We start from the raw sequence: 72,089 nt of genomic DNA on the forward strand, positions 1-72,089 counted from the left end.
CTCTGGTGGCAAGTCTTACACAGTTAGAATGTTTACATACATAACACAGGGCATAATTTCAAAGCATGCAGATGACACAAAACTCTAAAATGTAATAAACAGTGAGGAGGATAGTAACAGACTCCAGGAGGACACAGACAGACTAGGTAGGCACATAGCAGATGAAATTTAATGCAGAAAAGTGTGAATTGATTCATTTTTGTGGAAAGAATGAGGAGAAGCAATATAAGCTAAATGGTACAATATTAAACGGGGTGTAGGAACAGAAAGACCTGAGGGTGTACCTACACGAGCTTTGAAGATGGCAGGATAAGTTGAGAAGGCTGTTGGTAAAGCATATGGGATCCCTGGCTTTATAAATAGAGGAATAGAGTACAAAAGCAAGGAAGTTATGCTAAATGTTTATAAAATACTGGCTGGGCCCCGGCATGATCAGCTGAATGGCCTCCTTCTGTGCTGTATCATTCTACGCTTCTATGAAGCACAGATTACCCCAAGGCACCAATGTGCTCCTTTGTAAGTACCAATGACTTCATAAAATATATATATTTACTTTTTCCTTTAGGAAAATCAGTTAAAAAGCTGTTAAGTTAAACTTGCACCATATTTCCTTATTTGCACCAAATTTTCTGAATTATTATGCTTATCAGAAAATAATTGTCGGAATATAAATTGAACCACACTGTCACGTGATTGGATGTATACGCTAGGTTCAGCATCATTGACCAATCCCATAAAGAGACCCAAGGATTGAACAGAAAACCCTCATCACTGTACTCCAGTGCACTGGCTATAGCACATGCTCCCACATGAGCTTTTTAACTTCGGTAGATGGCAGAAGATACATTCTATCAGACCTTGGCGTAGGCTTTAAACTACTGGACAGTTAACAGGCAAGGGAACAATAGTCAACACAAACTTACCAAAATGTCAAAAACAACAAAGGTGCTTCTCCTATTCTACCTAAAATTGACTATGAAAAATGGTCAATTACTTGTTCAGTGGCTATCTGCTAATTCGAAAGCTTATGAAAACTGCTGTCATTGATGGTTTCAGACTGCTGTCTGGTTGCAATACAGCTAAGATATATATCCAGATTTCTTTGAAAGTATCCCAGAACAAAAAAAAGTTTAAATTGCATTTCTCTCAACTAAATTAGATGGTCGGCCATTCATAGAATTCTAAATATTATTTAGCCACACAAGTACAAGTGCCAAATAAATATGTACTGTAAGCAGCCCCACAGGATGACAGTAGTTGAATGGAATGGTATGACTTATTGATCAGGTCCAAACATCTTGACTGATCTGTGAAACAGGTCCCCATTCAAAGACAGGGGCAACAATCAACTCACCCACATCAGCTAGTCTGGGATGTGTACTCTCGGCTACTTACAGAAATGCCTAGCCCTAACCAATTGTAAGCATGTCTGTGCTGTGGCGAGCAAGAAAGAATCCAATAAATGATCTATTATGGCCAAAAATGTTTCATTTTTGTCAGAGTACCCATAGTTAAGCTATGTAATTAGTTTAATTCATTTAATTTCTTGCCCAATAGAGAAGAAGGATGTGAAACTCACAGAAAAAATTCTCACTTCCTTATATGTTTGCTTAAATTTACATCTGCGAACTGTTTGAATTCTTAGTTACTTCAAGCATGGGAAACTGGCTGGTAAATGAGGGAGTTTCCATCTTTGTGATTGTAAGTACTCCAAATGTAAAAAGCAATGGGGAAATGTTCCAATCTTTTACATGTTGATTTATTCTTCTTGTTACATTCATTGTTTGGTGATTTTAACCTTTTGTGGCTTTGTAAACAACTTATTTTTATTAAAATATAAATATGAAAAGGAAGACCGTGCAGATTCATTTTTTTAAGCTAATTGTGGTAGGTTAAATTTATATCTTGTTAATTTGTAGCTGCTATTTTAGACAACGATAAAGGCTCATTTAGTACTATTAGTAATCTTTTTAATAGACATGCAAATATGTAAAACAAAGATGCTTATGCTTGCTCTTCAGAAAATAAATAATAAATCAAAACACTTTGATCGAACAGATGGAGAAATTATAATAACATTTTACATAAATTGTTCTCATTTGGAAATTCAATTTCCTTTCTAACGCTGCTTTAGCTAAATACATGGATATTAAATGTTTCCTTTCTAACGCTGCTTTAGCTAAATACATGGATATTAAATATTTAGTTTAAAACATTTCCCTTGGATGCCTTTACTTTGCCATGAAATTTAATGTGTTGTCGGTAAAACTGGTCAAATAACAAGCAGAACAGTAAATCTGCAATGGCAGGAACAAACAGAAAGTGTATTTTAATGAAGGTAATGTTACACATGATGTTAGCGAGGGAACATAGACTCGACAGGTGCTGGTGTATTAGTGAGTGTCAAATGTTTATTATTAATACTTGATTTTATAGCATTCAAATCTTAAAAAGAAAACAATTGTTTAATATAGTAACATTGTGGTTATGTTACTGGACTAGTAATCCAGAGGCTGACTAGTTATAAGTGCAGAGAGTGTAAGTGCAGACCCACCATGGTAGTTTGAGAATTTGAATTCAGTTTAAAAAAATCTGGTAATAAAAGGTAAAAAAAATGATCTTGAAGCTATCAGCTTGCTGTAAAAAGCAACTGGTTCACTAATGTCCTTTTAGGGAAGGAACCCTGGCCACCTTACATGATCTGCTCTGTATGTGACACCAGTCCCACATCAATGTGGTCAACTCTAAACTACCCTCTGAAGTAGTCTAGCAAGCCACAAAGAATAACAGAAATATAGTGTAAGGACTCAAGAAGGTGACCCATCGCCACCTTCTCAGGGCAATTAGGAGTGGGCAATAAATGATGGCCTTACCAACAATGCCCACATCCTGGGATGAAATATCTTCAAGAGATGAGAGCTATCATTTTAAAATGTTCTTCAAATTTTTGATAAGCATCTTTATTATATTACAGAGGTGTCTGGAGAGCTTCATTCCATAAACATTATAACCTGAAGTGCATAGATTTCAAGTGTTAATTGTACAAAATGTTATCCTGCAGCAATTAATATTGGCTTTATTAATAGCACAAGTAGGTATGGTAAACACATTGCATCATGATTGGTGTAATTTATAAAGTGAAATAGGGAGTTTTTAATTTTTATTCTGGTCAAGATTTCTGAAACTAAATTTAACATAACAGTTTGTGGTGAAGTGTGATCATTTTATACCAGTATGTGCTACGTAGGAGATATAAAACATGATTTCCCTATATCCTGCTCCCAAAAACATCTAAAAGTGTGTGTAATGCAGAAGCAAATGGATGCTAATCCTTACTTCTCATTCTGCTTTTGATTTGCACGGCACCCAAACTTCCTCTATGGTTTTTCTGGTGTGTGTACCTGACTGTGCCTGAAGAGGGCATAGGATTTAAATGACATGAAAAGGGATGTCAGGCGGTGTTGCACCCAGATTTCCTCTAGTAGTGCAGGGTGCAAATAAGGATTCAACTGTCCCTGTAAAAATCTGGTGCTATCGATTTCGGAGCTGCTGTTTAGCTACTATCACTCATAAGTGATAAGTTGGCAATGTCAAGACAGCTCTTTATTTTTAACTTTTTGAATATACATTACTTTTCTACTCCAGGACTTGCTGCAAAATGCTGTTAGTCTTTTACACTTAATGGTGGGGGCCATGTTCTGCACCTTGCCATCGCGCTTCCCCCCCCCACCCCCACTCTCTTGTAATACGGTGCATTTGCAGGTAGATGACAGGAAACAACCACAACCCTCCCTGACAGCTGCTGAAGTCATTCGTCTGAGCCTCTCCTGAGTCACTAACAACTATTTCCTTACCTCAGAGTAGGAATCCATTGTAAGCGGTTTCCTTTAGGTGTTTTCGACGCACCCCCACGTTACAATAGTTCTAGACCTGGGAGTGATTACTGTACTGAACAGATGAATGAGTCACAGACAAATATCTCGGTCTCAACCGTCAATGCTTTATTAAAGCTACCTCAACACAGCAAAACTACAAGTAAACACAGTGATGATATAGTACAATCCAATATGCATGTCTAAACCGCCCCTATCGCGAAGTACCCAACGTCTAAACCCTCTGCTCGGATCCACAGTGTACCCCCGAATCTGTACCGACCGGCTGGGCGTACCCCTGTGGTCCTTGCAGCAAAACCTCTCCACTAAAACCCTTACTAAGGCTTGGTTGGGAGAATACAAGCCACCTCCTCACACAGTGGCTGTGATCTTAAAGATGCGTGGGCAGGAATGATGCTCACCGATTCGTTGGCTTACTCGCTGCTTCTCCTGGTGAAAACGTGTCTCTTCTGGTTCCATACTGGTTTCTTCTCTCCATCCCAGACGGGGTGCTTAGTTCTTGTAGAGGTGAAGCAAGCGAGAGCAAGAGAAAGATATGTGGCCACACGGCCACCTTTTATATCCCAAAACTGTTTGCCCTTTCAGGCCGAATAAAGTTTGTCCTTGTTTTGAGGCTTTCTGTTTGTGTGGCTCTGGGTATTCCATTGATGGCTGGTTGATGGGGTTTTGCTTCCAACCATTCTAGGGCTTAATGGCTTTCTATTGTTCAGGTTTCCCGTCTCTCGGGATTATCTCATCCAGGTAATAACTTGATCACTGACCAGCTTACATTGCTGATCTATCTCTGACGAGTTCACATTGCTTAACAATGGACCCTCTTTGCCCATTACCTGTGATGAGTTGCCTTATCCTGGCCATTGTAACTTCCCAGACCACCCCTGCCCATCAGGTGTGGATTTTGAGTACAGCATGGAAAAGTACCTGGGCCCCTCCCACAGAAGGCTTCCAGCTTTTTTTTCTGCAGTGAGAAATATTAAAACGCTATGTCCAGATAATGTCCAACAAGCCTTGGGGAGCCGATGCCTACACCATACACCCCATGAAGATACCACTGCTCTATACCAACTGAAATAAAAAGAGAAGCCTCGTAGTCAAACCAGCGCCCTTCTCCTATTCCCGCATCAACATCCCAGTCATGGAACAGTACATATTCTCAGGACATGTCCCATTTTTCTAAAGGAGAAGGCCTCCCCAATGAAAAAAATCACAACTTTTGCTGGCTATTGTTAATCTTAGCACTTACCAATTATCATCTGCAGCAGTCACATTTAATATTTGATCCTAGCCATCTTATATACTGTAACAGGTAGTATGGGGGTGATCCTGGTTGCTGGCCGTGATAGGCTACAAATAAAAATATAATTCCACTGCTGTCCGCTTGTCTGCCTTATACTGCCATTGCTATTTATATTGTAACCTCTGCGTTTTTACATTTGATCAGATGGACTGATGATGCATGACCTTTTAAAGGGTATTGTTGATGTATCCATCCATTGTTGGAAGTAGGCCAGGAACAGAGATATAGGGCGAAATTCTTCAAGACCCAGCAATACACCTGTGATTTTCTAATAAGCTGCACACTGCAGTCAAGGCCCAGCCCATGGTGCAGGGCCTCAGAAAATGTCACCCATAATTTATAAGAAATTTTCTTGGCTCAGTTTCAGTGAACGTTTTAAAACAACAACAACTTGGATTTATATAGCGCCTTTAATATAGTAAAACGCCCCAAGGCGCTTCATAGGAGTATTATAAGACAAAAGATCTGACACCAAGCCACATAAGGAGAGATTAGAGCATGTAACCAAAAGCTTGGTCAAAGAGCGTCTTAAAGGAGGAGAGAGAGGTAGAGAGGCAGAGAGGTTTAGGCAAGGAATTCCAGAACTTAGGGCCTAGGCAATAGAAGGTACGGCCACCAATGGTCGAGCGATTAGAATCAGGGATGATCAATAGGGCAGAATTAGAGGAGCGCTGATATCTCGGGGGGGTTGTAGGACTGGTGGAGATTACAGTGATAGAAAGGCGCGAGGCCATGGAGGATTTGATTATAAGGATGAGAATTTTTAAATTGAGGTGTTGTTTAACCGGGAGCCAATGTAGGTTAGCAAGCACAGGGTTAATGGGTGGACGGGACTTGTTGTGAGTTACGACATGGGCAGCCGAGTTTTGATGACCTCAACTTTACGTGGGTTGAATATGGGAATCCAGCCAGGAGTGCGTTGGACTAGTCAAGTCTAGAGGTAACAAAGGCATGGATAAGGGTTTCAGCAGCGGATGAGCTGAGGCAAGGATGGAGACGGGAGATGTTACGGAGGTAGAAATAGGCGATGTGGTCGGAAGCTCATTTCCGGATTAAATATGACACCAAGGTTGTGAACAGTCTGGTTCAGCCTCAGACAGATGTAAGGGAGAGGGATGGAGTCAGTGGCTAGGGAACGTAGTTTGTGGCGGGGACCAAAAACAATGGCTTCGGTCTTCCCAATATTTAATTGGAGAACATTTCTACTCATCCAGAATTGGATGTCGGGCAAGCAGTCTGACAAAAAAATGTGTGATTTTCATCATGTTTCTACCCAATCAGTTGTGTTGGTCTGTCTGCCATTGGTTTAATGGAATGCTTTGTGACAAACCTAAGGTCCATTCTGGTTCAAATTGTGCTATTATATGTTTCTTCCTTCATTTTTTAGATGTATATATATGTTTGGAATGAAAAATGATTTTTCTGAAATGGCTCATGTTAAAATGAAGGCTGCTTTTTCTCTTGAGACCACAAGCTGAGAACGGAGGCATTCTTGCTGTGAGAAAGAAGGTCATATTGTTTGTTCTGATTAATCAGATAACAGGAAGATGTGTTGTCAATGGAGGTGACTCATTGTTATGATTTTTACTGGAGCAGGATTTCCAAGTGGGCGGGGTCGAGTTCGGGTCGAAATGCTGTGGGGATTTAACTCCACAGCATGCGTGGTTTTTTTTCTAACAGGTTCCCCACCCGAAGCTAACCTGATTGACAGGTTTGGCTCCCTATTGGGCAGGGAACATTACAGCCCAGGAGCAGGTAGGTTTCCTGCTCCTCAGGTTGGAGATCACGAGGGTGGAGCGGGATGATCATGGAGGGTCGGAGAGAGATAAGGAGCAGAGATGGTTGGGAAGGTTGGTGATCATGGTAGGGGGGTCGGTGATCATGGGGATGGTCCGATGGGTGGGGTGTCTGATCGGGAGTTCCAATCAGAGGGAGGGTACGATCGTGTGGAGTACAAAACAGATTTGCTTGGAGGGCCGAGTTTCCCCAAGGCCTGGGAAACCCGGATGGCCAGTCGTAAAGCTGGAGGAAGACAGGTCAAATCTGAGGCACGCATCTTCATTAAAATATTTAAATGAGCGACCTGCCTCTTGGGAGCGGATTGGTCTCCCGTCACTATCCCGACGCCACCCCACTGCCCCACCTCTGTTAAAGCCGGAAGTGGGAGGATTTGAGGTGATTGGGTTCGGGTTTGAGATTTTTTACATTTTAACATCCCACTCAACCCAAACCCACCTGTTTCTGGGGTTTAAAATTACCCCCATTATATCAGCATTGATATTTCCTGAGTAACATAAAATGCGAGGTGATGCTGCTTATTAACATAGAATGCGGCCACTTTGTGTCCTTGAAATTTATACTGATTGATAGGTTTGATTGATTGTTTTATCTATGTACTAAAAGCGTTCAATTATGTGGACAAGTGGCATAGACTAAACTTATGTTACCATGAGTATAGAAGATTAAGGGGTGATCTAATTGAGGTATTTAAGATGATTAAATGAGTTGATAGGGTAGATAGAGAGAAACTATTCCTCTGGTGGGGGGAGTCCAGAACAAGGAGACATAAACTTAAAATTAGAGCTAGGCCGTTCAGGGGTGAGGTCAGGACGTACTTTTTCACACAAAGGAATTCTGGAACTCTCTCCCCCAAAAAGCTGTTGCGGTTTGGTTAATTGAAAATTTCAAAGCTGAGATTGCTAGATTTTCGCTAGGCAAGGCTATTAAAGATTACAGAATCAAGGCAGGTAGATGGAGTTAAGATACAGATCAGCCATGATCACATTGAATGGTGGAATAGGCTCAGGGGACTAAATTACCTACTCCTGTTCCTGCAATGTTCCTAAAATTGCCTTTAGAATGCCAAAATCGTACCATGCCTCACTGAGCTGCTGATAGGAAATGTTGCTTCCATTTAGATCCGGGGATCAGCATGAGAAAGATCAGTCAGATTTCTAATATTTTATTTGGTGTTTTTCAATTGCTGTTATGTTGGGGTGCCCTTGTGTTTTCTTTTAAGACATTCTGGGCAGTTAAGAAAAAAAGAAATTGCTCACAGAGACAAGACCTGAGTATAATACCACACTGCCTAACACTACACATGTGTCGTGTGATTGTTAAACCTTTGTTAATAAATCAACTAGTTCTTAATAGCAATGGGTTGCTATGAATTCTTAAGCAAAGAATCCATGAAGTAACTAGGAAACAATCAGTTAGAGTAGGAGAGGGTGCAATGAGCCCGGATTTCCACATAATGGGGTAGATTTTTCTCTGTACCACCTGGGCATGTGTTACCACCTCTACCAAGTGCCATGAGGAAAATTGGACGAGGAGGATTGCACGACAGTGTAATACAGCCCACATGATTTTCCCTCCATTAATTTAAATGGAGGGAAAGTTGGCCGGGATCTGTTATGGATGTGCAATCCTCCATCCTTAAATTCCTGATCTGTGCACCACCAAGGCAATGTTTTATGTTCATTTGGTGTAGCTAAAAATCTGTCCCAGTGTAGATGCAGGGAGCAGGATGGTTGATGTAAGATGCTGGACATGAAGCGTCTAGAGGAACGAGAAAGTTGAGTTCAGAGGAGCAATGGCCACAATAATACAACAACAACTTATATTTATATAATGCCTTTAATGTAGTAAAACGTCCCAAGACACATCACAGAAGTATTATGAGATAAAAAATAAATTTGACACCAAGCCAGATAAGAAGAAATTATGGCAGATGACCAAAAGTTTTGTCAAAGAGGTAGGTTTTAAGGAGGGTCTTGAAGGAAGAAAGAGAGGTAGAGAGGCAGAGAGATTTAGGGAGGGAGTTCGAGAGCTTAGGGCCAAGACAGCTGACGTGTCACCGATGGTTGAGCGATTATAATTAGGGATGCTCAAGAGGACAGAATTTGAGGAGCGCAGACATCTCGGGGGGTTGTGAGCCTGAAGGAGATTACAGAGATAGGGAGGGGCGAGGCCATGGAGAGATTTGAAAATAAGGATGAGAATATCAACAAAATAGAGAGGGAAAAAGGTTGCAATGAAAATAGAGAGATTGAAGTTTAGCCACAGAAGGTTAGAAAATACTCTTTCCCTCAGCCCTACGTGACATCATTTCTTACTGTGTTCATTTCTCTTTGTTTGCAGCTGGTGTGGCTTGGAATAAATGCTTTTCTCTTTGTGCATTACTTTTTCGTGTATGAAGATGGACAAAAGTTTTATTACACACGAGAGCTGGTTGGAGTAAGTTTGCATGCCTTTAGACACCGCTATTTTGGATGGTAGTTTCTTTCCTGCACGTCCACTGTTGCTCATGTGTGTTCCTTTTTATTTATTTAGTCTGCTCTGGCATGGGCTAGAGCACCTGCTGCATGTTTGAACTTTAATTGTATGCTGATCCTGCTGCCAGTATGCCGAAATCTGTTGTCATTCCTGAGAGGATCTTGTGGGGTAAGAGTTTAAAAAATCTGGACGATTGCACAAAACTGTGTAGATTTTTCATCCTTTTTTATATACTTTTTCATCCCCTGTCTTTAAGTCATGCGTCGTTTCTCATTTGAGAAGGTGGGCAGGTGATGAGCATTCAGGCTCCTCACAAGGATACTTTAGATGCAGCCTTTGGAATAGCCTGAGAGAAGTCTGCAGGATTTTCCTCCTTGTTTTTAGTTTCAGTGCTTGTGCCCCATTCAGTTGAAATCTGGAAGTACAGGTAACATTCTGTGTTACCAGTCAATGCACAACGCACAAGAACACCACAAATTTGCATCACTGTGTTGCTGACGAGGATTATTTCTGTTTCTAGTATTTAATTTAATAATTATTCTTAACTCAGTAGCCAACTACTGTACCTCAGGACAGAAATATTTTATCTCCTTTATTCCTCACCCATTGAAGGCACTGACAAGTATCGAAGAAGGATTCCATGGATGCGAAGGCCCCTCCAGTATCTCACCCAAGTGGCCAGTCTTTTAAAGGGCAGGTTAGAAAATATAAAAGGGGGGGCATTAAAATTTGAAATTATAAGCTACAAGTTGTTTAAAAAAGAAATTAGGTACTTGCTTACAAGAGAGGAATATTAAAGGGTATTGAGAATGAGTAGAAGACTGGGTTTAGACTAGGTGATTTATTTGGAGAAAAACACCAGTGCAGATTTAATAAGATGGCTTGTTTCTGTGCTGTAACCGTTTAAATTGCATGCCATTTACTCGCGAAACCGTTGGGAGAGCTAGAAGCATATTTATGCAGGATACTTCCAAACAATAGTGTTTCATTTATGGGAGTAGTTCACCTCTAGAATATGTATTTATAGAAGCATAGAAACATAGAAAATAGGTGCAGGAGTAGGCCATTCGGCCCTTCAAGTCTGCACCACCATTCAATAAGATCATGGCTGATCATTCACCTCAGTACCCCTTTCCTGCTTTCTCTCCATACCCCTTGATCCCTTTAGCCGTAAGGGCCATATCTAACTCTCTCTTGAATATATCCAATGAACTGGCATCAACAACTCTCTGCGGTAGGGAATTCCACAGGTTAACAACTCTCTGAATGAAGAAGTTCCTCCTCATCTCAGTCCTAAATGGCTTACCCTTTATCCTAAGACTATGTCCCCTGGTTTTGGACTTCCCCAACATTGGGAACATTCTTCCTGCATCTAACCCGACCAGTCCCATCAGAATTTTATATGTTTCTATGAGATCTCCTCTCATCCTTCTAAACTCCAGTGAATACAGGCCCAGTCGATCCAGTCTCTCCTCATATGTCAGTCGTGCCATCCCAGGAATCGGTCTGGTGAACCTCCGCTGCACTCCCTCAATAGCAACAATGGCCTTCCTCAGATTAGGGGACCAAAACTGAACACAATATTCCAGGTGGGGCCTCACGAAGGCCCTGTACAATTGCAGTAAGACTTCCCTGCTCCTATACTCAAATCCCCTTGCTATGAAGGCCAACATATCATTTGCCTTCTTCACCGCCTGCTGTACCTGCATGCCAACCTTCAGTGACTGATGAATCATGACACCCAGGTCTCGCTGCACCTCCCCTTTTCCTAATCTGCCGCCATTCAGATAATATTCTGCCTTCGTGTTTTTGCCCCCAAAGTGGATAACCTCACATTTATCCACATTATAATGCATCTGCCATGTATTTACCTACTCGCCTAACCTGTCCAAAGCACCCTGCAGCCTCTTAGCATCCTCCTCACAGCTCACACCGCCACCCAGTTTAGTGTCATCTGCAAACTTGGAGATATTACACTCAATTCCATCATCCAGATCATTAATATATATTGTAAAGAACTGGGGTCCCAGCACTGAGCCCTGCAGCACTCCACTAGTCACTGCCTGCCATTCTAAAAAGGACCCGTTAATCCCGACTCTCTGCTTCCTGTCTGCCAACCAGTTCTCTATCCACGTCAGTATATTACCCCCAATGCCATGTGCTTTGATTTTGCACACCAATCTCTTGTGTGGGACCTTGTCCAAAGCCTTTTGAAAGTCCAAATACACCACATCCACTGGTTCGCCCTTGTCCACTCTACTAGTTACATCCTCAAAAAACTCCAGAAGATTTGTCAAGCATGATTTCCCTTTCATAAATCCATGCTGACTTGGACCAATCCTTTCACTGCTTTCCAAATGTGCTGCTATTTCATCCTTAATGATTGATTCCAACATCTTCCCCACTACTGATATCAGGTTAACTGGTCTATAATTACCCGTTTTCTCTCTCCCTCCTTTTTGTATACTAAAGATATACAAAAGTAACCCAAAACAGACCATGTGCAGAATATACATATATTGGTCTGGATTTTGCGGTAGAAATAGCATTGAGGCAAGTTTTTTGTGTCTTCTTCCGTGGCAGAGAATCTAGCAAAATTACTCTCTTTTTCTTTTTCAATGTGATGAGGCGCTGTTTTGGGTGGCTGCAGGGTGGAAGTGGGTCGAGAGCGGGGCAGAAGGCAAGCTTTGTCATCAGCCCGCGCTGAGCATGTCAGCGAGACGCTGATGATGTCAACGCGTGGTGGACATGCCACATCGATCTGACATGTCACAACGACCCTGCCCTTCAGTTAAAGGGGAGGGCCGCTGCGAGCTCTGCAGCCACTTTAGTGATGCCCACTGGGCCACCAAGAAGGGCTTTGGCTGGGCCAGCAGTCCGGCACCCAAGTAGGGGTGCCGGGCTGCATGTTGGCGGCCCGGATGAGCCTGTGGCCACCATTGTCGGACCAACTTCAGTTTTGGCCGACAATTCAAATAAAATGGCAGCTGCAGTGTTGCACCCTCCCCTTTAAGGGCGGTCGCGCCGTCTACTGGAAGCTTTCCACCAGGAAAATCTGTCGGAGGCACCAACGGCGGTGGCTCTGCTCCCATGGGGAAATTTCCCTCGCGGGGCAGAAAGGGGTCACTGCCGGATGGTAAGGGGCCAGCGTGTGCCCGATGGGATGGGTCGGAAACTCTTAGAGGCGGTAATGGATCTGAAGGAGGGGGGCAATTTCGGTCCCAAAGTAATTATTTAATTCCTCTGCCAATTCCTTATTCCCCATTATGATTTCTCTTGTCTCAGCCTGTATGGGACCCATATTTACCTTCGCTAATCTTTTCCTTTTTACATACCTATAGAACTTTTACAGTCTGTTTTTTTTGTCTCTCAATAATTTACTCTCATATTCTATTTTTCCTTTCTTTATCAATTTCTTGGTTCTCCTTTGCTGAATTCTAAAATCCTCCCATTCCTCAGGCTTACTATTCTGTTTGGTAACATTATACGCCTCTTCCTTTGAATTAATACTATTTTTACCTTCTCTTGTTAGCCACGTTCGAACCAATTTTCCTGTGGTGTTTTTGTGCCTTAATGGAATGTATATTTGTTGTAAATTATGTATTCATTCTTTAAGTACTATCCATTGCTTTTCTATCATCATACCTTTTAGTGTAGTTTCCCAATCTATCTTAGCCAACTTGCCCCTCATACCTACTTAGTTTGCTTTGTTTAGATTTAAGACCCTGGTTTCAGATACAACTTAATCATTTTCAAACTTCATATAATATTCCATCATATTATGGCTACTCTTCCCTAAAGGCCCCTTTCCATCAAGCTTATTAATTAACCTTTTCTCATTGCACAACACAAGATCTAAAATAATCTGTTCCTGAGTTGTTGCCTCAACATATTGATCTAGAAAACTATCTTGTATACATTCCATAAATTCGTCCTCTACAGTATTACTGTAAATTTGGTTTGCCTAGTCTATATGTAAATTAAAGTCCCCCATGATTTCTATATTACCCTTATTACATGCATTTCTAATTTCCTGATTTATACTCTGCCCTATATTACAACTACTGTTTGGGGGCCTATAAACAATTCCCACCAACTCCCTTGCTGTTTCTTAGCTCCACCCAAACTGATCCTACTTCTTGATTTTCGGAGCTAAGATCCTTTCTCTCTACAGTCTTTATCCCAACCTTTATTATCAGGGCTATCCCTTCTCCTTTTCCATTTTGCCTATCTCTTCTAATAGTTAAGTATCTTGGAATATTTAGTTCCAAACTTTGACCACTTTGCAACCATGTTTCTGTAATGGCTTTAGATCAAACCTATTAATTTTTATCAGCGCTATTTCTTCATCTATTTTGTTACGAATGCATTGCGCATTCAGATATAGAGCCATTAGCTTTGAGTTATTTCTATTCTTTCTTGGTGTCATCGTAGTCACTGATGTCCTATTACCTTTGTTACTCTCTCTGTCCCTTCCTGACCCACTCTGTTTATTTTTACCCAAAACTCTGCTCTGCTTTAGAGCCTTGACATTTCATTTGCTGCTTTTAAATGTATTCTTTCTTGAATCCTCAGTGTGATAAGTCATAATTACTACCAAACAACCTCTCTGGCACTGAAAATTAACTTTTACAAGCATGGAGTCCCATTCCTTCAGATTCTAATTATTGCTGGCGATTTAAAAAAATTATAAAATTATTTTTTTAAACTTTTTATTTCTGTCTCTTTTATCTCTCTCTCTTAATAATTTTTCTGATCTAGTCCCCATTACATTCAAAGAGAGAGAGAGACAAGCAATTATTGACAGTATAGCAGGAAATTCAACAGGGATCAGTGAAAAAAACTGAGACATGACTTCTGGTGCACTTTATTTGGGTGTGTACATGTTCCAGGCAATGCTGATACCAGCAGTGCAATCTGTCTAAATACCCACCTGTCACTGTGTTCTGTAACCTCTGTTTTAATTTAAAGTGCTGCAGACGAACTCTCAGAAGACAACTGGACAAGAACATCTCCTTCCATAAGCTGGTAGCTTACATGATTGCAGTACATACAGGTAAATTAAAGAGAGCATTTTACACCATTGTGGCTTGTTTTATACATAAGCCTTCTGATTTGGAGATTTTATTTCTTCCCGAATTCAAGTCAAGAATACAGACAAAATCAGTTGCAACAAATGTGCACTTTTCTGTGTCAAATGTAAAACAGAAACTTCGGATTTAATCAATCAAACAATTTTGGAGGAACTAATCGAATACTTTGCAACAAAGTATAATACTATAAGGACCATTAGCTGCAACATCAAGGGCTGGATTTTTGGCTGATTTGCGGCCCGTTTAGCACCTCGGTGGGGCAAAAAAACAATTTTGGGGGGCGTGAAACGAGGCGCACAAGATTTTGTGCCCGTGCGGAACTTTCAGCAATGGTATTTTGCAGTGGGGCTAAAACTTACCACTCCACCACTGTTTTGACCATTTGGGTGACATAAATCATCGTGCACACTGCACCAGCTCCCGGGGCAAAACTTTCAAGCATTTCGCCTGATTTAGCATCTGCCCAAGAACCCGCCCAGAAAAACCAGACAGACCCAGGGCACACCAGGCGCTAACGGCGCCATGTTGAAAGTGAAGGAGAAAGTGGCAGTTGTGAGTGATTAAAAGGATTGGGAGAAGAGCGCTGCCTTACTGCATACTTTTGATTGTGAAGTTATGTGACTTTCTAGTTTGTTTTATAAAGGACATTTAAGGACATTTTAAAAGATGGGGGCCATGCTAGGTCGGGAGCCGTTCATCCTGGCTGCTATTGCCATACGGCTTAAAGCTGGAAGAAGGCTTATTGTTGATCATTTCTAATGTAATCGAAGAGGTTGCAGATGTATGGAGTGCCTTACCCCCCACGAGTTTACAGGGAACATCCAGCTCTCTGAGGCACAATGCATTAGAAGGCTGCACTTCCGAAAAGAGGTGGTCACAGAGATATGCCAGCTCCTACAGGCAGACTTGTAGCCTACCAGCGGCAACAGGACTGCACTGCCCGTCGAGGTGAAGGTGACTGTTGCACTTGCTTTCTATGCCTCCGGCTCCTTTCAGGCATCAGCGGGGGACATATGCTCCATCTCGCAGCACGCTACATATTGCTGCATTTGCCAGGTGATTAATGCACTGTATACATGCTGTATGGACTTCATAAACTTCCCAATGACCAGGGAGATCCAAAATGAGAGGGCTATAGGTTTTGGACGATTTGCTGGCTTCCCCACGGTTCATGGTGCCCTTGTCAGTACATACGTCGCCCTGCAAGCACCTTTACACAATCCAGAGGTTTACTGAAACTGAAAAGGATTCCACTCCATGAACGTACAGATCGTCTGCAATCATGCTCAGTGCATCATGGCAGTCAATTCCTAATATCAAGGGAGCATCCATGATGCTTTCATCTTACGTGAGAGCTATGTCTCACGCATGTTCCAACATCAACCACAAGGCCAGAGCTGGATGCTGGGGGACAAAGGTTATGACCTCGCCATCTGGCTCATGACCCCCCTCTGGAACCCTCAGACCGAAGCCGAGCATCGCTACAATGAGAGCCACACGCAACATTGTCGAACAGATAATTGGAGTGCTCAAGCAGCACTTCTGATGCCTGGACCACTCTGGAGGCTGCTTACAATACTCCCCTCAGCAGGTCTCTGAGTTCATTGTGGTATGCTGCATGCTACACAACTTAGCCATCATGAGGGGACAGGAATTGCCAATGGGGATTGAAGAAGCACCTCAGGAGAGAGGGGAGGAGGAGGAGAAGGAAGACGAGGAAGAGGAGCCCGGCGAGGAACTCATGCCATCACCACCACCACCGCCACAACAACCACAGGGGGGCATTGTGGAGATTTCGCTGCTGCAAAAGCCTTACGTCGGCAGCTCATAATTGAACACTTTGCTGGAAGAGTGAACAGCACATTTGAGCATTGCCTGGCCATTCTATCCCACCATGTTGACTATTGTTCCACTTATTCTGAAAATGAGACACTACACAGAAATGGTTACAGTAAAGAAAAAATGTATTGAATCTTGTAACATTGTGAATGTTGTAACCTTCATTGGAAGACTTAAATAAAATAAAATGAGCTGTATCCAGCAGCCTGATAATTCAACATTATCAGAACATAATCCAGCATCAAGTATCAACAACATAATCCAGTGTGATATTGTAACATAATGATACTGCACCATAATATATGATGTATCCAGCATCAACAACATAATCCAGCAACATCAATTCTTGCCCCACTATTTTTTCCCACCATCTTTACCCCCCTTTCCCTTATCACCTTCCCTTGCCTGCTGCTCCTAATCAAAGTGGCACCAAGATGGTGTGCGGTAAGGCTGCCAGGGCACTGCTGGCATCTGGAGATGCACTGGACCACCTCGTGGTGTGGAAGGCCCGGCTTCTGACTGGCTAGCCTCTTCATCAGCTTCAACAGTCACAGGTGGTTTGGGTGACAACCGTCGCTGATGCTTGGTTGGCGACTGAGTGGGGGGAGACGGAATGCTGTCATCCGGACAAATGACACCACCTCCCATTTCCCTAGTGCCACTCAGTCGCTGACGGGACTGGTCCCTTGCAGTGGGGTGCCACAGGGATTTGTGCTGAGGCCTCAACTATTTACAATCTATATTAATGACTTGGATGAAGGGACCGAGTGTAATGTAGCCAAGTTTGCTGATGATACAAAGATGGGTGGGAAAGCAAATTGTGAGGAGGTCACAAAAAATCTGCAAACGGATATAGACAGGCTAAGTGAGTGGGCAAAAACTTGGCAGATGGAGTATAATGTGGGAAAATGTGAGGTTATCCACTTTGGAAGAATTAATAGAAAAGCAAATTATAATTTAAATGGAGAAAAATTGCAAAGTGCTGCTCTTCAGAGAGACCTGAGGATCCTTGTGCATGAAACACAAAAAGTTAGTATGCAGGTACAGCAAGTAATCAGGAAGGCAAATGGAATGTTGGCCTTTATTGCAAGGGGGATGGGGTATAAAAGCAGAGAAGTCCTGCTACAAATGTACAGGGTATTGGTGAGGCCACACCTAGAGTACTGCATACAGTTTTGGTCTCCGTATTTAAGGAAGGATGTACTTGCATTGGAGGCTGTTCAGAGAAGGTTCACTAGGTTGATTCTGGAGATGAGGGGTTGACTTATGAAAATAGGTTGAGTAGGTTGGGCCTCTACACATTGGAGTTCAGAAGAATGAGAGGTGATCTTATTGAAACTTATAAGATAATGAGGGGGCTCGACAAGGTGGATGCAGAGAGGATATGTCCACTCATAGGGGAAACTAAAACTAAGGGACATAGTCTTAGAATAAGGGGTCGCCCATTTAAAACTGAGATGAGGAGAAATTTCTTCTCTCAGAGGGTTGTAAATCTATGGAATTCTCTGTCCCAGAAAGCTGTGAAGGTTGGGTCATTGAATATATTTAAGGCGGAGATAGACAGATTTTTGAGTGATAAGGGAGTAAAGGGTTATGGGGAGCGGGCGGGGAAGTGGAGCTGAGTCCATGATCAGATCAGCCATGATCTTATTGAATGGTGGAGCAGGCTCGAGGGGCTAAATGGCCTACTCCTGCTCATATTTCTTATGTTCTTATGTTCTTATGTTCTAACCTTGCTGGCCTGCTTCGGAACCGTCATTTCCCCATGTGACAGTGGGGAATGCAGAGAGTATGGCGGGAGGTATGGACTGCATCACCTGCCCAAGTTGAAGCAGAGCTTGTGCCTGTGATGCGTCATATTCTGCAAGGGTCCGCGCCACACTCTCCGGGACTCCACTGTCACTGCTGGAGACCACCAACCTCGTGTGGGCATTGGTGGCCTCGCTGGTGTATCGGCTCGTACTGACTATCTGCGACCCTACCTCTGTAATGGTCGCTTTCAGACTGTCTCTGCTCATGGGAATCCTACCCAAGACATCAAGGAGCTGACAGCTGACCTGGATGCTCTCCCTGGACATTCCTACCATGTCCAGTTCCACCTCTGCCTGTCTGACTTTGCCGACTGACCCTCCGGAGAGATGACATGCAGGATTCAACCCCAGCATTGCGTTGCTGCATGCCACTGGTCCCAGGAGCCTCAGATTCCTTGAATCCCAAGAACGTCACATCGTCCTCAGAGAAGCTGGGTGCTGGTGGTGGAGCAGGGGTCGATTGATGCTGCGCTGGATTCGGCTCATCGGTATCCTTCTCCTCCAGACGATGGCCTGACGTGGAGTGTTGCCTTGAGGGATGCTGCACCTGTGACTGGTCATCTGGAAGTAGAAAGCAACAGATGAATGGTTAGCAGGGGAGGGGGCAGGGTGACATGAGGAAGTTCGCATAGCACAGGTTTATTTGAAGGACCGTCGCTACTCCATTATATCTAGTCCAGAGGCACTGTAGGCTATTGCCCCAACCTATCCCAGGGAGTGTGCAGGACATTGCCTCAACCCTAGTCCAGAGGAACTGCAGGACATTGCCCAACCCAGTCCAGGGAATGTGCAGGACTCACGCTCAGTATCCGAGCGAGGGTCAGCACCCCCAGTGGCAGCTGCCCGACCTGTGACACCGATGAGGCCTGCCGCTCTCTCCTCGATGTCAGTGAGTGGCAGAGGCTGAGGCGGACCGCCGCCTGTCTGAACCTGCTCAAGGCGATTATGAGACTTCTTTGCCTGCAAAGATAAAAATGGGAATGGTTACAAGAGGGTCCATCTGCTCTTGTGGCACACACAGATAGCCACCAAAGCACTTGTAACATACTGTCTGAATGTAATAGAATCCTCTGTTTAATGGCCTTGGAAGTTGCACGTGGTTCATCAGGAGGACATCGAAGTGGGGAGCCATCTTATGAGATCTCAGAAAGCAATCTTAATAATGTGCAAAGATCATTCATGCAAATAGGGTGCCGAACTAAGCCTACCTATGTGTCATGCATTTTAGGAGGCAACCCACAGAGTGCTGAGAGGCACCAACAGCATGAGAACAAATAGTGCGTCAGGTTTATCCTTGAAGTAATGAAGGAGTGCATGAATGAAAATTTTACTCACTCTGATGACCCTGGTGAGATCGTTAAATTTCTTTCGACACTGTATGCCAGTCCTCACTACAGTGTCTGAGGCAGAGATATTCTCTGCAATGTCGCTCCAAATCCTTTTAAATATGGATGGTAATGGTCTAGAACGACCCTGAAGATGCAGCTCCTGCCATCTTCTTCCCACAGCCCCCACTAGAGTTTCATTAGCTTCGTGGCGGAATCGCCTGGCATGCTGTCTGGAATCATCGACCTCCATGATCAAATTCAAAATGTAAAATGCCTGATTCAGCCCCGGTTGTACTGCGCACGCATGCGGCCATGCCCTGCATTAGCGTTTGCGACAGGAGACAAGACCAGAAATGCAGGGGAAGAAAATATAAATAAATCGCGCTTGCGCAGAATGGCAGATTGTGTCAGCGGCGGAACTTTCGGCTCTGGTGCACAAAGTCTGTGGTGCAACGCCGGAGTTAATGTTAATGCTCCTCATGAACTTTCATTTGGCTAAAGTTCCTTGCTCTGGCGCTAACGTTAGCCCGGCACTAAATTTTCGCTCCGTCGTGAATTGCACCCGATATCGGGCAAAAACGCAAAAAGCCAAAAATCCAGCCCTTCAAGGCTTCTGCTCCATGGAATTTCACTCGGCCTTGTGTAAGCAATGCAGGTGACTGAAAGTATATGCTGTACCAATGCTGACTGTTCGTATGAAGTGTAGATAGGGGGATATAGTCTAAGGATAAGGGGTAAGCCATTTAGGACTGAGATGAGGCGAAACTTCTTCACTCAGAGAGTTGTTAACCTGTGGAATTCCCTACCGCAGAGAGTTGTTGATGCCAGTTCATTGGATATATTCAAGAGGGAGTTACATATGGCCCTTATGGCTAAAGGGATCAAGGGGTATGGAGAGAAAGCAGGAAAGGGGTACTGAGGTGAACTATCAGCCATGATCTTATTGAATGGTGGTGCAGGCTCGAAGGGCCGAATGACCTACTCCTGCACCTATTTTCTATGTTTCTATGTTTCTATGAAGTATCCCCTGCACCAAGCACAAAGACAACCATGATTGTAATAGGACAACATTCATGTTTCCAGGTTTTATAGTGTTTAATCCTAATTTTTCAATGTATTTTGGGGGCATAATTATCAGATTTAATCCTGAAAGCAGAAGGCGTGCCTATGTGCTACATAGAAGAATTGACGATATTATTAAGACTAATAATGCAATCCCTCAGCTTCAGTACAGACGTGGGAAGGTATGAGCTAGATATCACTGCAACATTGAAAGGAGAAGAAGCTGTGACTTCAGTTCTGATGAAAGGTCATCAACTTGAAATATTGGCCTTGATTTTCACCGCCTCACGATGGGTGGGAAAAGGTTGGTCTCCCCTAGCTCCAATCGCCAGCCTCCTCTCACTCCCATTCCTCCCAATTGCCGGTTTCTCCGACAGCCCTGATCGTGGGCCTCTGCAACCTCCCAATTTCTGGGGACCATCCCCAAGGGTCCCAGATCGCGGTCTCCTGCCGCTAGTAATCCCAGCCTCCCGCCAGTCAGGTTGTCCATTTGGCCGGCTTCCGGGCAGGAAATGGAGCTAAGAAATATTAATGAGGTCCTGCTATTAAGTTCAGCAGGACCTCTGTGTCCCTGGCCTTGCCGGGTTCATTGGCTGCTTTTGGCCTCACCCACCTCCCCGACTCCCCATAAATATCGGAGCCATTAACTGTTTCCTTCTCCACAGATGCTGCCTGACCTGTGTAGTGTCTCCAGCATTTTCTGGTTATATTTCAGATTTCCAGCAGTCGCAGTATTTTGCTTTTGTTTGCCATTTTTTATCATTGTTCTTTGCTCACTATTTTCTCATTTCCACTAAGCACCAATCTAAAGGGAGTGATGTCATTGAGCAATAGAAGAAGATAAGACTTTTCTCACACATTACAAGTTTAAAGTTAAGATTAAGAACAGCTCCAAGTGCTTGGCTATAACATTACAATATTCTTTGTAACACTTGGTGGTATTTTACAGATGTAGTGTGCTATGTGTAGGGTGTTTGTTTTTCACTCTACTCTGATTCTTAGACCTCGGAACTTATAGTAGGAAAGGACAACACGTGACACAAAATTTAGGCTTAACCCAGTATTCGTTTTATTATGCAACAAAAACTACAGGACTAGACTTCTGAGAGAAAGCAACTGAAAACATACAATCCCTCCTGGCTTAGCTATTGTAGGTTCATGGTCATTGGTTCCGTGACCGGTTGGTTCTTCTTCTGGCCGTTCTCTACAGTGTCGTTCCTTTCATGTACGTTCCGTACTACATGTCCTTCCGTCCGTTCGTCTGTTCGTTCTTTCGACCTGTGTCCATCTGAACATGTGTCCTTCTACTTCTTCTGTATGCTTCTTCTTCCATCTGTTCCTGTCCTTCTTCTGTCTTCTGCTGAGCTGCTTCCAGCTCGCATATTTATATCTTTGTTTTGACTGATCTCCCGCCACTGCAGTTTTGATAAAGTGTTTGCTTCAATACATTTTTTTGTGGTCCCCTTGGTTGATTGACTGCAATAATGGACTCAGCTGTTTTCCCATTTGCACACTGGGTCTGCAAGGCTCAAGTCGACCTCCCATCTTAACACCTCGTTCCCCAAAAATGTGCACCTAGTGTGGTTTCTTTGTTGTGCGGTCTTTTTACAGACTTGGTGTCTCCAGTGGGTTTGTTTTTCCCCACCCTGGTCAATCAAGTTCAGGGCCTCATGTAACAATTCTATTGTTGTTATGCATGAAGTCAGTTTTGGTTCCTGACCACAGAATGTCCTTAATTGCCCAGCTTAATTCCAAAAGCTTGTGTTAAATTTCAAAAGCTTGAATTAATCATGGTCTCCTTCTGTTTTTCTGAAGATTAGTAACCTTAATATCTAAAAAAAAAATCAACAGTGCAATATACACTGGACTACAAGGAATCATATAGTCAGTCAGAATGGCACAGTATCAGATTTTAATATAAAAAATGTTTAATAATGGATCCAGAACCATGGTTTGAGGTGACTTAATTGACCATGTATCGCTCATTATTATCTGAATAGTGTACCATGTCTTTGCACAATAAATTAATTGCATTGTTCTTGATTATTATCTATACATTGCAATATTTATGACAGACTGTGCATCATTTCCTTCACAGCCATTCACATCATTGCACATTTATTCAACTTTGAGCGATTTATGAACTGCCAGCTAGATGAAAGTGGGCCACTGAACACTGCTTTGTCTAAAGTGGGAAACAGCGAAAGTTATCTGAATCCAATTCAATCCAATATAACGGTAATCTTCAATTTTCTATTGATGTCTACTGAAGTTGTAGAAAATTCACTATACATAGTGGACATATTTAGGACATTGTTGGCAGCGCTGTAATAGTTGCTAAACTCTCAAGGCGATGTGCTAATTTCAACAGAAATTATACAAAAGAGTGATCAGAATTTCAATTTTCTCACAAACTACTGTTTTGACCATCTCCAGATAATTGTCTTTCTAAAGGTTCTCTTGTGGGTGCAGCTCTGTAAATATATCAGCAGGAGGATAAATTGGGAAACATCTGTTTCTGTGTCTAATTAACAATTTGGTGCCATTTTGTATCCAAGTCCACTTGGATCTGGGTTGAGGCTGGCCAGAGTTCACCTTGCTTCGGACTCTTACAGTTTGTAGAAAGAATGGGGTATAAATTAGTCAGCGCTAGTTTCGGGCATGAAGGCGACGATGTGGCTGCACTACATGCCCGAAACGAGAGGCCCAAGGCCAGCCCATCAACTGGGCCACGTTAATAGAAATTGGGCCAGCTGCCAGCACCTGCCGCATCTCCACCGGCAGCTTGCCAATTTGAAGGGGATCAGTGTCGGCCTGCTTGCCTCATTGACAGCAGCCCAAAGGTAGGTCCTGGAGATGGGAGCGAGGTAAGCGGCAATGGGAGTCGATCGCGATAATGTACAACTGAATGAACATTCTGGCTCCTCCTGGCTCAACTTTGGGGGAGAAATTGGGCTACTTTGCGCCTCGCCTTTGTGCAAATCCTTATATCCCCTCTTAGCACTGCCTTTACCTATTTTCTTCTCTTAGGCGGTCCCTCATATCAATGATGACTTGCTTCAGCACTAAAAAGGGTTGAGTTCACAGGTGTTTCGATGAAGGACGTGATTTCCTGGTCCCGAACTACATGTTAAAGGGTGGAAGATGCCAATGCGTGGATTTTTTTAACGTGTGGTGACCGTTGCACACCAGACACCACACGGGTTTGACAGACCGAGGTCTTGGTCCAGTGGCAAGGATTAACCAAGATGACTGGAGACCAGCTTTGTTGCACAGACCTAGTGCGCACACATATCGCAGTGTTGGCTAGCCCGTGCTGCCCCAGGGCCCTCGCCTCTGCTGGGCCCCGAACTCATGTCTCTCCTGGGCCCCGATCACATCGCTCTACAATCTCTCGCTACTCCTGCTGTACCTGCCCATGCTCCAATCACTGAGCTGGACCTTGGTAACATCCAATCCAGTCGACCTCTTCACTGCCATTGCCCCCTTGCACCAGCTCGCGCTGTTCCCTGAAGTGGTATGCTGCCACACTGGTTCCAGGGGCCGCTCGCCTTTTATGGCCCTGACCTGTCGCTGGTGTTTCCTCGCAGGTCAGGACCTCCACGCTCCAATTCCTATTCTACTGCTCCTACGTAGTGTCTCCCCAGTGGCAGCGACAAGTGTAATGGCGGAGTGGCAGTGGTGGGATCACGAATGCTGTCATCCTGAGAGAGGACAGCAGGTTCCTGCTCCACTGACCCACAGCCACTCCCTCGGGGCAGCACCTCAGCTTCCGTACCAATCCGCTGCAGCACATATTGGTGGCCGATTGCGACACCGTGAGATCCCTGGTCAACAGTGGTGGATCTAGCAACAATGACAGCAGTCAGAGCTCGCATGGCATCAAGCTGAGACTGCATTAGAGCAGTCTAAACTTTGCTGCCAGCAACTATTCTCTGCATTACAGCACTAAGATATTGAGTTGCTTCCACCTGTGCTGCAATGGAAGCTGCCACATCGCCCATGACACGCATGGGGTCTGGGTCCCCACAGTCTCTCTGGGAGTCCACCATCGTCTGCAGACGGGAAATGATGGGCTCCAAAATGTGCGCAGAGCTCTGTGCAATGTTGGAGGTGGACTCCTCCAGGCCCCTTACCATTGCCAAGAGGCTCTTGGGCAGCCTTGCCATAGCACCTATCATCGCGGTGTGCATAGCTTTCACCCTTCTTGTGAACGCTTCCCCATCGAGGTCCTCATCTGAGTCCTGTGCTGCAGAACTCGCATACAAACTCTCTCTCCGGGGAGCTGGCCCCTGAGCTACCCTTTCCCCTTCGACTTGCTGCAGCCTACTCATCTCCGGTGCATCACCCAATGCAGACCCCTCTACTAAGCCAGCCTCTAATGAACGTGTAGTGCCAGTCTCTGAGGTGGTGCCTGCAGGTGAGAGATCCTCCTCCTCTTCTCCTTCATCACTCTCCCCTGGGGGCTCAAGGATAGGCTGGACATCTGCTGGGTGATTATCTGAAAGCATAAAGGCACATGACTCACGTTAAGGTGAGGGCAGAATGGCGCAGGGCAGTATCAGAAGCTGGAAAGTGATAAAGCCTTCTGGTGTGGAGGAAGTGGGTTGAGAAAAGGAGAGGGGATAAGAATACCGTTGATGCCCAACGGTCACGGTGCCCACCACCTGCTGCCCAATGAGCCGCAGCACTCGCTCCTCCAAGTCTGATAGCTGCTGGAGCTGAGGTTTGCCCCCGCTGTCCTCTGCTGCTCCCTCCTGTTGTGGGCCATCTTCGCCTGCAAAAGAAAGGAATGTGTGTGAGTCAGAGTTCAGCTATGCGTCTGGGCGATATGCCTGCCATCATTGAATAGCTGTGAATGTAGGCAAGCCGTGAGATGAAGATGTGAGTTTGAGTAGTTGCAGAAGTTTGGTGGGTGAGTGGTGGGAGTATGGTGCTTTGTGCAGTGTGCAAGACAGAGGTTCAGATGCTGTTATGTATGACTTGTTGAAGCATGTACCCACCTTGACCACCCGACTGAGGTTGTTGAACTTTTTATGGCACTGTGTCAGACTGCGTTCCACGACACTACTGATCGACACCTCATGTGCTACTTCCCTCCACATTCCCGGGAAGACCTGGGGTAATGGCCGGAAACAGCGCTTCCCTCCTTTGTTCCACTGTCCCCGCCAATGCATCTAATGTGGCGTCATAGAAGTGACGATCTCCCTCCCTTCGATCTGGATTGGAAGCAGCCATAGCCATGAGGTCTCTCAGTTGATCTCAGGTCAACTTCAGTTGCAGTAATGGTGAAAATGAGCAGCTGCAGATTGAGATCTGGATATAGAGATCGGGCAGGAAAATGGAGTTGAAAACATTGAAAAAGGTAATGCCCCATTACCGAATTTCTCCCCCTTTGTTCGGGGATATTATATTTAGCAGAGGGGGCCTAAAACAGGTTTTAGATTCCTCACTTACATATGTAAGGGACCCAATGCCTGTTTTAGGCAGCCGGCAGGGACGCCCGAAAAATTACCCGACCCAATATTGGGTCCAATGCCTAATGGGTGCAATGAGGTCCAATTTCTACCCTAGGAGACCTTAATTCAAATAGGTTGAGCTAGATTTAAACCAAAGGAATTTAATTTTTGCCCTTACTTCCTGAAATATCGAATTTTCCCTTTTGTTTCAATGATTAGTCAACATGTTGTTTACACATTTGTTGTCTTTCTTTACTAGAATCCCACTAAAGTGGCGTTCACCACCGTGGCTGGGTTGAGCGGGGTTGCCATCACTCTGGCTCTGATACTGATAATAACGTCATCAACAGAAATTATCAGGAGATCATACTTTGAAGTCTTCTGGTACACTCACCACCTTTTTGTGATCTTTTTTGCTGGGCTTGTGATCCATGGAATTGGGTATGTATTGTACATGGACATTGTATGTCTTTTATAGCATTTGACCTTAAGATATAAGCATCATTAGCGTATTTGTTAGATTTAAAAGGAAGAAAGGGTCACTGAAGAATGTGGAATGCCCCATACTGGCCTTCAACAAACAATAGGAGCTAATTGTATTAAATATGGCTGCAGATCTTTCAGGGTTTGTCGATCATCCTGAAGTACACATTTAGACTAGCCCACTCCCTTTTCTACTCGCAACTCACATATGCCAGGCAGACCTGTAGCAAATCATTCTAAAAATAGGGGACAAGGCTCAATGGTCTTTCATACTCTGACATTTAACTTAAAAATCAATTCCAATGCCTCTTTAAAACTTTCTCACAAAGAAATTATTTTTTTGCTTCAAATCACCAGGCAAATTGTTCGTGGTCAAACAGACACCAGCCTGAGAAACCATAATGCTACATATTGCAAGGATAAGTATAAGGAATGGGGTAAAGTTTCAAATTGTCCTATGCCTCAGTTTTCAGGGAATCCACCAATGGTATGTATGTCTTTAGTTTACTGTTAAAACAATAATACTTCTTTGAGACAATTTAATCATGTAAACTATTTAGGTACACACTTTCCTGCCTAACCAAATTGATCCTCTTATAGACCTGGAAATGGGTGGTCGGTCCGATGGCCCTATACGTCTGCGAGAGATTTGTGCGATTTTGGCGATCCCAGCAGAAAGTTGTCATTACAAAGGTAAGCATATGTTTGACTGAAGTTTCTTGGATAGTGTGCAGCTTTGCCACATATGAAAGATGTTCCGCGTAGTGCTGATGTGCTACAATGACCCTCCCCTTTAATTGGTGGCGGTCACTGGGCCACCAGTGCAGCGTGAGACCAGGCCAGCACTCAAGACGGAGTGCCAGGTTGCACAATGGTGGCCTAGTCCATGCTTGGGCCGCCATGGTCAGGCCAACCCAAGAGTCGGCCGACAAACAAATATGGCGGCTCCGGGCGCTGCAGGCCTCCGCTTTAAACAGCACCCAGAGTGGACCTGCGAAGCTGGCGTTGACATCCACTTGCACAAGCCTCGTGGCCCACGGGGCAATTTCCCCTGCAGGGCGTTAAGGGGTTGGCATGGGGTGGTGAGGGGTCGCTGTGCAAGGCGATGACATCATCGGCGGTTGCATGGCGGTCCGGGGCACTATCCTTGGGGTGCAGCACTGCCGGGTCATCATCACGGGGCTATAACAAGGGGCAATTTTGCCCTCTAATTTTATATTTGTGAAATGTCAATTTTTTCTATTATGATAAAAATTCCTCAGATTTTTAATATAATTTAAAAAAATTAAAGTTTGGTATTTCTGTTCTACCTTAATCCCATATGTATGTCCCAATCTTTATTTTGGCATTTGTAAAATTTATAATAAGTGAATTATAATCCATGCTTTTTACTTCCTGGTTTGCTGTCTATGAGAATTCTTCAATGTGATTGGTTGCTTAGCGTACTTGATGACATCACTGTTGCTGAATGCTGATGATCTCCTGAAGTAGGTGCCAGAATCAAAATAACAGCAGAAAAGTTGAAATCCATGCCATAGAGATTGCTAGATCTTTGTGGCCGTATTTCTTCGAGGTCAGCATCGAGTACCTTCACCACCACTGACTGCAAAATCCAAGCTATGATGTGCTGCAGAGGCACAAAGTAGAATTTTGGTGCTACCCCACAGAAAGAGCCAAGGGGAAAACAGAGGGAGAATTTCCTTTGGCATGTCCCTTGCATCCCTTAGAAACAAGTTTTAGAGTGGCATAGGAAAGGGTCTGGGAGCAGTTGCCCGATCTCCATTGCGATCTGGGAAGCTATATTACTTGAGGAGAACAGAGAAAAAAAGAACACTTCATTTTAACAAAAAAAAGACAAAAAACTGCTAATAGGAAATACTCCACAAAACATCATACCAAATCCAATTTATTTTCTTATTCATATTGAAGCTACTAACAAAGTTAAAGAGAATTCTTAACTGTTAGATTTTTATTAAACAAGGACTTTATGGAAGGGAATAAAAATTGGCAAGGAATTGCTTGCTATTGTGTTTAATTGTACAATTCATTGGGGTGGAAATTTGTTCGCGCCTCTGTTGCGGCGTTGTCCTGGGCAGAGCGGTAAATGTTGCGTCTGCCGCCGCAAAATTAATCAGCTGGGCCCCGAGTTTGGAGCAGAGTGCTAAGGGAGGTGTTGCACACCCCTTTAGGGCACTAGGCCGCCTGAGCAAATGAAAATCCTGAGCTGGATAGCCGGCCTCACAGCACCCGAAGAGAGGTTTCCGCGGAAAGAAAGAAATCTGGAAAAAAAACACCAAAAACATTCCCAATAAATTACTAACGCCACAACAACATAAATTGCAAGAAAAAAAACAATCACACTTACCTCAGGTCCACATTGCTTCACTCACTGCGGCCGGTACAGCTTGGAACGCCAGCTTTCACAGGCATTCTCACTAGGGCGCTAAGGATCTGTCAAATTTTAAACTTTGAGCCAGTGTCGCAACCAGGGGCATTGCACACCAGCTCACCTCTCCCGGGTAGTAATGTTCCGCGCCCCCTCAAAACCAGCACCGAATGTCCCGGCGGGGTACTGGAAGCTGCCTACCCGCCCGCAAGTGCTTTCCGCCGCCATTGCCACCCCTCCGGGGCGCTAACAGGGACAGTAAACTGTCTTTTGCTCAAACAGTTGTAGCAGTGTATCTCTGTCCGCAGGTTGTTACCCATCCCTCCAAAGTGCTGGAACTGCAAATGAAGAAGCGAGGATTTAAGATGGAGGTTGGCCAGTATGTTTTTGTCCAATGCTCAAAGGTATCGCAGCTGGAGTGGCACCCTTTCACATTGACCTCTTCCCCAGAGGAAGATCACTTCAGCATTCATGTGAGAAGAATGGGTGACTGGACAGACAGTTTGTTCAAAGTGTGTGGCGGAGACCAAAAGGAATTCAGAGAAGCTTGGAAACTCCCCAGGTGAGAGAACCAGCATACTGAAGTATCCATTTAAAGTTATCTCTGTTAACCAATAAGATATATTAGAAATTAAATTACTGTACAAAGTCCATTAGATATTTTGAGGAGTGATTTCTGTGAACTGGTACTCCCAGTAGGAAGCAGTAATAACAGGGAGTGGGTCTCTGGAAATCACAAGTCAAATGTCCGTGATTTCCCAAGATACCCTCGCCAGGAGGATTGTAACCTCCTGAGAGCGCTGGAACACAGAATCATTCTCTTGGAGTCTAATGCAACTAGTGCTAGGTTTTACCTAATTCAAACAGACACTCAAGGGGGGATTCTAATTTACTCCACCTGGTGGAAACCAGGCAAAGGGAGTTAAAATCGATTGGCTGTTTTTTCCCACTCCAATACCGTCCCATGGCGACTTTAACGCTGGGTGGTTGAGGTGTCCATCTCAGTCAGACCAACGCCTCATTAATATATGCTAATCAGAGTCCTATTGCTCACTTAAGACCCTAAGGCAATTTTAACAGCGTACTAGCCGAAGCGACCGAGCGGTCACTTCGACCAGCGAAACCCGCCTGACACGCAGTAAAGGCCGCAAAAGGTATGTAAAAAAATAATCTTTTTCCTCTGGGTCCCACAAGGAAAGCCAAAGCCTCTGCTGCCCTGCACACCACCCTCCTCACCCCACTTCCCACCCACAGAACCTTGCTGAAACCCCCACAACGTGACATCCATCCATCATCATAGGCAGTCCCTCGAAACGAGGATGACTTGCTTTCATGCCAAAAAACGGACGAGTTCACAGGTGTTTCAATGAAGTACCTAATATTCCCGATCCTGAACTACATCCTGAAGGGTGGAAGATGCCTGTGCGTGCATTTTTTTACGTGGGGTGGCCATTGCACACCAGCCACCACATGGGTTTGACAGAGCTAGGTCTTGGTCCAGTTGCAAGGATTACCCAAGAGAACTGGACACCTGCTCTGCTGCACGGACCTAGTGCGCACACATATCGCAGTGTGGGCTGGCCCGTGCTACCCCTGGGCCCCTGGTTCCGAATTCATGCCTCGCCTGGGCCCCGATCACGTCCCTCCACAGTCTCTCGCCGCTCCTGATGCATCTGCCCACGCTCCAATCACCGACCTGGATCTTGATGACGTCACTCTTCGCTGCCATTGCCCTGCTGCACCAGCTCGCGCTGTACCTTGCAGTGGTACGCCTCCACACTGCCCATGGCCACCGTTCGTCGCTCCTTTTATGGCCCCAACCTGCCGCTGATGGTCTCTCGCAGGTTGTGACATACCTGGTTGCTAGCGGGTGGCAATGGGTCATTCAATCTTCTGCTGCTGGCAGCCAACCAGCTTCCCCTTTAACCCATTTTGGGTGGGCAGTTGGTGCTGGGCGCCAGGATGTTAAAACTGACCAGGCCTCCCACAGAGACTCGCAGGCAGAAGGTTTGGCAGCTCCCCCCAGCATTCCACACGGGAATTAAAATTTACACTTTAGATCTCTGAAGTCCTCACATATACAGTAATACTAATTCCCATACACAGTGACCCTGAAATTATGTTGTAGGATACATGGAGCAATATGTTTCTCTGAAATCCCTCTTTCCACTGCTTTAACAGAGGCACTAACCCATTAAGATCTGCTCAGCACTGACTCGTGTTCTGTTTCTTTGGGAGACCCTGCTGATAGTTGAAATACTTCTGTCTCAAAGCGATTACAATTACTAGCAGTGTCACTTTTTGACATGACCTTTTTGTTTCAGGATTGCAATTGATGGTCCTTTTGGCACAGCCAGTGAGGATGTCTTTCTGTATGAAACTGCTGTTCTTGTTGGAGCAGGGATTGGAGTTACTCCCTTTGCATCCATCCTCAAATCAGTCTGGTACAAGTACACTCACTCTGATCCAAATCTGAAACTAAAAAAGGTAATCGCACCATGAGAGCATTTACTTCGGGAGATTTATTTTGCTTGCAAGAATTGATTAGCAGAACTTAACTGATATTTGGTTTACATTCAGTGGTTTGTAAATTAATATAAAATAAAATGGGTCTTATGACAGTGTGAAATCCAACAAGCAATTACAGACGATGGGAGGCAGTTTCTGTTCCTCCAGCCCAGAATCCACGAAAATAATTGACCACTTACTTTTATAGGGCCTCTTCTCTTTCATCGTCCATGGCACTATGCATCCTCTGATGGCAATCGAGGTCCTATTTATGTCATAGGACAACAATTTCTGCATTAAAAGGGGTGTTTCGCTTGAATCAGGCGATTATTTGGACACCCGGTGGCAGGCCCCTTTTAAAATGGAGCTGGCTGCTTCGTCGGTGTTAGTCGGATGGTAAGGCTACCGACTCGAGTGGTTAAGATCTGGAATGCACTGCCTTAAGAGGGGTGGAGGCAGACTCAATTTTATCTTTCAAAAGGGAGTTGGATAAGTATTTGAAGGAAAAAAAATTGCACAGCTTCAGGGAAAGGGCATAGGAGTGAGAATGGCTGAGAGTCGGCAAGGGCTCGATGGGCCAAATGGCTTTCTTCCATGCTGTAACCATTCTATGATTCAATTACTCCATTTTGAGGTCATTATTGCCATGTTACAGCTAGATGAAGGTATTCAACATTGACCCATTCAGTTTTATTTGTAACCAAAAATTTATTAGGCTAAGAAAATCACAGTGAAGGGCCTTTAATTTAAAGGAAATATGTGCCATCTACTGCTAATCCAAAATCTAAAAAAATTGAATTATCCAATAATTTCAATTAAGCATCATAAATGATACCACAAAGTCGAAATTTATATTAAGAAATTGAATGAAGTGACTAATTTGAATTAAGTGGCTTTTATCTCGAAGGGCAATAGATTATCATTTAGCAGAGTCAATACTGAAAATCATTGCCATTTTCCCCTCGATAATCTACAATGAGTTAGCTTAACTTGTGAAAGCACATAATTTGCATTTTGTTGGGGGAAGTATTTACAAATCAGCTATATGAAACATAGAAACAGAAATAGGTGCAGGAGTAGGCCATTCGGCCCTTCGATAAGCACCACCATTCAATAAGATCATGGCTGATCATTCCCTCAGTACTCCTTTCCTGCTTTCTCTCCATACCCCTTGATCCCTTAGCCGTAAGGGCCATATTTAACTCCCTCTTGAATATATCCAATGAACTGATATCAACAACTCTCTGTGGCAGGGAATTAAACAGGTTAACAACTCTCTGAGTGAAGAAGTTTCTCCTCATCTCAGTCCTAAATGGCCTATCCCTTATTCTAAAACTGTGTCCCCTGGTTCTGGACTTCCCCAATATCGGGAAAATTCTACCCGTATCTAACCTGTCCCATCCCATCAGAATCTTATATGTTTCTATGAGATCCCCTCTCATCCTTCTAAACTCCAGTGTATAAAGGCCCAGTTGATCAAGTCTCTCCTCATATGTCAGTCCAGCCATCCCAGGAATCAGTCTGATGAACCTTCGCTGCACTCCCTCAATAGCAAGAACATCTTTCCTCAGATTAAGAGAGCAAAACTGAACACAATATTCCAGGTGAGGCCTCACCAAGGCTCTGTACAACTGCAGTAAGACCTCCCTGCTCCTATACTCAAATCCCCTAACTATGAAGTCCAACATATCATTTGCCTTCTTTACCGTCTGCTGTACCTATGTGCCAAATTTCAATGACTGATGAACCATGACATCCAGGTCTCGTTGCACCTCCCCTTTTCCTAATCTGCCGCCATTCAGATAATATTCGGTCTTCACGTTTTTGCCCACAAAGTGGATAACCTCACATTTATCCACATTATACTGCATCTGCCATGCATTTGCCCACTCACCTAACCTGTCCAAGTCACCCTGCAGCCTCTTAGCGTCCTCCTCACAGCTCACACCGCCACCCAGTTTAGTGTCATCTGCAAACTTGGAGATATTACACTCAATTCCTTCATCTAAATCATTGATGTATATTGTAAAGAGCTGGGGTTCCAGCACTAAACCCTGCGGCACTCCACTAGTCACTGCCTGACATTCTGAAAAGGATTCATTTATCCTGACTCTCTGCTTCCTGTCTGCCAACTAGTTCTCTATCCACGACAGTATATTACCCCCAATACCATGTGCTTTGATTTTGCACATCAATCTTTTGTGTGGGACCTTGTCAAAAGCCTTTGAAAGTGCAAATACACCACATCCATTGGTTCTCCCTTGTCCACTCTATTAGTTACATCCTCAAAAAATTCCAGAATATTTGTCAAGCATGATTTCCCCTTCATAAATCCATGCTGACTTGGACCGATCCTGTCACTGCTTTCCAAATGCGTTGCTATTTCATCATAAATAATTGATTCCAACATTTTCCCCACTACTGATGTCAGGCTAACCGGTCTATAATTACCCGCTTTCTCTCCCTCCCTTTTTAAAAAGTGGTGTTACATTAGCTACCCTCCAGTCCATAGGAACTGATCCAGAGTCGATAGAATGTTGGAAAATGATCACCAATGCATCCACTATTTCTAGCGCCACTTCCTTAAGTACTCTGGGATGCAGACTATCAGGCCCCGGGGATTTATCGGCCTTCAATCCCATCAATTTCCCTAACACAATTTCCCACCTAATGAGGATATCCTTCAGTTTCTCCTTCTCACTAGACCCTCGGTCCCCTCGTATTTCCAGAAGGTTATTTGTGTCTTCCTTCGTGAAGACAGAACCAAAGTATTTGTTCAATTGGTCTGCTATTTCTTTGTTCCCCATTTTAAATTCTCCTGAATCCAACTGCAAGGGACCTACATTTTTCTTCACCAATCTTTTTCTCTTCACATATCTATAGAAGCTTTTGCAGTCAGTTTTTATGTTCCCGGCAAGCTTCTTCTCGTATTCTATTTTCCCCCTCTTCGTTAAACCCTTTGTGATACTATACAGTATAAATGCACACGAGGCCTATACTTGAGAGAAGGTCACTCTGTGACCAGTTACCTTTATTACCAAGACCTCAAGTGATGAAGGTGGGTGGAGCTTCCCTTTTTATACCTGAAAGTCCAGGTTAGGAGTGTCTCCCACAAGTTCACCCCTCGTGGTCAATGTTCTCAAGGTGTACAACTTAGGTCAGCTTATACATGGGTTACAATGATAGTTGAATACATAACATCACCTCCCCCCCAAAGTCTTATTGGGATCACAGGTTAAGTCTCTCTGGTGGTTTACACTCCCTTGTAGAGCGCCTGAGTTGGGGCTCCGGTTGTTGGGCGCTCGCCTGAGTGTCTGCTGTTTGCGGTGCCTCAGGCCTGTCCGGACTGCCCACAGTGACTGGGCTCTCCTCCACTTGGTTCCGGTGTTCGGTCACCCGTGGTGGAGTAAACTCTATGTGGTGTTCTTCCTCTGCTTCTTCTATGGGGTTGCTGAACCTCCTTTTGATCCACGTGTTTGCGGCAGATTTGTCCATTGGTAAGTTTAACTACCAAAACCCTATTCCCCTCTTTGGCAATCACAGTGCCTACAAGCCCTTTGGGCCCTTCAACGTAATTAAGGACAAAACAGGGTCATTGACATCAATACATCACGCCCTCGCATTCCTGTCATGGTAGTCACATTGTGACTGATGCCTGCTCTCAACAATTTCTTTCATAGTAGGGTGTATAAGGGATAACCGGGTTTTAAGCATCTTTTTCATTAGCAGCTCTGCGGGTGGAACCCCTGTGAGTGAGTGTGGTCGGGATCTATTGGCCAACAGGAGGCGTGATAAGCAGCTTTCTAGGGAACCCCCTTGGATTCTGAGCGTCCCCTGTTTGATTGTCTGCACTGCTTGTTCCGCCTGGCCGTTTGAGGCCGGCTTGAACGGTGCCGTTCTGACATAGTTGATTCCATTGTCAGCCATGAAGTCCTGGAATTCAATGCTTGTGAAGCACGGGCCATTGTCGCTGACCAAGTCATCCGGTAGACCATGGGCGGCGAACATTGCCCGTAGACTTTCTACCGTGGCAGAGGATGTGCTTGAATTTAAAATGGCACACTCAATCCATTTGGAGTAGGCGTCTACTACAACCAAAAACATTTTTCCCATGAAAGGACCTGCGTAGTCCACATGGATGCATGACCATGGCTTGGTGGGCCAGGACCAGGGACTAAGGGGGGCTTCCCTGCGTGCATTGCCCAGCTGAACACACGTGTTGCACCTGCGAACACAAAGTTCCAGGTCTGCATCTATCCCTGGCCACCAAACGTGTGACCTGGCAATTGCCTTCATCATGACAATGCCCGGGTGCTCATTGTGAAGTTCTCTGATAAACACCTCTCTTCCCATCTGGGGCATGACTACTCGATTTCCTCACAATAGGCAGTCGGCCTGAATCGAGAGTTCATCCTTGCACCTATGAAACGGTTTAAATTCCTCAGGGCATGCCCCGTAGGTGGCTGCCCAGTTCCCATTCAGGACACATTTCTTAACTAAAAAGACAGTAGCGGGTCTTTATTTGTCCATACTTTAATCTGACGGGCTGTCACAGGTGAGCCTTCGCTTTCGTAAGCTTCAACAGCCATGACCATCTCAGCATCATGCTCAGTTGCCCCCTCAGTGGTGGCTAATGGGAGCCTGCTGAGTGTATCGGCGCAGATTTCAGTGCCCGGTCTGTGCCGAATTGTGTAGTCATAGGCGGCTAATGTGAGTGCCCACCTCTGTATGCAAGCCGATGCATTCGAATTAATGTTGTTGGCCAAAAGGGACGTTAGGGGTTTGTGATCTGTCTCCAGCTCAAATTTTCTGCCAAACAGGTACTGGTGGATTTTTTTTGACTGCATATACACATGCTAGCGCTTCCTTTTCTACCATCCTGTAGCCCCTTTCTGCCTGGGACAGACTTCTGGAGGCATAAGCTACCGGCTGTAACTGACCATTGGCATTCACATGCTGCAACACACACCCGACCCCAAAGGACGACGTATCGCACATTAAAACAAGTTTTTTACACAGGTCATATAACATTAACAGTTTGTTGGAGCATAACAAATTGAGTGCTCGATCAAAAGTCCTTTCCTGGCTGTTCCCCCAGACCCAATCGCGACCTTGCTCTCACAGCGTGCTCAATTTGGGAAGAAAGTTACCAAAATAGTTCAGGAACCCCAGGAACGAACGCAGCTACTTCGTGTTATAGGGTCTGGGTGCTTTCTGGATTGCTTCCGTTTTGTACGCAGTAGGTCTGATCCCGTCTGCTGCTACCCTCCTCCCCAGGAATTCTACCTCTGGAGCTAAGAAGACGCACTTCGTCTTTTTCAGTCGCAGCCCTACCTGGTCCAGTCTGCGTAGCACCTCCTCCAGGTTGTGGAAGTGTTCTTCAGTATCGCGACCCGTGATGAGGATGTCGTCTTGAAAAACCACTGTCCTAGGAATCGACTTGAGGAGGCTTTCCATATTTCACTGAAAGATCGCGGGGGCCGAACAAATCCCGAACGGACATCTGTTATATTCAAACAACCCCTTGTATATCGTGATGGTGGTCAGCTTCTTCGACTCACTCGCCAGCTCCTGGGTCATGTCAACTGAGGTCAGGTCCAATTTTGAAAAAAGTTTGCCACTGGATAGCGTTGCAAAGAAGTCCTCCGCTCTCGGTAACGGGTACTGGTCTTGGAGTGACACCCAATTGATGGTGGCCTTGTAATCGCCACATATCCTGACTGACCCATCCGCCTTGAGCACCGACACGATCGGGCTCGCCCAATAACTGAATTCAACTGGCAAGATAATGCCTTCCCTCAGCAGGCGGTCCAATTCGCATTCTACCTTTTCCCGCATCACGTCCAGCACCGCTCTGGCCTTGTGGTGTACTGGTCTGGTGTCTGGATTTATGTGAATCACTACCTTGGTCCCCATGAAAGTGCCGCTGCCGCGTTGAAATAATGAGTCAAATTTGTCCAGGACCTGTGAGCATGATACTCGTTCCACAGAAGAAATTGCATTGACATCGCCCCATTTCCAGTTCATGACAGCAAACCAACTCCTCCCCAGTAGTGCAGGACCGTCCCCCGGGACAATCCAGAGTGGCAATCTGTTCTCCGAATCTTTGTGGGTCACGACTACCGTGGCGTTGCCTAGTACCGGAATGATCTCCTTTGTATATGTCTGTAGCTGTGCGTCAATCAGCAATAATTTTGGCCTCCTGGCCTTGGACACCCACACCCTTTCGAACTGTTTGATACTCATCAGGGTTTGGCTGGCCCCCGTGTCTAGCTCGATTAATACTGGGATGCCATTGAGGAGCACTTTCATCATTATCGGTGGCATTCTGGTATATGAACTGTACATGTGCTCCACATGAACTCGCTGAACTTCAGCTTCCAGCAATTTCCCCCAGTATTCATTTGGTCTCGTAGGGCTTACATTGGACCCGTCCTCCTCATACATCAACCTGGCTGCAGGCTTCCTGCACATACACGCCAAGTGACCACTGACGTTGCAGTTTCTGCAGGTATATTGCGGATACCTGCAAGCTCTTGCTGGGTGTTTGCCTCCACACCTCCAGCATGAGCTGGAGGCCCCGTTGTTGGAAACAAAAGGTCCATTACCAGTCGATCGTCTCTGACTGTCTCTGTAACTGTCCTTAAGCGCACCATTAACAGGTGTTGATGGCCCCATTACTGGCCGCATTGTCCATTGCGATGGCATGAATTGCCGTTCAGCTAGCCATTGTCTCTGTTGAATTCCCCCTTTGAGTTTGACTACATGCTGGGGCATGTCCGATTGCCCTTGTCTGCCTAGAGAACAGTGTGCCGCATTAACAATGTTGACTCCCTGGTCGTTTGCCGCATTTGAGCCAAGATTCTTGTCATACATCATTCTGGTCTCTTCTTCTCCTGAGATAAATGTCTGGGCTATCAGAGCCGCCGCTTCCAAGGTCAAGTCTTTGGTCTCAACCAGTTTCCTGAAAACCCCAGTATGCCCGATGCCCTCAATAAAAAAGTCTCGCAGCATCTCCACTCTGCATGCATCTGGAAACTTACATAAGCTCGCCAGTCGCCGGAGATCTGCCACGAAGTCTGGAACGCTTTGCCCTTCTTGCCGCCGGTGCATGTAAAACCGGTGTCTCGCCATGTGCATGCTGCCCACCGGTTTAAGGTGTTCCCCAATCAACTTACTGAGCTCTTCGAACGTCTTGTCCGCCGGCTTCTCCAGTGCTAGAAGGTCCACATCAGGGAGTAAGTTCTGAATCCACAAACCGTCAGATGAGCCCTGCGTTTGTCGGCTGAATCCTGTCCCAACCATTCTTTAGTGACAAAACTTTGCTGTAGTCTCTCAATAAAATCATCCCAATCATCACCAACACAGTACCTCTCATCTGTGCTGCTCGTGGCCATGCTCGCGTGGTTTAAATCCCAGTTTCTCGTCGTCAATGATATGTCCTTACTATACAGTATATATGCACACGAGGCCCATACTTGAGAGAAGGTCACTCTATGACCAGTTATCTTTACCACCAAGACCTCAAGTGATGAAGGTGGGTGGAGCTTCCCCTTTTATATCTGAAAGTCCGGGTTAGGCGTGTCTCCCACAAGTTCACCCCTAATGGTCAGTGTTCTCAAGGTGTACAACTTAGGTCAGCTGATACATGGGTTACAATGAAAGTTGAATGCATGACACTTTGTCCTCCTCTGCTGAATTCTAAATTTCTCCCAGTCCTCAGGTTTTCTGCTTTTTCTGGCCAATTTATATGCCTCTTCCTTGGATTTAACACTATCCTTAATTTCCCTTGTTAGCCACGGTTGAGCCACCTTCCCTGTTTTATTTTTACTCCAGACAGGGATGTAGAATTGCTGAAGTTCATCCATGTGATCTTTAAATGTTTGCCATTGCCTATCCACCGTCAACCCTTTAAGTATCATTTGCCAGTCTATTCTATCCAATTCACGCCTCAAACTATCGAAGTTACCTTTCCTTAAGTTCAGGACCCTCGTGTCTGAATTAATTGTGTCACTCTCCATCTTTATAAAGAATTCTACCATGTTATGGTCACTCTTCCCCAAGAGGTCTCGCACAACAAGATTGCTATTTAGTCCTTTCTCATTACACATCACCCAGTCTCGGATGGCCAGCCCCCTAGTTGGTTCCTCGACATATTGGTCTAGAAAACCATCCTTAATACACTCCAGGAAATCCTCCTCCACTGGATTGCAACCAGTTTGGTTAGCCCAATCAATATGTAGATTAAAGTCACCCATGAAAACTGCTGTACCTTTATTGCCTGCATCCCTAATTTCTTGTTTGACGCTGTCCCCAACCTCACTACTACTGTTTGGTGGTCTGTACACAACTCCCACTAGTGTTATCTGCCCCTTGGTTTTCCGTAGCTCCACCCATACCGATTCCACATCATCCAAGCTAATGTTCTTTCTTACTATTGCATTAATTTTCTCTTTAACCAGCAATGTCACCCCGCCTCCTTTTCCTTCCTGTCTATCCTTCCTAAATGTTGAATACCCCTGGATGTTGAGTTCCCAGCCTTGGTCACTGTTAGTGTTAGTGTTTATCAGAAGAATCACTCAACACTCAGAGTCGGTTCCAATGCCAGTGCGGCCTTTATTGATGCCAGCGGGGAGGAAGTCACAGGACTGGATCCAGGCTTCTCTCCGCCAAACAAAGAAACTCATCGATATTTATATGTTTTACAATAGTTCTTTACAGTTACTCAGCCCACTTCGGCTGGACACAATCCAATCATAACGATTATAGATTACATATAGGTTTCTTTAACCCAATAGAATTTCCCTGATATCTCAGGAACTGCATGTTCGGGTTTTGTCAGCTCGGCTGATTAATGACCTCGTTATGTGAGGCAGATTCTCCCCTTATCTCTCTTCCTTGGACTTCGACTGTGTGAAATCACTGGTTCATTGTATCCAAGGCATTCCTGGTAGTGGGCCTCACAGGGTCATTGCTCGGTCATTGCTCGGTCAGTCCCAGTTCATTACTTGACTAACAGGGTTCCCATCATGCTTGGGCAGCCATTTTATATGTGGCCGTTTTAAACTTATATGAGTTTAGATATATTCAGCAGGTGCCTAATGCCTACAACAGTCACCCTGGAGCCATGTCTCCATGATGCCAATTACATCATGCCCGTTAACTACTATCTGCGCAGTTAATTCGTCCACCTTATTCCAAATACTCCTCGCATTGAGGCACAGAGCTTTCAGGCTTGTCTTTCTAACGCACTTTGCCCCTTTTGAATTTTGCTTTATTGTAGTCCTTTTTGCTTTTTGCCTTAGGTTTCTCTGCCCTCCACTTTTACTTTTCTTCTTTCTATCTTTTGCTTCTGCCTCCATTTTACTTCCCTCTGTCTCCCTGCATAGGTTCCCATCCCCCTGCCCTATTAGTTTAACTCCTCCCCAAGAGCACTAGCAAACACTCCCCCTTGGACATTGGTTCTGGTCCTGTCCAGGTGCAGACCGTCCGGTTTGTACTGGTCCCACCTCCCCCAGAACCGGTTCCAATGTCCCAGGAATTTGAATCCCTCCCTTCTGCACCACTCCTCAAGCCACGTATTCATCTGAGCTATCCTGCGATTCCTACTCTGACTAGCACGTTGCATATGCAAGTAACTACCAAGCTAGCAGATAGGCTAATGGTTTTCTTCAAGTTCAGACACCACCAGTGCAGCTAAATGTCCCTAATTATGATGTGCAGAAAAGTCCATCTCTTCGGCATCAAGGAGTTTCCTTCGAGTTATATTTCCACTTCCTTCAGTTCCAGCTCTCTCTAATATGTTGAACATATTACCAGTGCTGCCAGTCACTATCTGTTCATTAGTTTCTATAGACTACATTTTAATTAGATTCTGGTACCTGTATCTCTGAAGACATATTCCAATGTAATGTGGCAAAACCAGTACTATTAAATGAAAAGTCCGATACTGCTTCTGTCACCTGTCCTTGAGGCTGTTTCCACTGTCTCTCCCAATGCTAGATTCTGAAAAACATCTGTCATCACTTTTTACTACCACAATTGTACATCCCAAAATTAAATACATTTTTCTTCCTGACCTTATACTGAAAACCATAATTTAGCTTGTGATGTCTCATATGGTAATTCTCTTCACACAGATAGATCATTTTTATTGCTTGTTAATAAATAACTGCATGCCTACCATAAATACCCTTATTTTATTTTTTTGTCTTCTTGTAAAAAAATACACAGGTTTCAGTAAATAAAAGCACCATAAAAATAAGTGCAAAGCAATAACAGGAAAATTTCAATTCAGTTAAACCCAGAATACATGATGTTTTTCCTAATCAACATGGGCATGTGCTAATGCTAATAAAGAAAGCACAAGCATTCCGGGTGAGGTAAGGGTGGAGTGGGGGGTGAGGGGGAGGAAGTCCTAACTACAGGTGACAGTCACACTTTATGAGAGAGCAGGGTAACATCAGACCAAAATTACAAGTTTTTTAAGCATCTGACAGTTCTGTGATGTAGCAATCTACATTATTGGTCTTCCCCAGTAACTTCAAAATGACTGTTCGTGCTCTCGGGACAAATAGAAGGGTAGGGCATAAAACAAAGTTGAATGTGGGATGGGCAAAGGCATAGCTGTGATGGCAAAAGGAGTTGGAGAAAAATTATATTGCTAAATTGTGAGAGGACAATGTAAGAAATAAAATATAAATTGCACAACAGATTTAAAGATCTTGATTTCCTTCTTAGATCCACTTCTACTGGCTATGCCGAGAAACCAGTGCTTTTGAATGGTTTGCTGACCTCCTCCAGTCACTCGAGTCACAAATGCTTGAAAGAGGCAATTCTGATTTCCTGAGTTACAACATTTACCTCACTGGATGGGATGAAAACCAGGTAATTATTTCTTACCAAACTCATCCAAGAAGCTTTATCCTCGAACTATGACCAAAAAGGATCAGATCTGGATTCTTGTTCACCTTCTCCTATGTCTTGTAATGGCCAATCTGGTTAGAATGCATATCCTGGTTCATAGGGTTCATAGGATGCATGGTGTTAGCTACACAAAGGGGTAAGATCCGAGATTTGATTCCTAGTCTGCACTGCCAGAGAGTCGGAATAAATGGGTCATTTTCCAGTTGGCAAACAGTGACTAGTGGGGTGCTGCAGGGATCGGTGCTGGGTCCTTAACTATTTACAATCTATATTAATGACTTGGATGAAGGGACTGAGTGTAATGTAGCCAAGTTTGCTGATGATACAAAGATGGGTGGGAAAGCAAATTGCGAGGAGGACATAAAAAATCTGCAAAGGGATACAGACAGACTAAGTGAATGGGCAAAAATTTGGCAGATGGAGTATAATGTGGGAAAATGTGAAGTTATCCACTTTGGCAGAAAAAAGAGAGAAGCAAATTACAATTTAAATGGAGAAAAATTGCAAAGTGCTGCAGTACAGAGGGACCTGGGGGTCCTTGTGCATAAAACACAAAAAGTTAGTATGGAGATACAGCAAGTAATCAGGAAGGCAAATGGAATGTTGGCCTTTATTGCAAGGGTGATAGAGTATGAAAGCAGAGAAGTCCTGCTACAACTGTACAGGGTATTGGTAAGGCCACAGCTAGAGTACTGCGTACACTTTTGCTCTCCGTATTTAAGGAAGGTGTACTTGCACTGGAGGCTGTTCAGAGAAGCTTCACTAGGTTGATTCTGGAGATGAGGGGGTTGAAATATGAAGATAGGTTGAGTTGGTTGTGCCTATACACATTAGAGTTCAGAAGAATGAGAGGTGATTTTATCAAAACATATAAGATTATGAGTGGACTCGACAAGGTGGATGTAGAAAGGATATGTCCACTCATAGGGGAAACTAAAACTATGGGACATAGTCTCAGAATAAGGGGCCGCCCATTTAAAACTGAGATGCGGAGGAATTTCTTCTCTGAGGGTTGTAAATCTATGGAATTCTCTGCCCCATAGAGCTGTGGAGGCTGGGTCATTGAATATATTTAAGGCGGAGATAGACAGATTTTTGAGCGATAGGGGAATAAAGGATAATGGTGAGCAGGCGGGGAAGTAGAGCAGAGTCCATGATCAGATCAGCCATGATCTTATTGAATGACAGATTGGGCTCGATGGACCAAATGGCCTACTCCTGCTCCTATTTCTTATGTTCTGTCAAGCCATATCAGTCAGGGCAGCAGTAGATACCCTACAACTGACCTGAGGATTTCCAGAGCTATGTAGAGGAAAGCACAGCTAGGATTCTTGCTGATGATCACCATCCAGGCGTAACCTGTTATATTTCTAAAGTATAGAATAATTTTGCCTCTGGCATAGTATCACTAATTAAACATTTGTATGATTCACCATAGTAAACTATAAGGGGGGAATTTTTACTTCCTGATGCGTTGGGAGAAGGGAGTATGGGGGGGTGGAGGGTCCAGTGGCATGTGGCAGTATTTTTGCGTTAGGGATTCAACTTCACAGCGTGTGTCTTTCATTATTGACAGGTTTCCCAACGGAAGTCAGCCTGATTGTCAGGCTTGGCTTCCAGTCGGGCAGTGAACGCTCCGCAGGGGGCCGCAGGACCAGGCACAGTATGTCCGACCCCAGGGGTGGGGCTTGTCCGATCCTGTTGGGCGGGGGAGCTGTATGGGAGGTGGTCTGATGGTGGGGGAGCTTGGGGGCCGGGAGGAAGCACTCATGCTCCTCCTGGCCCACAAGGAGTGCTCCCTGAGGCTGTCCTCACCTCCCAAATCCCGGGAAACCCAGCCAGCTACAGTAAAACCTGCAAAGCAAGTTAAATCTGTGGCTTCTAGCCTCATTAGCATATTTAAAATGCCAACACGCCTCTGGGGAGCAGGTTGGCTGCCCGCCCTTTGTCCTGCCTCAGTAAAACCCAGCAGTTGAAGGGTTGGTGCCAGCCTTCTGACGTGCTTGAAATTTTTGCCCATTTAATCCTCACCCGCACCCATTCCCACCTGCTCACCCATGTTAAAATACCACCTTTCAGTTCTTCAGTGTTTTTTATTGCTGGAGGTAATTTGGTGAGTGCCTTAGTGTATGAAGACTGTAGCACAGACTGGTGGATTGGTACTGATACTTACATTACCTTTATAATACTCCTGTGAACTAAATAAAAATCATATATTTGCCAGCCTTTAGGTTGCACAAAAGATTTTGCTCAATGCCATATTAGAGATGATTGAGATTAATGTGGTATGTGCCGGTCAGTGTATATGTTTTCACTTTAAACATATTTTGGGGGTTAGTGCAGAATTACAACGGTTACATTCAGTAAGAATACTGAAAAGTAAAAGTGGGGTTTAGCGAACTGTTCACTTAGCTATATGTCGAAGGCCATGTAGATAAATGTATCAAATTGATTCATGTGGGTTTTTTGGATGTGGGTAAATTTAGTTCTGACCTTCACAATGAAATGTTCTATTCGATTAGCAATTTCAAACTTCCCCAAATGCTACAGAATTGAAAATTTCCAGTAACCCAGCCAGCCACAATCAAAGTTTTTTTTTGTTATTGTGAAATCTGATAAATTCTGGACCACAGCTAAAAATATATACAAAAGCGAAATGCTGCAGTAATGGGAATCTGAAATAAAAACAGAAAATGCTGGAAATACACAGCAGGTCTTACCACTGACGTTAGACTGACTGGGCTGTATTTACCAGGTTTATCCCAAGCTCCTTTTTTGAATAGGGGTGTAACATTTGCAGTATTCTAGTCCTCTGGCATCATTCTCATATTCAAGAAGGATTGAAAGATTGTGGTCAGAGTTTCTGCTATCTCCACCCTTGCTTCCCTCAGCAACCTAGGATGCATCCCATCTGGACTGGGTGACTTGTTAACTTTGAGTGATGCCTACCTATTTAGCACCTCCTTTCTATCTATTTTTTATCCTATCCAATATCTCTACGACCTCAAACTTTACTGCAAAATTAAATTCATCTTATTTTGTGAACACAGATGCAAAGTACTCATTCAATACCGGTCATGCCCTCTGCCTCCACAAGAAGATTTCCTTCTTTGTCCCTAATCGGTCCCATCATTCCTTTAACTGTCCTTTTACTGTATATATGCTGAGAAAGGATTTGGGGATTTGCTTTTATATTACCTGTTAATCTTTTCTCGTACTCGCTCTTTGTCCTTTTTATATACGTTTTCAGTTTTCCCCTACACTCTGTATTCTGCCTGGTTTTCTATTGCATTTTGTCATCATAGGCAGTCCCTCGAAATCGAGGAAGACTTGCTTCTACTCTTAGAATGAGTCCTTAGGTGGCTGAGCAGTCCAATACAAGAGCCACAGTTCCTGTCACAGGTTGGACAGATAGTTGTTGAGGGTAAGGGTGGGTGGGACAGATTTGCCGCACGCTCTTTCCGCTGCCTGTGCTTGATTTCTGCATGCTCTCGGCGATGAGACTCGAGGTGCTCAGCGCCCTCCCGGATGCACTTCCTCCACTTAGGGCGGTCTTTGGCTAGGGACTCCCAGGTGTCGGTGGGATGTTGCACTTTATCAGGGAGGCTTTGAGGGTGTCCTGGTAATGTTGCCTCTGGCCACCTTTGGCTCATTTGCCATGAAGGAGTTCCGAGTAGAGCGCTTGATTTGAGAGTTTCGTGAGTGGCATGCGGATAATGTGGCCAGCCCAGTGAAGCTGATCAAGTGTGATCAGTGCTTCAATGCTGGGGATGTTGGCCTAGATGAGGATGCTGATGTTGGTGTGTCTGTCCTCCCAGGGGATTTGTAGGATCTTTCGGAGGCATCGTTGGTGATATTTCTCCAGCGACTTGAGGTGTCTACTGTACATGGTCCATGTCTTTGAGCTATACAGGAGGACATTCTGTACCTGCCTAATCGATGCAAGTGTAACCCCAGCTTCTTTTCTGTTCCTTAACTCTAACAAAATAGATTCAGTCTTTGCACCCTCTCTGTACAACTGCAATATTATCCTTGATCAACACTGCCACTCCCTCCCCCATCTTTTTTTTCCTTCTCTTTTCCATCCTGAGTATATTTCAGCAAGAAGTGGTTAGTTCCCACTCATGCCCGTGTTTTAGCCATGTCTCTGTTATAGACGCTGGGGCCGAAATTGCCCCTTTCTATAACGCCTCTGGCCACCTGAAAGCACCGGCCACGGTGGTGCGGAATGGCCACCGAGTTGCGACGGACTGACCAACTTTTGCGGCATTGAGCTCATGGGTTTTCCCAGCAGTGAGGATATCTGCCCTGCTCCCTCCACTTCCGCCCCGCTCCTGGATCTGTGTCGTTAATGATGTCATCAGAAAATGCATCGCCTTGGACCCGCCCCGGAAGCTAAATTCAGCTTAAATTGTCTTCTGGCCGCCTGTCAGTGCCAACGACAGGTTTTTGGGTCGGTACACACTGTTTGCTCAAGACCACCAGCAGCATTTAAAGGCGTGTTGCGTCAAGCAGTATTCATGTCGGGGAGATTTTTTTGGACTTTTTAAACCATTGCGAGTTGCCTTGTTGACAGTGGAATTGAGTTATAGTGGCCCAGGCTCTTCATACTCTACAACAGAGAATGCTGATTGAGGAGGCTGGCTGAGCTTGTGGAATAGAACTAAATGGGCTCAGTGTTGGCAGTGGAACGACTCCTGCACATCGTGCCTCCCTGCTGCACACACAGGAGAAGGCGGCGCCACCTCCAATGGCTGGAGAGGCAGCGGACAAGGGACGCAGCTCACATGGGTGAGGAACTTGCAGAAGGCCATGGAGATGGCGACAGAGCTGAACCCAGAGAGGTGCACCAGGAAGGACCTCAGGAAGGGCCTACCGTCAGGAGAAGGGTCAGGTACATAGACCCCCCGCAAGGGTGGACAGGAGGCAGGCTGCAGGGGGTGAGGACCTTCAAGAGCAGGAGGGAGAAGGCAATGAGGTAGCTGTCAGAGGAGCACGCCTACACAGACATGGTGGCAGAAGGGTCTACAGACAGCAGTTCTCCTACATGGACCCGACGAATAACCAGTGTCTCCGGAGACTGCGATTCCACAAGTACGTCGTCACAGAGTTGTGCAATCTGCTGCAGCCAGACTTGCAGCCTCAAACAAGGTTGAGGACAGCTCTGTCCGTTGCATCCAAGGTCACCATCGCCCTCAATTTCTCTGCGACTGGATCTTTTCAAGCATCTCAAACATCTCACAATCTGCCGTGCATAGCTCTATCCATCAGGTGATAGATGCTCTGTATAAGAGGAGGAAGGACTACATATCCTTCCCTATGAGCAGGAAAAAGCAGGTGGAGCGGCAGACCGGATTAGTCAGGATTGCCGGCTTCCCCAGGGTTCAGGGCGCCATAGACTGCACCCATGTCGCATTGAGGGCGCCACAGAACAATCCCGAGATCTTCCGTAACTGCAAGGGATTCCACTCCCTCAATGTACAGCTGGTGTGCGACCACCACCGCAAAATCATGGCAGTTGATGCCCGGTATCCTGGCAGCAGCCACAATGCCTTCATCCTGTGCCGGACCAATGTGCCAAGCGTCTGTGCTGGCCAAACCAAGATTGCGGCTGTCTCCTTGGAGACAAGGGCTACCCACACTGCACTTGTCTGCTGACTCCCCTTCTCAACCCCAGGACTGCTGCGCAGCAATCATACAGTGACAGTCATCAGCTACCAGGTGCATCATTGAGCAGACCATCGGAATCCTTAAACAGAGGTTCCGATGCCTGGATCACTCAGGAGGAGTGCTGCAGTATTTGCCTGAGCGGGAGTCCCTATTTGTGGTTGTCTGCTGCATGCTTCACAACCTGGCAATCATGAGGGCACAACCAATGGAGGACGAGGCAGCAGTACCACCCGAGGAGGAGGACCAGGAGGAGGCGCAGGAGCACAATGCGCAGGAGGAAGAGGCGCCGGAGGTGGTCTAAAATAAGGGTCGGCGGCCATGCAGGGGACGGCGTCGCCATCCGGACCCTGTAAGGGAAGTCCTAAACCATCTCATTGCTGCTTGTTTCCGCTGAGTTCATGCGCACTTTACCCTTCATCTGTGCATCTCCATGGGCAACCAATGAGCCCTTTCATACATCATTCCCCACAGTGAAATGAGAGACCTGCACAGATAGTCAAACCCAAAATAAAAGATTTATTACACCAGAAATAATGGATCAACAAAACATACACAATCATTTATCACCCTTGTGCGTTTCCTTATATCATCATCATAGGCAGTCTCTCGGAATTGAGGAAGACTTGCTTCCACTCTAAAAATGAGTCCTTAGGTGACTGAACAGTCCAATACGAGAATCACAGTCCCTGTCACAGGTGGGGCAGATAGTCACTGAGGGAAAGGTAGGGTGGGACAGATTTGCCATACGCTTTTTCCGCTGCCTGCGCTTGATTTCTGCGTGCTCTCGGCGATGAGACTCGAGGTGCTCAGCGCCCTCCCGGATGGACTTCCTCCACTTAGGGTGGTCTTTGGCCAGGGACTCCCAGCGGTCAGTGGGGATGTTGCACTTTATCAGGGAGCCTTTGAGGGTGTCCTTGTAACGTTTCCTCTGCCTACCTTTGGCTCGTTTGCTGTGAAGGAGTTCCGTGTAGAGTGTTTGCTTTGAGAGTCTCGTGTCTGGCATGCGAACAACGTGGCTGACCGAATGTGGTCAGTGCTTCAATGCTGGGGATGTTGGCCTGGTCGAGGACGCTAATGTTGGTGCGTCTGTCCTCCCAGGGGATCTTCAGGATCTTGCAGAGACATCGTTGGTGGTATTTCTCCAGCGACTTGGTGTCTACTGTACATGGCCCATGTCTCTGAGCCATACAGGAGGGTGGGTATTACTACAGCCCTGTAGACCATGAGCTTCGTGGCAGATTTCAGGGCCTGGTCTTCAAACACTCTTTTCCTCAGGCGGCCGAAAGTTGCACTGGCGCACAATCAACAAACTCCCCGCTGGAGTGGAACTAAGCTACAGAACCAATGGGAGCCTGTTCAATTTTCGTCATCTCCAGGCCAGGTCCAAGACTACCCCAACCTCTGTCGTCGAGCTACAGTATGTGGATGACACCTGCGTCTGCGCACATACAGAGGCTGAACTCCAAGTCATAGTCAACGTATTCACTGAGGTGTACGAAAGCATGGACCTTACACTAAACATCCGCAAGACAAAAGGTCCTCCACCAACCTGCCCCCCCACACAACACTGCCCCCCAGTCATCAAGATCCACGGCGCGCCCCTGGACAACGTGGACCATGTCCCCTACCTCGGAAGCCTTTTATCAACAAGAGCAGACATTGTTTCCTTATAACCCCTCTTACGACTACCTATTCTGGAACTACGCCGCAGTGTCCCCCCTGTGGCTGCATCATGGCTCTGGGAAGGCTGCTGTGATTCAGGTGTAGAAGCTACAGATGTCCTTCTAGGATGTCCTCAACCAGCTCTGGCCCTAGAAGGGCCAGTTGCAGATTGGGCCACATCTTCCTCGGCACTTTCAGTCGCAATTGGCTGGGGCGATTCCATGGATGGCAGCAACGGTGGAGTGGCAAGTCTTGTCTCAGGACTGCCGTGATCCTGAGAGAACACATCAGGATCCTGGTCCAATGAGCCTGCAGCACCTCACCATCCCCACCAATCTGCTGGAGCACAGGTCAGCGGTGGGGCGCGACACCGAAAGATTCCCCGTGGACCCCACGGTGGACCCAGCCATGATGGCAGCAGTCAGATCTCGCGTGGCATCCAGCCGAGACTGCATGAGAACAGACACAGTCTCAATGCACCAGAGATGACAGACGCCTGTTGCTGAGAGTGCACGAGAGCATTCTGAGCTTTCAGGGCAGCGGCCATCCTCTCCAAAGCAGCACTCAGATATTTGATCCCTTTCGCCTGCACTGTAATGGCAGCTGCCACATCGCCCACGACACATCTGGATCAGCACGGTCACTCTGGGACTCCACCATCGTCTGCACACTGGCAATGATGGGCTCCATGGTGTGTGCAGAGCTGTCCACAATGCGGCAGGCAGACTCCTCCACGCTCTTGACCACTTGCGACAGGCTCTCGGGGATCCTTGCCATTGCCCCCAACATTTGCAAATGCACGGCCTGCACCCTTGTTTCAAAAGCTGCCACATCGAGGGGCTCGTCTGAGTCCTCTGCAGCAGAACTCGACCCCCGGAGAGCTGGCTCCCGAGGTTCCCTTTGCCCTTCACCATGCTGCAGCCCGCTAGGCCCTGGTGCATCACCCAGTACAGACCCCTCTCCTAAATCTAACTAACCCGACCGTGTACTTCCAGTATCTGAGCTGGCATGTGCGAGTGTAGGAAGCAGTGACGCGGTGCTCACAGCAATGTCCCCCTCTTCCTCGCCCTCATCGGGCATGCTGCCAATGTCTGCACTCGGCTCCAGGGTCTCGTCCTGACTCTGGCTCACAGTCACCTCAAGGGTCTCGGTCTCGCTCTGACTCGCGCTCAGAGTATCTGCAATCATAAATGATACAAGGGGTTCCGTCAGGGTGCGGTAGGGCATTGCACCATGCAGCAAGCAACTTGCACACAATGATAACCAATTGACCGGTAGACGCTTGGACTTTCAGGGAGAGAATCCACACTACCGGCAGCCAAATGGAAGGCAACACATGGGCCCACTAGCTGCTGCACCCTCTCTTCGATGTCACTGAGCTGCTGGATATCGGCCTCGCCCCCACCAGTCCTCTGTTACTGCAAACGGTTGTGGGAGACCTTGGCCCACAAGCAAAGAAGGGTTGCTGAGTCGCAGTGTCATCAGGCCTCGGCAATTAGTGCAAGTGTGGGTCCATTACATGCAGGTGTAACTCTCACATGAAAGGGACTCTTTGCAATTATGCACACATAGATATAGATGCCTCAGCAATCAAATGGTGCTTCAGTGACTATATAGTGAAGGTGGGAAATAAGAGAAGATGAAGGAGAGGCTCAGAGATGGAAGGTGAGGAGTTGGGGGAACATGTACTCACTTTCATCAGTCGAAGGATGTCTTCAGCCTTTTGCGGCATTGGGTGGTGGTGCGGTCATGAATGGAGGTCCCCGACAACTATCTCTCCACGCATTGACAAAGATGGGGCGACTGGATCTTCATGTGTCCGGATAGAGAACGTGCCTCCTTTCCTCCACAGCTTGGACCAGGGTCTCAAGTTCTACATCCGAGAAGCAGCTGGCCCTCTTTAAAACTTTTGCATTAGCCATTCCTTCACAAGCAACAGAGAAAACTCAGTGCTCGGGGCCAAGCTGCAAACCCTGCCCTTTACGCAGGCCAGGGAGCAGCTGCCTCGATAGCAGCAAATGGCCATCAGCTGAATTTTGCAGCCTAATTGGTCACTCCGCCCCCACACCACTGCAAAAGGCCCATTCCCGCCATCAATACCGCCCCGCTCCTTTTCTCCAGCAACATTGCTGAATTTCCCTCTAATGGCCGCCGCATCTGGCGGGAATGCACTCCAAAAAGCGGTAGATGCATCTTGTTTCGGAGAGTGGGCAATTTCGGCCTCACTATGTCATAACCCCATGTGGCAATTTGTGCCTGCAGTTCCACAACCTTATTTGCAAAACTCCTCTCATGAACACAACTGCATCCCAACACCATGCTAGTCTAAAACAAAAGCAAAATCCTGCGGATGCTGGAAATCTAAAATAAAAACAGAACATTAGTCTACTTTTTCTACACTATTCTTTATCCTGTTGCTGTTTGTCCCTCCTAGTTTTCTATGCATCATGTTTCTCTTCTGTGTTGCAACATCCTGCTTTCCCTTCCCCTGCCAAATTGGTTCCACCCCGCCCACACTGCACTAGCTAACCCCTCCCCCACAGCACTAGCTAACCCCTCCCCCACAGCACTAGCTAACCCCTCCCCCACAGCACGAGCAAACCCCTCCCCCACAGCACTAGCTAACCCCACCCCCACAGCACTAGCTAACCCCACCCCCACAGCATTAGCTAACCCCTCCCCCGCAGCATTAGCAAACCCTTCCCCCACAGCATTAGCTAACCCCTCCCCCACAGCATTAGTTAACCCCTCCCCCACAGCATTAGCTAACCCCTCCCCCACAGCATTAGCTAACCCCTCCCCCACAGCATTAGCTAACCCCTCCCCACCGCATTAGCTAACCCCACCCCCACAGCACTAGCTAACCCCTCCCCCACAGCACTAGCAAACCCCTCTCCCACAGCATTAGCTAGCCCCTCCCCCACAGCACGAGCTAACCCCTCCCCCACAGCACTAGCAAACCCCTCTCCCACAGCACTAGCAAACCCTTCCCCCCAGCATTAGCTAACCCCTCCCCCAAAGCATTAGCTAACCCCTCCCCCACAGCACTAGCAAACCCCTCTGCCACAGCACTAGCTAACCCCTCCCCTGCAGCACTAGCTAACCCCTCCCCTGCAGCACTAGCTAACCCCTCCCCCACAGCACTAGCTAACCCCTCCCCCACAGCACTAGCTAACCCCTCTCCCACAGCATTAGCTAACCCCACCCCCACAGCACTAGCTAACCCCTCCCACACAGCACTAGCAAACTCCACCCCCACAGCACTAGCAAACCCCTCCCCCACAGCACTAGCAAACCCCTCCCCCACAGCACTAGCTAACCCCTCCCCCACAGCACTAACAAACCCCTCTCCCACAGCATTAGCTAGCCCCTCCCCCACAGCACGAGCTAACCCCTCCCCCACAGCACTAGCAAACCCCTCTCCCACAGCACTAGCAAACCCTTCCCCCCAGCATTAGCTAACCCCATCCCAAAGCATTAGCTAACCCCTCCCCCACAGCACTAGCAAACCCCTCTGCCACAGCACTAGCTAACCCCTCCCCTGCAGCACTAGCTAACCCCTCCCCCGCAGCACTAGCTAACCCCTCCCCCACAGCACTAGCTAACCCCTCCCCCACAGCACTAGCTAACCCCTCTCCCACAGCATTAGCTAACCCCTCCCACACAGCACTAGCTAACCCCTCCCACACAGCACTAGCAAACCCCACCCCCACAGCACTAGCAAACCCCTCCCCCACAGCACTAGCTAACCCCTCCCCCACAGCACTAACTAACCCCTCCCCCACAGCACTAGCAAACCCCTCCCCCACAGCACTAGCTAACCCCTCCCCCACAGCACTAGCTAACCCCTCCCCCACAGCACTAGCTAACCCCTCCCCCACAGCACTAGCAAACCCCTCCCCCACAGCACTAGCTAACCCCTCCCCCACAGCACTAGCTAACCCCACCCCCACAGCATTAGCTAACCCCTCCCCTGCAGCATTAGCAAACCCTTCCCCCACAGCACTAGCAAACCCCTCCCCCACAGCACTAGCTAACCCCTCCCCCACAGCACTAACTAACCCCTCCCCCACAGAACTAGCAAACCCCTCCCCCACAGCACTAGCTAACCCCTCCCCCACAGCACTAGCTAACCCCACCCCCACAGCATTAGCTAACCCCGCCCCTGCAGCATTAGCAAACCCTTCCCCCACAGCACTAGCTAACCCCTCTCCCACAGCATTAGCTAACCCCACCCCCACAGCACTAGCTAACCCCACTTCCACAGCATTAGCTCACATCCCCCCGAGGACATTGGTCCCAGACCTGTTCAGGTGCAACCACTTGTACAGGTCCCTCCTGCCCCAGAACTGGTCCCAATACTCCAGAAATCTGAAGCCCTCCCTCCTGCACCACTTCTCTAGCCACGCATTCACCCGCATGATCTTCCTGTTTCTGTACTCACGAGCACGTGGAACGGGGAGTAATCCAGAAATCACTACCTTTGAGATCTTTTTTCCAGCTCCTGAAAAGCTGGCTGTCAGACCTAAACCCTTTTGCTACCTATGTCATTGGTTTCAACATGGACTACGACTTCTGCTGTTCCCCTTCTGGAATGTCCTGCAGCTATTGATATGAAAAAAGCCAGTCATTTTCTGCTGATTTCTCTTGATCTTAACCTTTAATAGATGTATTTATACAGCTCTTAGACCTTGGCACTTTAAAGGGCCATGCCAGTTTATACATGGAGTAATATATTGCAGATCTGCTAGTTAAGAATTAAGCTTTATTTTATTGTATAATTTTGGAAATGTTGAAAATACACAAGTGAATCAGCATTTGAAAGAGAAAAGATTAGCTACTATTTCAGGTATGACCCTTCACCAGAAACTGTTTTTAGATGGTAACCATTTCCAGCAATTGTGTTTATGTATCAGCCTTCAAATACTAGCCATTTCCAGTAGACAATCGGGCACGAATTATTGTTGAAGTTTACTAAATGAATGGTCAACAGGTTTATATCAGATTTCTCTCACCACTATTTTAACCAAGTAAAGAGGAATTTGATATTATGTTTTAAGCACTCATTTGATTACGTCACCAATAGCATCATCTACCCTGTTATCCTTTTGCTTTATGCTGTAATGTCTTAGTAAATTATTCTTAGCCGTACGTATATTGTTGAAACATGCTGTTGCTCCTCGATTCAGTGCAGACACTATTACAGATATTGAATAGTATTTTCCCCCCTCTTAGGCCACTCACTTTGCTGTGCACCACGAAACTCAAACAGATGTCATCACCGGACTCAAACAAAAGACTTTATATGGGAGACCAAACTGGGAGAATGAGTTCAAAGACATTGCAACCAAACATCCAAGGTAGGGCTAGTGATCAGAGCAACTGAACCTGAAGTGCTGGCTTCTTTTATTTTTGTATTTCCCCCCTCCCCCCCCAAACTTCTATGCCAAAGCTAAAAGAAAAAAGTTCTTCTGAGAATTGTATTAATGACACAATTTTATTGCTGCTCAGGTTTCTAGTCTTTATTAATATGTGGCATTGAATTATCATACCCTCAACTTAAAGCAGTTTGGTACTCCGCTTCACTGGTTAGACATCAATCTGTGAATAACTTACCACTCTGTGATGTAGTTGCTAGGCAGCAGTGAGGGAGAACAGTCATGACTTGCATCTCACCCCTTGGGGAATACAAGCTGAAAAGTGACAAAATGCATTAGAGAAAGCCAAATAGAGCTCAAACAACAATATTCTCTTTAAAGTAAGTGTAATCTCCATTTGCTTGCAAGATTAAAAAAAAGACTGCTAGTCAACAGTATTATCATAGATTTAATGTAATTATTTCAGATTCCATACATGCATAACTATACATTCAGGGTGTTGTGTTTCATTTGGATATTGCTAATATTGAAAGTGCCCAATTTATTCTAAAAATTATCTGTAGATTGCCGAAGGAAAATAAACAATGACGCGCATGCTGCGGTCAGGTACAGACGAATTTTACAAATGGGCCTGAAACAGGTGCTAGGCCCCTGATTTTCATAAGTAATGGTCCAAACGCCAGTTTCAGACAGGCACCCTGGACGACTACAGGGCACCCTAACCTTAGCCGCTTGTGGAAGACTGCCAGCACAAAATGGCTACCACATTTCCTATGCAGAACAGGACCAGCCAGTGTTCTACAGAAATACTTATTTTGTTGGCTGCATTGATGATGCCTTTATGAGAGTCCAGGACATTACCGTCCCAGCTGAAGGGAAGACAGAAGTAGCGATCTAAGTGGAATAATGGAAGAGGGCATATTTTTTAAAGTAAGATGTCATTATTGAATAAAAATATTTTATTTTACAGCACTAATGTGGGAGTCTTCCTCTGTGGACCCATGGCTCTGGCTAAAACCCTAAATAAGATGAGTATTGCTCATTCATCTGCTGATCCAAGAGGAGTACATTTTATATTCAATAAGGAAAACTTCTGAATTCTATTATCATTTTTTTCTTCCAATTCCACAAGTTTGTAGCTTTTTGCAATAAAGCACACTCACAAAATGGCATGACATAAGCAATTAGCTAGCATTGTCATTACAATTTTTCATTATTTTCTTAAAATGGCTCATACACAGGCCTCTTGTTGTTTATTATCCCTGGTACCAACCAGCCTGTCCCCAAAGCTTTTGCGTCACAGTGCCAACACCCTCCTTGTTTGTCTGTACTGTATTTTAAAATAGATTGCAAATTAAATACTTGCCTGCTCATACCAGTGAGACCAAACTCATGCCCAGCACAACACAAAAGCAAATTACTGTGGATGCTGGAATTTGAAATAAAAACTGAAAATGCTGGAAATCTCAGCGGGTCAGGCAACATCTGTGGAGAGAAAAACAGAGTTAATGTTTCAGGTCGATGACCCTTCGTCAGAACTCTTGCCCAGCACTTTTGATCCCAAAGCTCGTGAAATATTTGCATCAGAGAACTGAATTTTCAATGTGATTTTAGTTTGTGGGTTTGCAATACATTATGTTTATATTTGGATTTTCAATGTCTGTAGATGTTCATTGACACATTGGAAAAGGAAAGGCTCAATGACCAACTCAACCCAGATATGAATCCCATTCCCTTGGTTCCCCTAGATGCTTATCATTCAATCGTTGATTCTGGTCCTTCCATGTAGCTGTGAGGGGCAACCTGAAGGGACCTCGGTAATGAGGAAAGAATGGAAATGTCATCCAAATACTAGCTTTGAAGAACAATTCTTTACCATATTAAAATACTAGAGGTTAAATATTTAACAAGCCCATTTCCAACAATATACCACTAATAGGAACCAGTCACCATGCATTGGAAATTCCCTGTCATCTTCATCTCATGGACTTGGGAATTCTAAACAAGTTCTTTACAATATTTGTTACCTTTGATACTTTGTCCCTCATGACCATCTTAATCTGAAGTGTTCCTGGTTTGATATTGAAACTTGAAGCGGCTTTGTCACCATGTCTCTGCTTGAATACGGGAACTGTCATTCATGCCAGCAGTCGTAGATGACATCTGCCCTACAACAATTGTGTCTTTTCTTTATTTTATATATAAAAACAGACCGGTGTGAAATTCACATCAAATGTAGGATCTTCCACAACAGAAACATTCCACTGCAGTCAGTGTCGCAGGTGACAATAGATTATTTGAAAACTGTTTCTGACTATATCACAAATCTAACTAAACCGCCCCCCCCCCCCAGAATCTAAGTGTATAACCTGCTTTTCTTTTGTGATACAATGCAAACATTAATGCTAAATATCACAAAAACGCAGTTGAAATAAATTATGTTCTAATGGGCCCAAGTTTCGGCTGGAGTTGCTCCTATTTTTTTGGAGCAACTAGTTTAGTTTGGAATATCTTAGAAATCACAATTCTCAGCATTCCCATTCTAGTGAGTTAGTTTAGTTTTGTTTTAGTTCAGTTTTTTTCAAAAGGGGGCGTTACCAGCCACTCACACCTGTTTTGCAAGTTTAGGCAGCGAAAAGTTAATCCAAACTAACTTAGAATGGAGTAGGTGTCGACTTTAGTACGCTCAGAAAAACCTTGCGTACACTTCAGAAATCAAGTGCAGGTGGCCAGAGATGGCGGGGGGGGGGGGGGGGGGAGTTAGAGGGAAGTTAAAGGATTTTCCAAAGCATTAAACACTTCACTTTTAAAAATAAAGAACCATCATCAATAATAAATGATAAATAAAGAAATAAAGAAATAATTACAATACAAAAAATAAAAAATCAATCAATAAATAAAAAATGTAAAGTTCCTACCTCACCTACTGCAGCATACTTAGTCATCATGTAAAATGCTGATACCATTTGAGATACATAGACTTCAAAGGGGTAAAGTTCTGGCAGGGCTGCTAATCCAAGAACAAAGGGTCTTGCCTCCTGAAAAGAGTGCTCGGTAAATATGTTATATATGCATGCTCAAAGTAATTAAGTTTATGTACTGGAGTATATTATATAGACTGCCAACATTATTTCCTTAGCACTGCAAACAAAGTGGCCTAAATCTCCCTGTGTATACGCTCCATACTGCCGTGTTGCCATGGGAACTGTTCAGGAAGCGCGGGAAGGCAGCGGCCGGCCACTTGGCCTGGGATAGGGGCTGCGAATTTCGCGTCATCCCTTCGGCCAGGGGCGGGGTCGCCCGGAGACAGGACGCGTTTGGAGGGCCAGGAGCTACTGCGCACGCGCACAGACTCCACTGCGCACACGCGCAGCTGCCAGCATTCTTTTCGGTGCAGGGCTGTCGCTCCGCCCCGCCCCCCCACTGCTTCTGATGCGCTATGCCGAGTCCAAAGCAGGCCTGATCATCGTGGAGAATACCGAGGGAAATATTAGGCACGCTTTTCGTTCTAGAAAGTCGGCAGACCTCTCGGAGATGCGCCGTTCTACGGGTCAGTCGAAACTTGGGCCCGATAACTCTACATTGATCGAGTACTCTAAATAAATATTTTTAATGTGGTGGAATTTATGGTGATGTTGATATGAAAAACTAAATTTTGAGTGACTTTCAAGGTCCCAAGCGCAAAGAAACATCATTTTGTGAAGCTTTTAACTGCCTGCACCCAGCATTAATGGGGTGGTAGTGGGCCTTGAGAAGGCATTGCACCATTTAGCACTCTGTTCCCACGACCCGTATGACCACTGCCATTTTTTTCCAAGGTCTTTGGCCGGGCAGCTTAGGCACCCGATTTTTAGGCAGGAGACTACTTCCAGTATGCAAATCCGAGTCCCACTCCGGTTGTAGGACTCCAATGCAAATGAATCGCTGCAAGCCTCTCCAAAACCAGGTATGTATTTGGTTTGTGAGAGATTTTTGTGGGGCCAGGAGGGCCATATGCCAGAATACCTGCTCAACCCTCCCAGCTGGTGAGGTGTCTATGAGTGCCCAGACAGCGCGCGCAGCTCACTGGGATTATGGAAATAAGGCCCAGCTCTCAAAATGACTCTGGCCTCTCTTTGGGTACTTCGGGCAGGTGTCATGAGCACTCTTCCAACCATTTACCCAAAGTCTGCCCAAAGTGAAAATCTAGCCCCTTATATCTGAGCCCTGATGTAAGAGGGAAATCATCAGCTGAAGCCAATGGAGCACCAAATTAAATCTGCTTTTTGTCACATCCGAGATAATTAGGAATCAGAAAGTTTGAAGGCAATGGTTCAAATTTAAACCAAACAGACCAACAGAAGGGTACACAAAGCTTTTGACATGTAGATAAATGTTTTCTTTATTAACCGCCTACAAAATAACCGCTTACAATTTGTTGATATTATACAATTGGATGTTATTTTAGATAACAGACCAAAATTGCAAATGTCTAGTTCTGAGAAAATCAATGTAATATGTGTATATTGTTTAATCCTTTGAGTAATGAAAGTCCAAGATGTTAGAATCTGTACCTATTTTATATAACAAGATGCTTATCGATGTAGTCTCAATGAATAGTATTTAAGAAATACTTAAATAAAAAAAGTTCAAAGATGATATTCTCATGTACTTCTTTATTTTGATGGCCAAGACCAAAAGAGGAAAATCTTTGTCTATGATTTCTTCCACATATACAGGTTGGACCGCTCTGGTCTGGCACCCTCAAGACCTGACCAATGCCGGAACAGAGAACTTTCCAAACCACGGGAGGTCACGTTTACCTGTCAACAGCGCCTGGGCTCCTGTTTTTTGTGTGTGTGCATGCTGGCAGCCTGTGGGCGGCTCCCTCAGCCAATTGCCAAACACACTCACTGACTGACAGCTTCTCCAACCAATTGACGAACACACTCACTGATTGACAGCCTCTCCAGCCAATCACCGAACACACTCACTGATTGACAGCCACTCCAGCCAATCGGCGAACACACTCACTGATTGACAGCCGCTCCAGCCAATCACCGAACACACTCACTGACTGACAGCTGCTCCAGCTGATCGCCGAACACACTCACTGACTGACAGCCACACCAGCCAATCACTGAACATACTCACTGATTGACAGCCACTCCAGCCAACCAACGATCAAAACTTTTTTTTAATATAAACCCTCCTGTCCCTCAGGCCCAACCAATGCCGAACCACGGATGTTTCCGGATTAGAGAGTTCCGGACTGGAGACATACAACTTATACTATGTAACAGATAATTCCAGTCACTTCCCTCCAGATAAATGGTGTCATTGTGGGAACCCACATGAGCTCTAGCTATACCTGTCTGTGTGTAGAATATGTTGACTGACACTTTTCTGTCCAGTTTTACTCAGGCTCCCTCCGACTTCTTTGAAAAAAATTGTTCCGGGATGTGGGCATCGCTGGCAAAGCCAGCATTTATTACCCACCCTAATTGCCCTTGAGAAGGTGGCGGTGAGCTGCTTTTTTGAACCGCTGCAGTCCGTGTGGTGAAGGTACTCCCACCGTGCTGCTAGAGAGGGAGTTCCAGGATTTTGATCCAGCGACGATGAAGGAACGGCGATATATTTCCAAGTCAGGATGGTGTGTGACTTGGAGAGGAACTTGCAGGTGATGGTGTTCCCATGCATCTGCTGCCCTTGTCCTTCTAGGTGGTAGAGGTTGCGCTTTGGGAGGTGCTACCGAAGAAGCCGTGGCGAGTTGCTGCAGTGCATCTTGTAGATGGTACAGACTGCAGCCACGGTGTGCTGGTGGTGGATGGGGAGCCAATCAAGTGGGTTGCTTTGCCCTGGATGGTTTCAAGCTTCTTGAGTGTTGTTTGAGCTGCATTCATGCAGGCAAGCGTATTCCATCACACTCCTGACTTGTGCCTTGTAGATGGTGGAAAGGCTTTGACTGTGTTTGTGCTGCTTCCTGCTCTTGCCCTGATCTAGATAATGTCTTTAATTTGGCTTTAAATTTCCACTCCACCTTTGCCTTATCTAGTCCATTTTTGGCTCTTGCCTTCCCTTCCCGGACTTCTCTCTCTTTATCTCTGGGGATGAGCTTCCCACTATTATAAGCCCACTGGCTCGCACAATTTCCTGGATTAAGCTCCTTCCTACCCCATTTAGTGGAAGAACTCCATTCTCTTCTCAATTTCTCAATCTCCATTGCATCTGCTCTAATGATGCCAACTCCCTCACCAAGGCTTCCAAAATGTCTTCTTTTTTCCTCAGCCGAAGATTCGTCTCTGCCGAGTCTGTCCATTTCCCAAGTTCCTCCTTCACCTCCCTCTTTATTTCTTTGATTTCTCTCATTATGCCTCCTATTGTCATATAACTTCTGCCATTTCACCATCTCCTGTTTTCCACTTAAGCACTTTACAGGTTATTCTATTTATTTTCCTGTGTGTATTTTTCCCCTCCCCTTGTTCTGATCCATTTTAAATGCCATTCAGTTGTACTATCTACCAGTTCTAATGAAGGGTGCAGGCCTGAAACTTTAATTTGGCCATCTCCCCACAGATGCCCCCTGACCTGCTGAGTGTTGCCAGCATGTTCTGTTTGAAGTAGTGTGTGTAGATTTGAGCACACTGGCTTCAAAAGAAGATCAATGTATTTGAGAGGGCTAAAAGAGGAGCAGTACATGCCGGAGCTTAGCTACAAGGAAAGTATAGCAGGAAAAAAAAACTTTTATTTGAAAAAAGAAGATTGAAAGAGGGACATGTTCTTTAAAAATGTTGATTTTAATCAATAATGCAGATGTAAGCAGACTATTTTGGATTGTGAGTACAGAACTGGAATACAAGACTGTTAAGGGCCTAGAAAAAGTTAACCAGGAATATTATTTTAACCAAACTGTGGGACTAAAACTAGCAAACACAGGTTCAAACTACAGAAGGTATTTTTACGATAAATATCAGGAAATTCTTCTTCACACAATAAGTGTGAATAAACTTCCAGAAAGAGTAGTGGAGCCACAAAACCCTTGGATCATTTTAAAACAATTGGATGCTACACTGAGGGGGATGTTAAAATCCCTTTGGATGGGCAAATTAATATGGACAGGAAATAAACAAATATGTTATCTGAAATTGCTCTCTCTTACAATAACTGTTCCTAAGAGCTTAAGAAATAGGAGCAGGAGTAGGCTATATTGCCCCTCGAGCCTGCTCCACCATTCAATAAGATCATGACTGATCTTCGACCTCAACTCCACTTTCTCACCCGATCTCCATATCCCTTGATTCCCCTAGAGTCCAAAAATCTATCTATCTCAGCCTTGAATATATGTAACGACTTAGCATCCACAGCCCACTGGGGTATAGGATAGCCTTCCACATCCATAATTATCTCATGATCTCATGATAATATAATAGTACTCAGTGGAATTTCAACCCTATTGAGCATTGGATATGTGGAATAGACTTCCAGCAAGGGCAATCCTTCAAAAAGAGAGAGCTAAATATCTGGTTTAGAACAAGATTGAAGGCTGTAGGAATAAATATCAACTGAGATGATCAACTGCTCCAGAAGAGCATACAATGGTTCCCAAGCTGTTCAGATTCAGGGTGTCTTTTCTTTGGATGGCGGTTTAACTATGATGCCTCTCCATCAAATAGCTTGCCAGCACTCAATACCTAGACTACTTGACCAAGGTACTCGCCTACCACCCATGAACCTGTTCCCCAGCAAGGAGCCAACAACTTCAGGAAAGGAGAGGCGAGAACGAGCGAGAAAATAAAACACACTAAGTAAACAAGACTGTTTCCACAGCAATGCAAACAGAAGCCAACATAAGGCAACTGCTTCAGGAAACAGTTTGCCAATACAAATGAGCCATTAAACATTTAAATCCACAATCCCAACCGAATCATCAAAATTAATACAGGGATTTGTAGTAATGGAGCGTTTTCAGAATTTTACTGTGCAGCACAAAGGTTGGAGGTCATTGGAGATGTAATAATTGCACAAATATGTAGGTTGCTCAATTAATTCAAACTAAATTAAGGTGATCACTTCAATTAAATTTGCAATATGTTTTCAGTATTCTTCTGCTGTTTCAAAGATTTTCTCACTGACATGAGAAAATATCCTAAATCTCACATATCAAATCTAGCTGACTGGAGATAGCTGGTCTCTTGGGTGTGGCCTGATTTTTATTACATTAGATTTTAAATAGATGCAAAATCATAATAGAACATAGCTTAAATTTCTATCACACCCATTGTCAACATCTCGCAGTCTCAGGTCAGATGGAACATGGGTTAATAGCAGAATAAAGTTCCCACTCCTCAGTCCCAAAAGGGGTTTTAATAAAAAAACATTTCCTACTCTAAGAAAATCTTATTTAATATGATTTTACCAGCACTTCCTCCAACCAGCCTCTGCACACTCTTAGCATACGATGCACTGACAGGCATGACAGAGAGTCAGTTGTCTCTCTTCTTCTGCACAGCTGCAGTTAGAAACAGGGTTGAGTCGCAAATGGGTAAATTTTCAGCAACGTGCAACAGAAATAGGCAGGCTTGACAAAATTGCAGAAGTGCTTCTTGCTCTTTTAAAAAAAAATGCTTGTGTGTTTTACAAATTATTAACAGTAAAATGTTAGGTTTTGTACCATTCTATCTACTGATTTTTTTAAAAACAATATACAAAAATAGTACTTTCACCGGTGAGTGATGTTTCATACATTATACAAAGAAGAGGAAGTATCAACTGATTGAAAGGCTTCCTTGCGCAAGTTAATCTTTTCATATTGCATTAGAAAAGCTGTGTTGTGCTGTGTTTCACAATGATACATATTTCAACATATTTATCAACTTTCCTGTAAGGCAGTACAACTGGCGTTACTTTCAGTATTAGTGTCAAGGAATAGGCCAATTGCATGTAACTGAGAAATGTTGCTTCTTTAAAATCATGTTACAAAGATACCTGGGATATGTAGAAGAAACTAACTCCGCCCCACCCCTACCCCCAATCCCCCCCAAAAAAAACCAGATGGTATCATTTCTGGAGGAGCTGGCCTGACAGAGTTTGACTGCAGAACTGGAATGCCCAGTGTCTATTTCATTGAAGGTTTTGGCCCAAGTTTCTCTGGTTGCTGACCATAGCAAATTACAGCAAGTTTATTTTCAGGCTGCAGCTGGCTGCATACGACTAGTGTGTCAGGAGCCATTAAATGAGCACGTTTCTTAATCGAAGATAAAATCAGCTACAGTGTGACACTTGGCATACAGTGGAGATAACATTATGAAAATGACCGACAGAAAAGCCACAAGTTGATTGGTAATGTCAAGACTTTTCACAGCTTATTGCTGAAGAATCCCAGAACAGCAGAGAAACAGGCCCTTTGCTTCAACAAGTCTGCACCAATGTTTTACTCTACATGAGCCACCGAGTCTAATCTTATTCTTCTGCTCATTCCACACACCCTTTAGTACATGTCCTTTTCAAGCAACTATGTAATTCTAAAAAAATATATTAACTTTGCTTCAACAATGGTTCAGTAAAGATTTGCCAGCTTGGCTCAATAAGAACATAAGAAATACAAGCAGGAGTAGGCCATTCGGTCTCTCGAGCCTGCTCCGCCATTTAATAAGATCATGGCTGAACTGATCTTGGCCTCAACTCGACTTCCCTGCCCGCTCCCCATAACCCTTGACTCCCTTATCATTCCAAAATCTGTCTATTTCCACCTTAAATATAGTCAATGACCCAGTTCCACAGCTCTCTGGGGTAGAGAATTCCAAAGATTCACAATCCTCTGAGAGAAGAAATTCCTCATTTCTGTCTTAAATGGGCGACCCCTTATTCTAAAACTATGCCCCCTAGTTCTAGATTTTCCCACGAGGAGAAGCATCCTCTCAGCATTTACCCTGTCAAGCCCCCTCAGCATCTTATATGTTTCAATAAGATCACCTCTCATTCTTCTTAACTCCAAAGAGTATAGGCCCAACCTGCTCAACCTTTCCTCATAAGACAACCCCTTCATCTCAGGAATCAACATAGTGAACCTTCTCTGAACTACCTCCAATGCAGGTATATGCCTCCTTAAATAAGGAGACAAAACCTATACAGAGTGCTCCAAGTGTGGTCTCACCAACGCCCTGTACAGTTGTAAGACTTCCCTACTTTTATATCCCATCCCTTTCAATAAAGGCCAACATTCCATTTGCCTTCCTAATTAATTGCTGTACCTGCATGCTAACATGTATGAGGACACCCAGATCCCTCTGTACCGCAGCATTCTGTAGTCTCTCCATTTAAATAATATTTTGCTTTTCTATTCTTCCTAACAATGATAGGACTCTTGCTTCTGAGTCAGAACATCATAGGGTCAAGCCCAGGGTCTTGAGCACATCATGCAGGCTGGCACTTCAGCGCAGTACTGAGGGAGTGCTGCATTGTCACAGGTGTTGCCTTTTGGATGAGGTGTTAAGCTGAGACTCTGTCTTCCTGCGTAGATTAATGGCACTATTTGGAGCAGGAGAGTTCTCCTGGCTGATATTTATCCATCAATCAACACCACTGAAACATAACCAGCTGCCATATTTGCCTACGCAAGTGTGACTAAACTTCAAATGTAATTTATTGACTGCAACTTTGAGACATCTTCAGCATCTGAAAGGCATAGGCCTATAAAGTAGTCTGGACCTGATTTTAGATTCAGCACCGTGTGCCTAGCATGCCCAGATTGAGAGGCCTGAAGATCGATGGAAATTGGTCCTCAGCATACTTGGCATGAGAGCTGCTGGTGCTGCTTGTCCCGCTACAGGCAACTCACCCAAGTGAAGACATCAACGTCGAGTTGCCTGGCCCGCTGGCACCAGCCTTCAGGTAAGTGCCAGGAAGAGGGATTGGAGCATGCTACAGGGGGAGGGGGAGGGGAGCAGTGTTCACAACTTCTGTGGAGTCAGGAAGGAAAGAAATCTTTACACTTTTCCGTCATTGGCTGCCGCTGAGGTCACTGAAGAATCCCGAGCAGAGCAGAACAACAGATTTTGAAAGAGGGCCTTTCAACGGAAATTAGGTCCATAATTCACATATTTAAAGGGTCTATCACCTGTTTTAGGCTTCCACCAATTTAGCAGTGGGACTAGTGCCTGCGCAGATTTGGGTGCAGGCTATCCCACTGCTAAATGTGTATGCTATGCACCCATTTTACACCCAAAAAACAGGCACAAAGCATACCAATTTCTACCCCACTCTATCATTGAATTATTTTTAATTGTAACTATTCAGATTTTTCCTAACTTCCTCATTAAATGTTTATGATGTAAGGTGTTCCCTCCCATTACTGTCACACCAATCTAATATTTGCCTTACCATAACTCTTCATAATCTTCAAGAACTTATCAGATCTTGTGAAAAAAGCCCTATGGCTAAAAATTCAGCTTTTCGCGATTTTGCCCGTTTTTGGGCGATAATCGCGGCAGAATTTTTTTTTTTAGTTCTGGGTCACCGTTACCGCCAGAGGTCGCAAATTTTGCCAAACAGTGAAGGTTGTTAGCGATAGCGATAAATCCGGCGTTGCACAACAAAATTTGTGCGCCTGAGCCGAAATTTGCAACCCGAAAATAAAATCAGGCCTTCTGCAATTTTTTTTCTTCTTGTTACGTTTCTGGTCAGCTGGCAGGGAGCGCCCGTGCATGCGCAGTGCACTCAGGGTTGAATCAGCCAAATTTAACTTTGATTTCACGACGGAAGGAGATGGCAGCAGTCAGAGAGCCAGAAAGTTCAGCAGTGACGCAAACGAGGCACTTGTCAATGCTGTTGAGAGAAGATGGGGGGGGAGTTGAACAGGAAGGGACAAGTAGAACCCTCCCAGCGGTCTTTCAAAAAATTTGTGCCAGCATAGCTGAAGAGGTCTCCTATATTGACATCCGAAGGACCCACACACAGTGCCGCAAGCGATTTAATAACCATTTAAGGGTCGCTAGAATAATATTTTTATTGATGCACTCCTTCATTACTTAAATTATAAATCTAAAACACTATTTGTTCTCATGCTGCTGATATAGGTAGGCTAAGTGTTGCACCTTATTTGCCATGAATGATCTTTACACATTATTAAGATTGCTTTCTGAGATCTTAAAAGATGTATCTGCATTTCGATGTCTTCCTCATGAACCATGTGCAATTTCCAGGGCCATTAAACAGAGGACTGTATTAAATACACACAGTATGGTATAAGTGTTTTGATGGCTATCTGTGTGTGCCACAAGAGCAGATGGGCCCTCTAGTAACCATTCCCATTGTCATCTTTGCAGGGAAAGACATCCCACAACCGCGGGAGCAGCAGCGGACAGGCGGCAGTCCGCCCCAAAGCATGCCTCTGACAGTCCTGGAGGAGCAAGTGGTCAGTCTGATCGGTGTCTCAGGGAGGACAACTGCCCATGGGGGTGCAGAGTCCCTGTTCGATAGTGAGGGTAGGTCCTGCAAAATCCCCGAGCTGGGTTGGGCCAATGTGATGTAGTTTCTGTGGACTAGGGTTGGGGCAATGTCATGCAGTGTTTCTGAACTACATATAATGGAGTAGCGGCGATCCTTCAAATGAGCCTGTGCTATGCGACCTTACTCATGTCACCCTACTCCCTCCCCTGCTGCTAACTACACATCTGTTGTTTTCTATTTCCAGGTGATCAGTCACAGACGCCACATCCTCTCATGAAACCTCCACATCAGGCCATCATGTGGGGGGGGGGGGGGGGAGAGGAGGAGGACGAGGAAGAGGAACTTGAAGGAGAGGAGGAGGATGAGGAACTTGGAGGAGAGGAGGAGGACGAGGACGAGGAACTTGAAGGAGAGAAGAGGACGAAGAGGAGGAACTTGAAGGAGAGGAGTGGACAGAGCAGCCTACTCTGGAGGAGGCTGGTGGCGGGGGGGGTGCCGATGAACTCGACACCTCTTATACCACCGGTCAAAAGCTTGTCCGAGGAATAAACATTCCAGGGCTTTGAGCCATCCGAGGCCCCTAATACTAGTGGCGTGCAGCAACGCACTCCCGGGGTTGAATACCATATGCCGTCTCTCCGGAGGGTGATACAGCCGGTCTGCTGACAGGCAGGCAGACGCAGAACTGGACATGGTGGGACTGTCCAGGAAGAGCGTCCAGCTCCTAGAGTTCTTAGTTAGGATTCCCGCTAGCATCGCAACACTATCTACGATCATCACGGAGGTCGGGTCACAGATTGTCGGTGCAAGCCGCGAAATCACCGAGGCTGTCAATGCCCACACGCAATTGATGGCCTCCATCTGTGACACTACAGTCCCCAGTGTTACACCCAGACCCTTATCATCTGTGAGTGGGGAGGTCGAGCAAGAGGATCGCCACTCAAAAGCCGGGCCTTCCATACACCGAGCTTCTCCAGGGGATCTACACATGGCGTCTCCATTGTCTCTCCCCCTAATACAGCAGGACTCTGTCCGCCTTGCTGCTCAAACTCTTGGTGCCAATTTGGGTAGGTTCATGACTCGCAGGAGGGGGGCTAAGGTGAGGCGGTGGGGTGGGGGCGGTGATGGATAGCTGAAGGTAAAAGATGTTCGGTACAGGGGTTATTGTTTTGTTGTTGATTTGTTTTTTGTTGTTATTTTCTGAACATTTCCAAAGTTTACCAATTCTGTTAAAGTTCACAATGTTTAATAAATTTTATTTAAGCTTCAAAATTACATTTACAATGTTTAATAAATTATTTTGTTCACCCTAACCATTCCTGTGTAGTGTCTCATTTGCAGAATAAGAGTGGGAATAGTCAATATGGTGGGATAGAATGGCCAGGCAACGCTCAAACGTGCCGCTCACTCTTCAAGCACAGCATTGAATTATGAACTGCTGACGTAAGATTTTGCAAAAGCTCCACAAGACCTCCCCTGTGGAGGTGGTGGTGGTGGTGGTGGCATGGGTCTCTCACCAGGCTCCCCTTCCTCATCTTCCTCCTCTCTCCTGAGGGGCTCCTGCAGTCCCCATTGAAAATTCCTGTCCACTCATGATGGCCAAGTTGTGCAGCATGCAGCACAGCACAATGAACTCAGAGACCTGCTGAGAGGAGTATTGCAGGCAGCCTCCAGAGTGGTCCAGGCATCGGAAGCACTGCTTGAGCACTCCAATTGTCTGATCAACGATGTTACGTGTGGTATATGGCTGTCATTATAGCGATGCTCGGCTTCTGTCTGAGGGTTCCAGAGGGGGGTCATGAGCCAGGTGGCGAGGCCGTAACCTTTATCCCCCAGCATCCAGCTCTAGCCTTGTGGTTGGTCGTCAATTGTCTATTCCTCCGACTGTTTCGGTTCGTCTGTGTGCCGCAGCTTTGTATGATCCATATGTTTCCTGCATGTTTGCCAATTTTTGAGCATGTTGCCCTCCTTGGCCATGACAGTACCAGTGATCCACTTGGGACCCTGACCATAATTCAGAACATATACGGGACCATTTACAGAAATATCACGTGACACAGCTGCGCGATCGTGATACCCTTGCTGACTTTGTCTTCTATATTCAACATGATTATTCAAGTCAGGGTGTACAAAAGATAGCTGGTCTTAAGACCTCTTTTCATCATTAGTTCAGCAGGACAGACCCCAGTAAGCGTGTGTGGTCTTGTCCTGTAACTAAGCAGTATGCATGACAGGCGGGTCTGCAGTGACCCTTGGGTTACTCGCTTCATACTCTGCTTTATGATTTGGACAGCACGTTCTGCTTGCCCATTGGGTGCAGGTTTGAATGGTGCTGACCTTACATGTTTGATACCATTGAGTTCCATGAACTCTTGAAACTCCTGACTGGTGAAGCACGATCGGTTGTCGCTATCAACGATGTCAGGCAGACCATGTGTCGCGAACATGACACTGAGATTCTCAATGGTAGATGTGGATATGCTGGATGACATGATTATACACTCTATCCACTTCGAATATGCATCCAGCACAACTAAAAACATCTTCCCCAGGAAGGGACCTGCAAAGTCTATGTGGATCCTGGACCATGGTTTGGACGGCCACGACCACAGACTCGGCAGCGATTCCGCTGGTGCTTTGCTGAGCTACAAGCAAGTGTTGCACTGATGCACAAATGATTCCAGCTCAGCGTCAATTCCCGGCCACCATGCATGAGACCTGGCAATGCCTTTCATCATTACACTGCTGGGATGTGTGCTATTTAGCTCACGTACAAATTTCTCTCTCACTTTCTTGAACATAACAACACGATTGCCCCACAGTATACAATCCGACTGAATAGACAGATCGTCTTTGCGACGAATGTAAGGTTTGGTCTCCTCACACATTTGCTTGGGTATGGCAGACCAATCACCTTTGAGGATACAATTCTTCACCACCGATAAAATCAGGTCCTGGCTGGTCCAGGTCTTAACTTGTTGAGCCGTGACAGGGGTTCCTTCACTCTCAAAAGCATCCATAACTAACAAAAGGTCCGTCGGTTGTGGCGTTTCCACCTCCGGTGTGGGCAACGGCAAACGGCTCAAAGCATTGGCACAATTCTCGGTGCCAGGTCTATGGCGAATGACATAATCATAGGCGGATAATGTCAGCGCCCATCTTTGGAGCGGGATGAAGCATTGGTATTGATACCTTTCTTTTCAGAGAACAGTGAAATGAGCGGCTTGTGATCTGTCTCCAGTTCAAACCGAAGACCAAACAGGTACTGATGCATCTTTTTAATCCCATATACACAGGCTAGTGCTTCTTTCTCTACCATGCTGTAGGCTCTTTCCGCTTTAGACAAACTTTTTGAAGCATATGCGACTGGTTGAAGTTTACCCGATTCATTAGCTTGTTGGAGTACGCATATTCCATATGACGAAGCATCACAGGCCAATAATAAATATTTCCATGGGTCATAATGTATCAACAGCTTGTTAGAGCAAAGCAGATTAGTGGCTTTCTCAAAAGCTCTGTCTTGAGACGCACCCCACACCCAGTTGTCTACTTAGCAGCATGTGCAGTGGTTCTAATAAGGTGCTCAATTTAGGTAGGAAGTTATCGAAGTAGTTGAGTAGACCGAGGAGCGAACGCAGCTCCATCACATTGTGCGGCTTGGGTGCATTCTTGATGGCCTTGTTTTTTGTGTCCGTGGGCCTGATGCCATCAGCAGCAATTTTCCTCCCCAGGAATTCGACCTCTGGTGCCATGAAGACGCACTTCGAGCATTTCTGAGTTTGAGTCCCAGTTTGTCCAGACGATGTAAAACATCTTTCAGGTTGTTCAGATGTTCCTCGGAGTCAGGTCCTGTGATCAGGATGTCATCTTGGAACACAACGGTTCTGGGAACAGACTTCAGTAGACTCTCCATGTTCCTTTGAAATATTGCTGCAGCCGAGCGAATTCCAAAAGAGCACCTGTGATAAATAAACAGTCCTTTATGCGTGTTAATGCACGTAAGTCTCTTCGATGTCTCGACCAGCTCCTGTGTCATGTAAGCCGATGTCAAATCCAGTTTGGTGAATGACTTCCCCCCCAGCTAGCATTGCAAACAAGTCATCAGCTTTCGGTAACGGGTACTGATCCTGTTTCGAAACCCTGTTGATCATAGCCTTGTAGTTTCCACAGATTCTGACTGTGCCATCACTTTTCAGCACAGGAACAATGGGGTTGGCCCATTCATTAAATATGATCCCTTCACGCTGGAGTTTGTCCAGTTCGAATTTGAACCTCTCCCTCATCATGTACGGAACTGCCTGAGCTTTATGATATAGAAACATAGAAGCATAGAAAATAGGTGCAGGAGTAGGCCATTCGGCCCTTCGAGTCTGCACCACCATTCAATAAGATCATAGCTGATCATTCACCTCAGTACCCGTTTTCTGCTTTCTCTCCATACTCCTTGATCCCTTTAGCCATAAGGGCCATATCTAACTCCCCCTTGAATATATCCAATGAACTGGCATCAACAACTTTCTGCGGTAGGGAATTCCACAGGTTAACAACTCTCTGAGTGAAGAAGCTTCTCTTCATCTCCGTCCTAAATGGCTT

The 72,089-nt window shown here is 45.4% G+C and overlaps 1 protein-coding gene across 1 annotated transcript; it reads left to right on the forward strand.

Moving 5' to 3' along the window:
- Nucleotides 1-1,656: 1,656 nt before the first annotated feature.
- On the forward strand, nucleotides 1,657-57,796 carry cybb (cytochrome b-245, beta polypeptide (chronic granulomatous disease)). Its single transcript, XM_070893403.1, has 13 exons — nucleotides 1,657-1,701; nucleotides 9,331-9,426; nucleotides 9,523-9,633; nucleotides 14,437-14,521; nucleotides 22,697-22,836; nucleotides 26,317-26,498; nucleotides 26,898-27,027; nucleotides 27,141-27,233; nucleotides 29,235-29,488; nucleotides 31,251-31,413; nucleotides 42,175-42,321; nucleotides 54,928-55,052; nucleotides 56,041-57,796. Exons 1-13 carry the CDS (start codon nucleotides 1,657-1,659, stop codon nucleotides 56,165-56,167), a joined length of 1,698 nt encoding a protein of 565 aa, XP_070749504.1. The 3' UTR covers nucleotides 56,168-57,796.
- Nucleotides 57,797-72,089: the final 14,293 nt, after the last annotated feature.

Source organism: Pristiophorus japonicus, chromosome 11 (assembly GCF_044704955.1).
Source record: "Pristiophorus japonicus isolate sPriJap1 chromosome 11, sPriJap1.hap1, whole genome shotgun sequence".
Lineage (NCBI taxonomy): Eukaryota > Metazoa > Chordata > Chondrichthyes > Pristiophoridae > Pristiophorus > Pristiophorus japonicus.

What these genes read in the sequence shown, in the direction of transcription:
- cybb (XM_070893403.1), top strand. Translation starts at nt 1,657, where the DNA reads ATGGGAAACTGGCTGGTAAATGAGGGAGTTTCCATCTTTGTGATT. An exon ending in CAATTCAATCCAATATAACG is followed by an intron (nt 22,837 to 26,316) that starts GTAATCTTCAAT and finishes TTTCTTTACTAG; the next exon opens with AATCCCACTAAAGTGGCGTT. An exon ending in AGAAAGTTGTCATTACAAAG is followed by an intron (nt 27,234 to 29,234) that starts GTAAGCATATGT and finishes CTCTGTCCGCAG; the next exon opens with GTTGTTACCCATCCCTCCAA.